At 38.4% G+C, this 51434-nt stretch overlaps 1 pseudogene; it reads left to right on the forward strand.

The window, feature by feature from the left end:
- The first annotated feature begins 37540 nt into the window (after positions 1 to 37540).
- LOC149166561 (UBP1-associated protein 2C-like) lies at positions 37541 to 38813 on the forward strand (annotated as a pseudogene).
- The last annotated feature ends 12621 nt before the right edge of the window (positions 38814 to 51434 follow it).

Below are 51434 nucleotides of genomic sequence, written 5' to 3' on the forward strand. Positions count from 1 at the left end.
CCCTAGACTGAGGATGAAAGATCAGCACACACATGCGATAAAACAGAAGTAAAATGGTATATACAATGATGGTGAGAAGAACAAAAATGCTCAGACATGGTACCTCTTCAGCAGTCGACCATTGATCGACCCTCCGGGATAATCATCTCTGTTCATCTCCTTGAGAAGAAAAGCATTTTGGCCACGATATGCTGCGATCTTATAGGGACCCTTCCATAAATTATCAAATTTGTCGTGCTTCCCTTTGTCTTCATTCCGAGCATCCCACTTCAAAACCACATCATCTATTTGGAAGTCATCTGATTTTGCTTTCCTGTCATAAATCTTTTTTATGCGCTCTTGCAACTTAAGAGTATTGTGAAGAACCTCCTCCCGTGTCTGCTGTAAATGAATCATTTGATTAATCCGCCTCTGCATGGGATCTTCCTCACTATCAATTTCTTGAAGCAATTTGACCATCGGAATAGCAAGTGACGTAGGAAACACTGCATCTGCCCCGTACACCAGCTCAAAAGGAGACATGCCAATTGACTTTTTATGACTTACCCTATCAGCCCATAGTGCATTCACTAACTTTTTATGCCAGCTCTTCTTATTGATTTCCAGCAACTTTTTAATGATATTTACCAAGGACTTATTTGAAGATTCTGCCAGCCCATTTCCTTGCGGATGGTAGGCAGTAGAATGCCCCAAGCTGATATTATACTTGTAGCAAAAATCAACCATTTTCTTTGATTTAAATGCTGTTGCATTATCTGTAATTAACTTACTTGGACAGCCAAAACGTGACAATATATTATTTTCAAGGAAAGAAATAATTACCGCATCTGTGGCCTGCCGGGTGGGAATGGCTTCAATCCATTTTGTGAAGTAATCTGTGGCTGTCAATATCCATCTATGCTGTCCTGAAGATGCCGGATGAATCTCACCGATAAAATCCAAGCCCCACTGCTGAAATGGTGCACTGACTTCAATTGGTTTGAGAGGCAATGGCTGCAATTTCTGTTTTCCTTGAAATATCTGGCACTCATGACAACTTTTAACAACTTTATATACATCTGAAAACAATGAAGGCCAATAAAAATCCGCTCTTAGGATCTTGTTTGCTGTAGTCTTCCAAAACAAATGACCCCCACAGTCACCTTTATGAAAATCTTCCACCACTGTTTTGGCTTCCTCCTCAACCAAACAATTCAGCAATATTCCACCGGGGTCTTTCCAATATAGTGTAGTTTTAAGGATGCAAAACTTGGCTTCTTTCAACTTCAATGTCCTACTTTTATTTCGGGGCATCCCGGGAGGTGAAGACAAATTTTGAAGTACATATACAATACCAGCATACCAAGGAGAAGAAATAAAGATGTCAGATACCTATTGTGCTGAATTCTCCTCATCTCCATAGGACATGGAGATTTGTTTCAGCCATCAACTTGGCAAGACCTTGCCCTTTGATCAACTTAGTGGGTTTAATCTCCACATCATACTCTAATAATGCAACAATCCACTTTCCCCGCCTTCCTTCCGGTTCTGTCTGTACCAACACATCCTTTACCGCCGCGTTAGGAACATAAGCTATAATGTGGGAATGCAAAACATACACACGGAAATATTTTAGGGCCTTCACAAGTGCAAGTGCTTGTTTTTCAATGATGTTGTACTTTAATGCTCCATCCCTAATAATACGGCTGAAAAAAGCAATAGGCTTCTCAACTCCATCTCTCTTTTGCATTAGTACAGCTGCCAATGTGTGCTCAGAAGCAAATGAAAACAAAATAAAATCTTGTGTGTAATCTGGACTGATTAGAGTTGGGGTTGAAGATAAAACCAACTTTACCAAATTGAAAGATTTTACCGCCTCTTCGGTCCACTTGAGTTTTCTGTCCTTTTTCAGCATGTTTGTGATTTCTCTAAGATGCTTGGCAAGATTCGGAATGAAGCGACGCAGAAAATTCAGCTTACCATTAAAGGACTGTATTTCTTTTTTGTTCCGGGGCTGCTCAAGTTGCTGAATAGCTTCAACACGTGCAAGATCTATACGGATGCCATCTTTGGAAATGATGTGACCCAAGAGCTTACCTTCACTCATGGAGAAAAGACTTTTCTTTGGATTCAGCGAAATACCATATTTTCTGCACTTTTGAAAAGAAATTTGCAAGTGATATAAATGTTCTTCATCGGATTTTGAAAATACAGTCAAATCATCAAGGTAAACAACTAAAAAGTCATCTTTCTCATTGGCAAAGGCCATGTCCATCGCACGCTGAAAGGTGGCACCTGCATTCTTCAAGCCAAATGGCATCTTTGCATAATGAAATGTACCCCATGGAGTAGTGAATGCAGTTTTATCACGATCATCTTCATGCACCAAAATCTGATTGTACCCGGAATAGCCATCGAGTAGCAACATCCTTGATGCTCCAACTACTCGCTGCAATATATGATCCATTTTGGGCAGCGGATAATTGTCCTTTAAAGATACCTTATTCAAATTTCTGAAGTCAATGCATAAACGGATCTCATCGGTCTTCTTTCTTACGGGCACCAAATTTGATATCCAATTAGAAAATCTAATAGGTACTATGATTCCAGACTTGTACAACCTATTCACTTCTTTTTCTATCAATGGCAGAAATTTAGAATTGATTCTCCTCAACTTTTGGCGGAAAGGCTTTTGATTTGGCTTTATAGGAATAGTATGCTGAATGATATCAGTATCATACGTTTTCAGATCTGAATAATCCCATGCAAAGACATTAGAAAACGAAGACAACAATCTGACATACTCCTTCTTTACCTTTGGTGACAATGACTTAGATAACTTTACCATCTTAGGATTCTCAGCTGCTCCAATGTTTACCTCCTCAACACCTTCTTCGGTAGGTCTCAATGTCGGCTTGCGGGCCACATCATCTTGATCAAATAACTCCTCCAAAGGAATCAATCCTTTAGGAATAAAATTATCCTTAAGTTGCAGCACATCCATTTGATTCACTTCATCAGGTTCTGTATCTATGGAGATGTCTTTAAACTCACCTTCAACTTGCAGAAAATCTTTAATTTCTTCATCATCCTGGAAGACTTGCCAACATCTTTGATTGTCCGGAACTGTAGGACGGTGCTTCACATAAATCTCAAACTTATTGCTGGAATTCATGGGAATTTTTAAGTTACTTGCTGCCTTAGCCAATGCATCAGCAACACCATTTTGTATGCGGGGCACACATGTCAAAGTATGCTCAGAAAACAGTTTCAAAATATCTAGGACAGCATTTCGATATGCTCTCATACGAGGATGCTTGGCCTGAAATTCACCTTTAACTTGCTTTATCACCAACTCGGAGTTGCCATAGACTGCAATCTTCTTTGCTTTCAGCTTTCGAAGAATTTTAAGGCCAGCAATGAGAGCCTCATATTCCGCCTCATTATTTGAAAAATCGAATGCTAGTTTATAAGAGCAAACTCTCACCTTGCTTGGAACTTTGTCTTGGGCAGAAAAGGGACTTCGAATCCACACACCAATACCAGCACCATCGAAATCCATGGTCCAAAGACCATCTTCATCTTCCTCCAAGTGCTGGAAATGTGTTGCCTCTGTTTTTTCTGCTTGCTGCCCATTAGCTTCAGCTGTTCGCTCCATGGCAGCTGGCGTTTCTTCTCTTTCCTTTTGCAAAACTTCTCGAAAATTTTCGGTAATCTCTGGTATATCTTTTGCTTGAACTAACTGACTATCTACCTCATTAAAATTATCAGCAAACAAAACAAACGATTCCAAATCTGTATGTACATAATTTACAGGATGATTTGTCGGCTTTTCTTTGCTAGTTATCATGTATTTCATCTTTTGCTCCCGATATAACTTTCTCATTTGACCGAAGACTGGAATTGTAGCATAGGAAAAATCTAGCTGAAGTGTACCTTTCAACTTAGCTCCCCAAGATCTTGAAAGCAACATACCAAACCGCGGAGGAATATCCGCCACAACCACATCCATCAGAACATTTTTAGCTGGAATTTGATCTAGGCTTACCACCAAGTCCTTGATCAAACCGATACATTTTACCCGGCTGGAATCAAATGAATACAAATCATGATATTTTCTTGTGATATCTAATCCCAGCCTTTCCATGATTTCTTTTGGCATCAAATTGTGCGAAGCACCCGAGTCAAACATAGCATTATGTAAAATATACTCGTGCAACCTCAAACTGATATAAAAGGGAGGAACATCATTTTCAGGAGACTCACCACTCAAAGCAAGCCCAAAGATTAATTTCGGCTTATCATCTTCTACATTTACCGTGTCAAGCATTGGATCAAAATTCAGCATTTTGGAGATTTGGCCCCGGTAACTGTTGTTCTTCATGATTTCCGTCAAAGGAATGGACACTTTCAGCTTTGAAATTTCATTCTCCAAACTAAAAGCTGAAACTTTTTCACTTTCTTTGGCCGGAACTTCTCTTCTTTCGATTTTATCCTTCATTATGCTTGGTGGCTGATTTATCTTATCCGCTGAAGATGATTGACTTGCTGAGGGATCAATTATGTCTTTTCCTTTTGTCTGTAGGGAAGCCGAATCATTTTTTGCTGAAGTATCTTTCCTTTTCTGAATGGGATTTATGGGAACAGCTCGGTTTCTTAATTGTCTCTGCTGAGCGGACAAAGCATTGAGATATCCTCTTTGGTATTCCTCTGATTCTTCCTCAAGTACTGCCTCATTTGATAAGATATAATTCTCATCCTGATGTATGATGGAATTTCTCACAAATTCTTCTTCTTATGTAATATAGGTAGGCAGATCATCAGGAGTGAAAAAAAGATTTTCCTCTCCTATAGTATCACCTTCATCCTCGGATTCTTGGCTAACAAAATTCTGCTGAAGCGGAGGTTTTACTTGCTGCTGAACTGTTGTTTCTTGTGCCCTTGTTTCACGCTGCTTGATTCTATATTGTGGCTGCTGTGGACCTCGGAAATTAGGATTACAAATCTGCGGTTCCAGCTTGCTGAGATGAGTATTTTCAAGCAACGTAGTTACCTTGTGAAGGAGCTGATCTGTTGTAGAAGCTTTTTCTTTGATTGTCACTCTCTTTTCGGCTTTCATCCTTGCTCTCTTATAATTCAAATTCGCTTCAACACTAACAGTGATTTTCTGCATATCCTCCAAGGTAGGCGGATCTCTATCTCGCAATGAATAAGCCATCTCCGGATCAAAGCCATCCGGGAATTTGAGAAGAGCTGATTTTCTAGATGGCCTTAAATCATCTGGAATAACATTGTAAAATGTGTTAAATCTGATAATGTAATCTTGGACCGACTCACCATGATTACGTTTAAGATTGTTGTACTCAGCATTGATCTGAAGTGGATCCTTTCTGATTTCCCATCGATCTAGAAACTGCCTCTGAAGTTCTTCCAAGGTGGGTATGCTTCTAGCTGTCAAACCTCTGAACCATTTTCTTACTTCTCCATCAAATGTTTGTACAAACAAACGCATAGTTACATCCTCTTCATCTATCTCATATAGATCGAAGAAAGTTGTCATTTTGTCTATATGTTGCTGAGCAGAAACACCCTGAGGAGTGCCATCAAACATGGAAATTTTACTCTGATAATCAGCTGGCATATCATGCAGATTTTGAGGAAGAGCAAGTGGAGCAAACCGGGCAGCCATTGCTTTAGGTAGATTGGGTCTAGGAGTAGCAGGTGGAGTAGGTGTAGCTGTAGTATGAGGGGTATAGGGAGGTGTAGGCAGAGGAGAAGCGGTATGGGATGTAGAAGGCGAACCAACTGTAGATTCAGGATAAGTGATTATAGGAGAAACAGAAATAAAAGGAGGATTGGTCTGCTCATGCGCCGTGATAGTGGACCCAATACGGACAGATATAGTTTCAACGAACTCAGCAAGATTAGTAGCGTGAATATCTGACTGGAGAGATCTTAGGATGAAATTTTCAACCAATTTATTATGTCTCTCGATTTCAAGAGCAGCAGCAAAATCAGGGTTGGGAACTAGAGAACCAAGTGCACTTTCAGATTTGGTTTTGAACAAGGACAACTCAAAACTCTCGTCAAAATCAATGTCTTCAAGATACTCAAAAATAGCTGGACATGAATGAGATTTGAATATGTGTTTAGAATCTGAAGCCAGTTTGGATATCGAGGAACAAATAACCGATCAGCCTGTGAAAACTCTTAACTAATCATCCAAAAGTTCAGAGTTTACAAATGAACTGGGGTCAAATGCAATCGAAGTGCCCGTATTCACAAGCTCACGGAGATTGACCGAAGCAGTGTTTATCTACTTCCGCTAATGCAAAGCAAAAGCGTTTCGAAGGCTACCTGGCATAACTTCAGGCTCCGCCTAAGACTTATGAAACAAACACATCAATGCACAGACAAGTTTGTTCTCCCCAGTATGGTCGCCAATATGTTAGCGCTTGAATTTGGCCTCAGGCTGAAAAAGACAAAATCCAAGGCAACATAAAACCACTTAGCCTCGTAGCTAGCCCTACGGGGCAGGAGAGGGCTCTCTCCAGGTCTATCTCAGCAAAAGGTCTTCAAAGGGCGGAGATGACCAATAAAGAACACTGATCTTAGGCTAGTAAACTGATTGAGAAGGTTTGATTTCAGATTTTTAGGGTTTTGGTGGAAAACAGGGGGAGAGCAATTTTGGGTGCAGGGATGGGACACAGCTTTTGCAGAGGTCTTTTTGGGGCAAGGTAGGAGATTGTCTTGATGCCTTTGATTTAAGTGAATGGATAGGATTAACCGGTGAGGAGCTAAAGAGAGCAAGAAACCATCGAGAGTTCTCTTTAGACAAATGAAAACATAGATATTAAGCAAACTTAAAGGCAGAGCATATAAATTATGAATTCTACCTTAACACTTCATTTACTTAATGTGCAGAAAGGAAAAGTGGAAAAATGATACACATAACAAATCTTACAAGTACATGAGAGAAGCACACCATCAACACAAATAACCACAGGAATCCCAAATAGTGCTGCAAAACCCTGGTCTTTCCTTTGCCAAAATTACAGAGATACAAAGTGTAATACAATAGAAGCTTATCCCTCAAGAGTCCAACCATGAAAATGACTAAGAAAATACATAATATAGGCAAGCTAACACCTTTCCTTGCCTCTAGGGGTCGAGATCATCATCCTAGGAGCTGTTTCAACCAATTCTAAACAAAGCACTACAATCTAGGCAGTCAAAACAACTTGCCTCTATAAGCTAGGAAATCAATTCATTCACTAAATGTTTGCTATTTCATGAATGAATCTTCTAGAATAGGTAAATAAGTGTCATGTCAACTTGAAAATACATTAATTACATCAAAGAGGGTGAAAAATCCCATCACAAGTCAAAACTGGTCAAAGCTGGGTGAATTCCTGAGCTGTAGATGAAAAATTGAGAAAATGTCCTGATGCGTAGCGCCCCAATCCTGAACGCGTAGTGTGCCTTTGAGACAATTTTTGAGGCACTTCCCAGCATCCAAATGAGGAAAAAGTAGGCTTGTTGGAAAGGTCTAGACGTCTACTTTCCAAACCAGGTAGAATTTCTCAATTTGGTGGTCATTTTCCCCTCCAAAATTGCAATCTCCCAAGATTGCTTCCTGTGTGTCCAAAAAGTGGCAGAAAGTCATTTTTTGCATGTTTTTTTGACCTTCTGAGGGCTCAAAACCTGATGAAATGTCTTGGGCATTGCTGAGCAATTGTAATTTGTCATGAAAAATCCAAAAATGATGAGTTTTTGAGAAATGGACTTGCCCATCTTCAGGGTAGCGCGCGGCGCGCTACGCGTTCAGGGCAAAAAATTGTGTGTGGCACAAAAAAGTCAAAATTGACCAAAATTGCTCAAAATTTCCTTAAATTTGAGCTGGAAGTGCATCATTGAGCACCATGCTCCTTCAAGGTAGCCTCAGCCAAAATATGAAGGGGATCGGGCCTTTTCCTCCGTTTTAGTGCCTTGGCCAACCGTCCTTTGAGCACCTTCATTTTTGCCTTACACACATGCATTCGAGCACAATAGTGATTCTTCATGTGTCGGAGCATGTCCTTTTCCGTGTTTTCCTTGGCCAGCAACTTCTCCAAATGAGTATTGACCCGGATGAGCATAGCCTCTCGCTCAATGGGTGTCAAATAGTCGGGTCTCTTGCGAGCCAAGTTGCGGTCTTCATGGATCCTCCGCAACTCATCAAGATAGTGTTAGTCCTCTAATTGCTTGTTACGCTGCTCTAGATAAGTAATTATCCAGTTTTCCATCTCCAATTTTTGCTGCAACAAGTCATTTTCAGCCCTTAGTTGCTGGATGATCTCCTTTGACTCTAGGCTAGGAGAAATAATATCAAGGTCAACAACATCTATGCCTGGAACACCTGATGGCCCCTCATCAATCTTGGGCTGCTTGCCTCTCTCTGGTACCTGTGCTGCTGTCGAAAGCGAGGCCCCTTCCACCTGATGTGGAGATAACACTCGCTGTGCTGATGAAGAAGGCGAGACCCCTTCCACCTGATGTGGAGATAATACTCGCCGTGCATATGCAAATAAGACCCTGTGGCCTCTCTGATATGTAACATAAGGAGGAGTGCTGACATGCCCGGGCTCGGGAATATCAAACTGATGTGAAGGCCCTCCCTCATCACGAACAACCTCAGGAGGTGGCTGTGGCACTGTGAACAAGTCACGAGAAATAAAATCCTCCCATGGAATACCCTGTTGTGCCAACTGATGCATGACCACAATCTTGATCAGTGCATAATGATAAATGCTCTTGTGTTGCTGTGCTGGGCTCTTTCTTTGCACCAAGGGCACCATCCTCTCTATATTTTGGCACATGAAGAATGGAATGTTCATCATTCGTACCCGTGTAAAATGCATCAACAAACAGATATGGTACGAATACAAACGTGAGAATCTGCCCTCACAAGTGAAATAGCGAATGATGATCTTCATCATAGGTGCATACTCGTCTCTTAAGAACCTGAAGGGAAAAACACCAGTTAGGTACCTCATACATGCAGGTTTGATATATGGATCATAATGAAATCTGTCCAACTGCTGGCACTTGCTCCATTCTTCTCCAATATTGGGTATCCCTGTTGCTTGAGCAACAATCTCAGGTGACAATGTGAAGTCCACTCCTGCAAGATTCACATGCCCATTGTGCAAATGTAGGACAAACAATCGGGCCAATTCCTTGTGGTGTTGAATTTGGGAGATTCTTTCACAATATTCATAGCATGATAGATATCGGAAACATGACACTGCAAGTGGACAAGCTTGTAGATAAGCCAAAGAGGTGGGTTCCTCCCTGACATGCTGACCACCCTTACCACCCCTGTGATGCCTCCTTGGCACCTCTACCTCTGGTGTTGATTCACGGTCATCACTTTGCTCATAATCTGTTTCGGTTTCTGACATGGTTCTGGAGGCAAGTGACTGAAAAATAATGCTGACTGTGCACCCAATGAATTGCTGTTTTGACTTGTTTGAATGTTGTTACCAAGGGGACAAACACACATGGGAAATGTTAGGGAAAAGGGAAAATTGAGGGGATTAGGGAAAACAAATGTGGAAGGAAATGTTAGGAAAGGAACATGGAACATATACAATCATAATTTGTAGGATTGTAATGGGAAGTAGGGTTTAGGAAATTTACATAGGATTTTAGGAATTAATAGGGTTTAGGAATTTTCATGATTTTTAGGAGGGAAATTATATGATTTGCATGGGAAATGTCAAGGAAAATGGTGAGGAAAATATGGGGAAAGAAGAATGGGAAAATAAGTAACCTTGGGCAGCAAATTTCAGTGAAACCCTAACACAATTGCATTTTTAATATTTGATACAGCAAGGTAGGGTTTTACTCCATATTAGCATGGCATTTTTGCATTTTCATTGCTCATTCATCTTAGCCAAACCAAAAATCACCATGATTAGAGGCCTACCTAAAAGGATTTGGAGAGAAAAGCAGTTTTGGTGGCTTGCTGGCGATTTCCTGAGCAAGAAATCCAACGCGTAGCGCGCCCAGCTTGATGCGTAGCGCGCCTCCCAACGCATAGCACCTGAGTTAAATTGAACTGGAAACTGGGCGCTGATGTGTAGCGCGTCCTCCAATGCATAGCGCGCCTCTTCTGGTGCATAGCGCGCTGCTACAACTGCTCAATTCGCCCAATGACCTTTGAAATCGACTTGACAACTATTCTCTTGGAGTGTTGAGAGGCAAATGAATTACCAATGAGGGATGGCATGCTTTTATAGGCTTCCTTTTAATTTTTCACTTGCCCAAAACCCACTTTGTTATGTTTGAATGTTGACATTTTTTTGCTTTAATTGGCCCTGACCATTAATTTCATTTCTTTGAAAAATTGGTTGAAATGATGATTTCTTCTAAAATTTTTTGCAGGGATAGCTTCTGGGATTCTTTGGCAAAGGAGACCAAGGCTGCACTTCGACATTTGAAGAATTTGAAATTTTGAGAATTTTTACAAAAATGAGATAATGACCTTGTTTTCAAAAACAGAATTTTTGAGAACAAGGCAAAAATTTAGCTATACAATGATAAGAAATGTTTAATGAAGGACATCCCTCTAGCCTACTGGTCCTTGATGACCTTTCAAGACAAAATTAGACTCACACCCTAGACCTAAAACCTAAAAACTTAAAGCAAAATGAATGACCCTTTGAGGACTTTATTTATTTGAACAAACCTGAACCAGCAGTGCCAAACAAGAGGGGAATGACGGCATAAACTCCTTCCACCGAGATTATGGCATGCCTAACGGAATGCAACATGATCACACTGATGAGACACCTAACTATGAAATGCAAAGAGCTTTTGATCTCTAGTGGAGGGCTACTAGACCGACTCTAACATGTTCAAGTAGACTCCCTTCAAATTCCTCGAAGGTTGCAAAACCCATTTCCTGCAAGATAGACATCCTTCACGATTCTTTACCAGCTTCACCAAGTCACCTGCAACCTAAACCAACCCTTGTTCCACTTTTGTGTGAAACGGCTTCCTTCACCTGCAAGTACCCTTTCCGCTGTCATGAGCAACCCTGCTCACCGGTTTCAAACCGAAGCTCTCATACCACCTGTCACGCCCCTACACCTGCGGTATTCTTCCAACCGCTTATAGTGAGGTGCGGCACCACCGAACACTTTCTTTTCACCAATACTAATGTTCGTGGACTACACCTATTACACTTTTCCTTACTTAGTTTGTGTTTCGAAACCAAGCAATATTATGTTTATCCTTTATACTAATGAACACTCATACTCATTCATTATCATCAGCAATTATAAAAGAGAACAACAATTTCACAGTATAAAGGGAGGGGCAACTCCCTGTAATATGAGTCTGCCCGATAATATATTAAGAACATCAATTTACAATATACAAGTATGTCTTGGCAAGACCAAGTCTCATACTTAGCCAAATTTTACAATCAAAGGCAACTCTGCCTTTTACAACCTTATGCACACCTTGCACAATGGGCGGGTGCTCACTTGAGCCACCAAGACACCCTCGCCAAGTCCAACACAACTCTACACTTTCACCGAACACTGGGCACACCTTGCCCACGCCTTCACCCAATCTCCAAGTACGAACTATCTCTGTGCACCCTCCAAGACTAGCGCATGAGCTATGCACTCACCTCTTGTCCCTTCTGCGCACTTTAGATCTGCGCACTTCACTTGAGCGAATGATGCTTGTCGAATGATGAGTTTGAATGCTCAAACATGCCATAATATATACACCTTTTAGTGTGGGTGGTGGCTTGCCCAACCGACCCCCAAACACATGGTTACACACCCCTTCAACGCCTTTTCATGTCGGCCTAGCCCTTCCTCATAGGTCAGCCAACCCTCATCTCCCATCGTGGGTATAAACCATTGCATTTTTCCAAGTGTCGTAATCTATCGTTTACACTTTCGTCGCAAGCAGCTCGCCATTTCGCCCGCACCCACGCCCGTCGTGCACGCTGACTCGCCCGGTGCCCAACCGCACCCGCGCCCGAGGACCTTACAAGTCCGACTCGTCGGTTGCCCGCACCCACGCCCATCGTGCACGCTGACTGGCACGGCGCCGAACCGCGCCCGCACCCGAGGACCTTACACCGGGTGTAAGGCCTTTGAAGTTGTGTGACAATTGGGCACTGGGCGACCAAGCGCGCGCACATGACGGGCGTACGATGGAGGTGAGACGGGTGGTTGTGCGATCGAACGAGCGTGCGACGGAACAATGGACGATATGCGACGAAGTGCGATGAAGGTTGTGTGAGCATGTGAAAAAGACTAAGGCATGGTGTGAAGTTATACCCTTGCGAAGAGCATTCGCAGTGGAGGGCTGACTAACCTACGATGATGGGGTATGGCCGACTCATGGAACGCCCAAAAGATGCGATGAAGGGGTGTGTGGGCGGTCGGTTGGGCAGCCCACACACACCCCACAATGGGTATATACACTTGTGAGTTGAGCGTTCAAACTCAATCAATTCGACAATACATTCGATCTTCGCTCTTGGATAGAGGTTGTATGTGCGCAGTTTTAGAGGGGAGATGAGCGCATAGCTCATGCACCTTCCTTGGTGGAACTCACTTGTTGGAATCGCTCATGGTGAAAGGTGAAGGTGTTGGGCAAGACGTGCCCGGTTTGGATGTACGGTTGTGTTGTTGTGCCGAGACTTGGCGAGGGTGTCTTGGTGGCTCGCGTGAGCGCCCTCCCATCATGCAAGGAGTGCACGAAGGTTGTATTGATGTAAAATTGGCTAAGTATGGGACTTGGTCTTGCCAAGACATACTTGTGTATTGGAAGACTACCTCAGGCCTGGGGGCGTGACAGGTGGTATCAGAGCTAGTCTTAAGACTTAGAGGAGTCTTGCAGGAAGCCGAGTGAAGAAAGTGTGCATACACTTGGAAGTTGATGATAGGTACTTGCAGGTGAAGGAAGCTGGTTCACGTACAAGTGGAACAAGAGCTGGTTCATGATTGCAGGAACTTGGTGAACATGGAGAAGGCTGGAAAGGCAGAGATGGTGGATGAACCTACGATAAGTGAGTCTAGCCATAATGCAGTTGAAACCTTCCGGTGCGAATTGTTGGAACAGATGAGTCGATGGAGTTCTGACTGGGTTTCGATGAAGGCTGAGAACATGAAGATTCAGGAGAGTTGTTCGGAACTAAGAAGGGAACTTGAAGAACTCAAGAGCCAATGCGAAAGTACGACAGATGTTGAACTCAAGGAACTTGATGAGGAGATCCATCAAAGTGGCCTTGATCTTCAAGAGCTCTTTGATGAAAGAGCCTGGTTAAGGAAGGAAAGTGCTAGGGTGGAAGCCGAAATCAAGCAAGTTGAGGAAGAGATAAAGAAGAAGCTTCTTGGTAAGAAGGTTGTTGTGATTGAGCAGGAAGAGCTCGACTACATTGACAGGTTGGGAACTCACTACCGAGACAATCCAGAGGACATTCGGAAGTTTAGTTCTATGAACTTAGTCAGTGGACACTTGGTTGGTGCACTTGAGCAGAATGCGATGAAGGGCAAGCTTGAAGGGAATCAAGCTAGACCAGGATCGGGTTGCTTAGAAGAGCCAAGCAAGGAGGTGAAGTACCTTAGGAGGAATGTCAAGATGGAGCATGAGCCAATTGACACTTCTGAGGCCGAATTCTTGAAAAAGGTTGTTGATGTAAGGCGCAAGACAAAGCCAACAGAGGGAGGTGATTCCTTGAAGCTAAGTTTTGTGCAGGTAACCGTGAAGGGCAAGAGATTTGCAGCTTTGGTGGATACGGGAGCTACTCATAGCTTCTTAAGCAGGAAGGCAACAAAGTCTTTTGGGAAGAAAGCAAAGATGGAGAGGGAATGGAGTGCTTTCAAAGTAGTCAACTCTACCATAAGAGCTGTTGATGGTGTGTTGAAGGACACTCAAGTGAAAGTAGGGTCGTGGTTTGGAAAGTTGGACTTAAGGGTTGTGGACATGGATGATCATTCTATGGTGTTGGGGATATACATTATGGAGCTTGCACAAGCCATACCAATGGTGGACTAGGACATTCTCTTGATCATAGTTGAAGGGAGAACCATGATGGTACTGATGAATAGAAGAAGTTGCTTGGGGTATAGGCCGAGGATGACTTCTATGGTTTTGTATCCCAAAGATCCAAATGTAAAGCATGAGGATGTGGACCAAAGAGGACTTGGGAGTGTGACTCAAATAGCGAATGAAAGGAAGTTGGTTGACTTCATTGCAAGAGCTGGAAAGAAGGATGATGGAAGTGAGAGGGCTATCTCACGAACATGGAGACACTTGATAGGAGCATCTTCTACTAATGATCTTCACAATGGAGTTTCAAATGAAGGGAGTTCGAGTACTACTTAAGAGGTAGTGGTTGATGAGGATTATGGAGGTAGAGATCCTGCTGGGATAGTGGACTTCTGCAGGTATGCCATGGGCATATATGAATTTCAGTTGACAAAGGACAAGCTAGGTGAGCTTGGATGTACATGTGAGGAGATTGAGGACGTGCATAGATACTTGAGGAAACAACAGCATTTTGACACATGGGTAGATGAGAGTCAGGGAGGAAACTTCCTGGCCCTCCTTTCTCTATAGACAACCTTGGAGATGGGTTGGTGTGGAGGCCTTGGTAGGGAGGAACCACACCAACTTTGCAAGGGGCCTTGGAAGGAGGCTTCTTTATGACAGATGCAGACTTGGATGCAGATGACCAGAGGTTGGGATGGAGTCTACATGGGTTGGACATCATGGACAACTAGAGTCATGGACATCAGGTTGAAGATATGGAGCATGGCAGTTGTGCAGGGACATGAAGCAGGTGCATGTGTGGAAGTGTCATTTATGGACATTCTATGAGGAGTGCCGAAGCAAAGGATGTTGTGCAGGTACTGTTATGGAGATGTATGAGCTAGTGGAGAGGTTGTACACTCTTGTGCAACAAGACCATGGCTTGGACATGTTGCAGATGGGATGGAGTTTCCATGGACCTGAGCATGGGATGATAGATAGATTCTTGATGAGTCCGAGATGTAGCAGAAGTCAGGGGAAGACTTGTGGTGGCATAAGGATGTGCATTCTTGTGATTTGGGTGTATGGTTGGACTGATCACCCGACTAGTTCGAGTCATGAGGGGTACCAATGTGCAGAGGTATGTTGGCATTAGTCGAGACGAGACAACACATGACAGAGAGATGTGACTATCAGTTTTACACTTGGCAGGGGCATACAGAGAGATGTTGTTGTTGGGTCAACATGGTGACACATGGTATGAATGTGTTGGCATGGTGGAGCATCTGATGAAAGACTACATGGAGGGATGACACATGATGAGGTCGACACAGGATGTTGCAGTGAAGATTGTGGCAAAAGGGGTCGATGATCATGGATCGAGATGATATCTGATACATGACATACCGATGAGGTGTATACCTTGGTATGGAGAGCTTGGTGGCAGTTGGTCACTAAGGTGAGACATGATGGAGATGGAGTTCTGCATATGTTGCAGGGATGTTTGCCGTATGTGGAGGAGTTGACATCATGGATAATGATGATCTTGGTGGATGACTATCGAGATGGTATGTTGTCGAGGACGACAACGATTTCAGGTGGAGGAGGATGTAAGGCCTTCGAAGTTGTGCGACGGTTGGGCGCTGGGCGACCGGGCGCACACACACGATAGGCATGTGATGGAGGTACGACGGGCGATTGTGCGACCGAACGAAGGAGTGACCAAACGAGCGTGCGACAGAACGATGGACGATATGCGATGAAGTGCGACGAAGGTTGTGCGAGCATGTGAAAAATACTAAGGCATGGTGCGAAGTTATACCCTTGCGAAGAGCGTTCGCGGTGGAGGGGTGACCGACCTACGATGATGGGGTATGGCCGACTTATGGAACACCCAAACGATGCGATGAAGGGGTGTGTGGGCGGTCGGCTGGGCAGCCCACCCACACCCCACGATGGGTATATACACTTGTGAGTTGAGCGTTCAAACTTAATCAATTCGACAACACATTCGATCTTTGCTCTTGGAGAGAGGTTGTAAGTGCGCAGTTTTAGAGGGGAGATGAGCGCATAGCTCATGTACCCTCCTTGGTGGAATGCACTTGTTGGAATCACTCACGGTGAAAGGTGAAGGTGTTGGGCAAGATGTGCCTGGGTTGGATGTACGGTTGTGTTGTTGTGCCGAGACTTGGCGAGGGTGTCTTGGTGGCTCGGGTGAGCACCCGCTCATTGTGCAAGGAGTGCACGAAGGTTGTGTTGATGTAAAATTGGCTAAGTATGGGACTTGGCCTTGCCAAGACATACATGTGTATTGTAAACTGATAATCTTAATATATTGTTGGGAAGACTCATTATTTAGGTAGTTGCCCCTCCCTTTATATTGTGCAATTGTTGTTCTCTTTTATAATTGCTGATGATAATGAATGAGTATGGGTGCTCATTAGTATAAAGGTTATGCTTAATAATACTTGGTTGCGAAAAACAAACTAAGTAAGAGAAAGTGAATTAGGCGTAGTCCATGAACATTAGTATTGGTGAAAAGAAAGTGTTCAGTGGTGCCGCACCTCGCCAAGAGTGGTTGGAAGACTACCGCAGGCCTGGGGGCATGACACCGGGGCTCACCAAGCTCAACACCACCCCGTTAGCGCTGCACCACTGGCACAAGCTCGCGGCAATGGACGAGTCACTGCAAGTGGGTGTGCAGTCGGCCACCATGCAGGGGCTGCGCGAGTTAGTGAGAATGCTGGCGTTGACGGCTAGAATGTAAGCCATTGTCAGAATGTTGTCGTTCCCGCCCGGAGCTCTCTTGTGAAGCATGAATTCTAGGCGTCCAGCTTGAAGTATCGACCCACCGCGCTCTTGCCCATAAAAGTGTTCAGTTTATTGATCCGCGACTGGTATCCCCACCCATCTTTTGTCATCGCCATTGCAAAGTAGCAGCAGATCGCTTACCAGTTTCTGGCTTGGTTGGCTTCTGTGTGCCGGTTTCTCGCTGAAAGTATTAAGAATCCACACACTCCAATGGCTTGCCTCCCTATTTATAGAATAGGGTATCTTATCATGCTTTCAATTTTCAACCCCACTGGTTGATTCCGTCATTAATGACATGGGTTCTCACAGAATCTATGGTGTACCATGCGTGTGTGAATTGACAAAAAAAGTTGGCGATTGTGAGGTCAAACGATTGACATTGCTGTGGTTTTCGAAAACAAAAGGATTTTCACTAGCGTAGGCGTCCGGCCTCCACCTGAGCGTTCCACTTCCACCCAAACTTAATCTATGACTGTCACCCCCCAACTTCCCATGTGACAAGGAGGGTCCTGCCACTTGGCACAGCCCAACCAGGTCAATTTGTGCCAACCCCATCTCAGTTGACTGGCATCATTAACCATTTGTCACTATTTTTCATGCGTTGTTCCTGGGCTTAAGTCCTTTATGTTTGGGCTGTGTCCGTTTTCAACTTTGGGTATCTTGTGCGATTTTAGTTTTATTTAGTAGTTTAAAATTTAATTTTATTGTTCGTTATAAGGATACAAGTAATATGAAAGTAAGTTTTATTGTCAATTTAGATATTTGAAATTTTGGTGTTTGGAATAGATTTGCAAATAGTTGTACTCGTGTTCAAATTTTTGAAGGCATCACCCATACACGTGACACTCATAGTGTAGGGTGATACAAGAAATATGAAAGTAAGGCTCATCACCAACTCCAGCCTCTAGAGTTTTGGTGTTTGCAATAGATTTGCAAGTAGTCTATCAGTAGAGAAATGTCTGCTACAAAGTAGTAAATTTAAGAAGTCTTCACTAGTTTAGCTAGCCAACGGAACAAAAAGGAGAGTGTCTGCAAAAACAGTGCCCTATAATAGTTTCAAGGCAACCTATCCATGTTGATCTGAACATCCTCCCTTTGGGTTCATACAATGTATTAATAGGGATGGACTGGTTGGAAGGTTGTTGGTCCCTAGTTGATTGTAAAGAAAAATTTGTAAGCTATCTCACCGAGTCGGGACAGAGAAAGGAAATTCAAGGAATCAAGAAAAACATTAAATTACATCCTATTACAGCCAACCAACTCGGAAGATGCATTAGAAAGGGTTGCTAGATTTATGTTGTCCAAGTAGGATACACCAATGACAGAAACAAGATGACTTCTTTGGAGACTATTCCTGTAATTCAGGATTTCGTGGATGTGTTCCCTGAATCCATCCTTGAATTGCCACATAGGGGTGATATTGATTTTACCATTGAATTAATGCCTGGAGTAGCTCCCGTTTCGAAAGCCCCTTACCCCATGAGCATTCCCGAGTTAACATAACTCAGAATGTAGCATCAGGAACTTTGGATAAATGATACATTCGCCCTAGTGTGTCTCCTTGGGGAGCCCTGTGCTATTTGTGAGAAATAAGAACGGAACCTTAAGACTATGCATTGATTTAGGTCAACGAAATAAGCTGACCATCAAAAATAATACCCTTTACCCTTTGTGAGAAAGAAGAACGAAACCTTAAGACTATGCATTGATTATGGTCAGCTAAATAAGCTGACCATAAAAAATAAGTACCCTTTAACCCGAATTGACGATAAAAAATAAATACCCTTTACCCCGAATTGACAATTTGTTTGATCAGGGGCCAACGTATTTTCAAAAATTAATTTAAGATACAGTGACATTAATTAATTTAAGATCTAGTGACATTAATTTAAGATCCGGTTACCACCATATCAAAATAAAGAATGAAGAGATTTGCAAAACAACATTCCTTCATGACCCTGATGCACGACATTTTTCAGCCATTTCTAGATAGATTTGTAGTGAGGGAATTTTTCGCTGGAATCCACTATTTTTTATTTTCAACCAATCTAACTGGAGCACTCTTTAAATAGTTTTTTGATGGTGTTAGGCACGCAAAATTTTGAAGCTTATAGATGTAATTTGTATTTTCATAAAAAAAATTTGTAAGGGTTTTTTTTTTGCTTTTTTAATATATTTTTTCTTTTTTCTTTTTTATTTGTTTTATTTTTGTAAATTTGGGGTTGTTGGATAAGCTATTGAACAGCCATTTAACATTTAAAAATATTTTCATAGTCATGTCTAAAAATAACAAAAAAAAAATAAGACAGACAATTAAACGAGTAATTTAACATTTAAAAATTTTCTCAAAATCATTCAGAAATTTCTATGGTTCCCTGAACAAAACTGTGACCCGTTTCATCTACGCGCGAAAATAAAAGTGACCCGTTTCATCTACGCGCGAAAAAAACTTATAGATCGGGATTCGATGCGCGAAAGAAAACATATAGACCGGGATTCGATGCGCGAAAAAATACATATAGACCCGGATTCGATACTGTGACCTCAGAGCTCAGCGAATCAAGTGAATTATGCATTTTCTTTTTCTCGATAATTGTAAAAAGAGAAGTTTGAATTTTTCATGGCATGACCAGATGCAGGTCATTGTACAGTATGCAAGTCAAGAATCGGGTAAATTTCATTGAAAATATATATAATATATACGCCATGGCGAAGTCAGCCTGCTGCGAAGGCCTACTCTGATTTCTAAGCTACCTGTTAAGAATAAACAATAATAGAATAATAACAACGTGTGAGTGTTTAAGCTACCGGTTAACAACAAAACAAGAATAGAATAACTGCTGCTGCTGGCAGCGGCGGCGGCGGCGGTCTAAAAATATTTGGAAATCATGGTTGGGAAATGTTAAGAAAAGTATTTATAATAATAATAGAAGAAAAGTATTCTAAAAATATTTGGAAATGCTAAGAAAAGTATTTATAATAATAATAATAAAAAAAGAAGAAAAGTATTTCAAAAATAGTTGGAAAAGTTGAAAAGTATTTAGCCTATCATGGTTTGGAAATGTTAAGAAAAGTATTTATATTTATATTTAAAAAAAAAAATATAAATTAAAATTTTTTAAATTTCTAATTAAGAATATCATTAATCCATATAATTTTATATTTGTTAATGAAAAATGTTATTAAACTATATAAATTTTAATAAGAAATTTTCCTATTATATAACTTATTTTCAAATTTTGACAATTTTACTATTTAATAAAAAATATTTATAATTACTTTTATTGAATATTGCTTGATAATAATTTTGTAAAATCATTCTCATTATTCCATTATTCCAGACATCATTGACATGTTGTGCATCTTGGATTTAAGAGTTAACTTTGTGAATTCAACACTTCGCTTTTCGAAGTTTCGCCATTACCTTTTCGACTTTGAAATTATGTTTTTTATATTTCACGAGCAACTGACTATTCGGTCTTTCTAACTTTGAAAATATTTCTTTTTTTACTTGAAAACCAATTCACGGTTCATTTTCGAATTTAACTTTTTAACTTTTTTTCAACTCTCTATTTTTTTGGTTCGCCTTTTTTAGAATTTAAATGTTAACGTTTATATTCTGCTTTCTAAATACCGTTGTGTCTCTCTAATTATTCGAGCGATGGGATTTTTTTGAAGCGGTTTCTTCTTTGTTCAAGGCGGATAACAGATCTACATTCCGTTGCAGTCGCAGTCGCAGTCGTGAAGATTTCTTTTAAGTATGGAAACCATGGCCACGCCCAATTGATTCAGAGCGAGAAATAAATGGTAGCGCAGTTAGCATGGAACGACCTAAAGTCTTGTTTATAGTTATTTTTCGGCAACTCTGGGTAGAATTTATTGATACTTTTATGTCAGAGCATTTTCTCATCAACATTCGTCAATCCTCGCCAATGGTGAAACAGAGCGCACCAATAGATTAGAAATACATCTTAACGACAAAGGTAATGAAGACAATGACCATCTGTCATACTGTCATACGTAAAGAGTCTTTTGTTTTTTTGCTGACCTTGTTTGGTCCAATGAGAATATGAGAGATTATAATATTATTATTATTATAGAACATGCGTGGTGGTGTTACATTGTACTTACGTCTATGACCAGTGGAGATTTTTGGAAGTTTCCTTTGGTCTATCTTAAGAAGTTTCCAGAATTCATGTTTATGGTAATTGAGATTTTATTTTATTTTAGTTTTTAAAGATTTTATATAATTTATATATTGATTTTATATAGTCTTTTATATTAAGAATAAATATTGAGTTTGTTTGTTTCTTCGTAACAAAATTTGAATTGTTTTTATATGATTAATTATTTATTTTTTATTTTTTATTAAGATTATTTCTTAGATTACCATGTATATATTGATATATGTACTATTATTGTGAAGAAATGTGAAAAACTTTTATTATTATAAATTAAGAGAATAAAATGATATGCAATTTTTCTTTTTTTTTAATCATTTTCTTATGATGGGGAGGAGAGGAGAAGGGGGAGGAAGCGACAAAGAGCGAGCATGGTAGGCATGTGGAGAAGTAAGAGGAGAGGGAGGATGAGGAGAAGGGGATAGGATGAAGTGGAGGAGTAAAAAGGCAAAGGTTGAGAAGGGAGGAAAGAGGAGGAAGATGAGGGGGTTGAGGGGAGGGGATGGTAGATGAGGGTAGGAAGGCGACAAAGAGGGAGCATGGCAGGCATGTGGAGGAGTAAGAGCAGAAGGAGGAGAAAAAGGGGAGAGGATGGGGTGGAAAAGGAGAAAAGAGGCAGAGGTTGGGAAGGGAGGAAGGCGACAAAGAGGGAGCATGGAAGGCATGTGGAGGAGTAAGAGAGAAGGAGGAGGAGGAAAAGGGGAGAGGATGAGACGAAAAATGATTTGGAGGGGGAGGAAAGAGGCAGAGGTTGAGAAGGGAGGAAGGCATATGAAGGGTAGGTCGTTGAGGGGAGGCAGAGATGGAGGAGGAGTAGGAGGAGGAGGAGGTGATGGGGAGAAGAGGACGTGAGAAGAGAAGAGGGGGGAGGAGGAAGAGGCAAAGGAGATGGAGGAGGAAAAGGAGAAGTGGGGAAAGGAGAGGATGGAGGAGGATGAGGTGGGGGTGGCGGAGAAGGATCTAGAGGAGGATGTTGGGGAGGGCGAGAGGAGAGGATGAGGAGGAGGATGAGGAGGTAGGGAGGTTTGTTAGTGAGTGAGGGGAGGCGGGAGGATGAGAAATAGTAAGAGGAGGAGGGAAAGGGAGAGGTCAGGGAAGCGAAGGAGGCAAAAGGGTGATTCCAGGGGGAGGAATAAGAGGATAAAGGGGGAAGTGAGTTCAGGTGGAATTATGAGGCAGGGAGGGAAAGGGACAAGGAGGAGGGTGGGGATAAGGAGATGAAGTTGAGGAGGAGTTTGAGGACAGGGAGATGAAAGTTGAGGAGGAAGGTGGAAGGGAGATAGGAGAGGTTTGGATAGTAGAGAGGAAAGGAGGAGGAGGAAGAGGGGTATGAGGGTGAGAAAAGGAGGAGGGATGAGTGGGGAAAACTAGCAATAAGAGGAGGAGGGGGGATTGAGGAAAAGGAGGAACATGAGGGGGAGAGGGAAGTGGGGGTGGTGAAGGGGGGAAGCGAGGAGAAAAAGAGGGTTAAGGTGGAGAGTAAGGATGAAGAGGAAGAGGGAAGAGGAGGTTGTGGGGTTTGGCAGGGGGTGTGGGGGGCAGGGGGAGGTGGAGGAAAAAGTGGAGGCAAGGAAGTGGGGGGCGAGGAGGAGTTGGAGGCAAAAGTGGAGGAGGCCAAGGACGGGGGAGAAGTTGTAGGAGGAGAAAAAGGAAGAGGAGGTGATGGGGAGAGGTAAGAAGATGTGGGAAGAGAAAGGGAGGGAGGAGGAAGAGGTAGAGGAGATGGTAAAGGAAAAGGAGCAGTGGGGCAAAGAGAGGAGGGAGGAGGAGGTGGTGGGCGTGGAGGAGAAGGAGGAAGAGGAGGATGTTGGGTAGGGGGAGAGGAGGGGATGAGGAGGAGGAGGAGGGCAGAGGAGGTGATGGGGGTGAAAGAGAAGGAACAAGAGGAGGATGCTAGGGAGGGGGAGATGAGGGGATGAGGAGGGCAAGAGGAGGGGATGAGGAGGAGGAGGAGGTAGGGAGGTGAGTTAGCAAGTGAGGGGAGCTAGGGGAGGAGAAATAGGAGGAGGAGGAGGGAAAGGTAGAGGTCAGGGAAGCAGAGGAGTTAAAAGGGTGAGGATAGGGGGAGGGGGAAAGAGGATAAACAGGGAGGTGAGGTGAGGTAAGGTGGAGCTATGAGGAAGGGGAGGGAAAAGGACAAGGAGGAGGGTTAGGACATGGAGATGAAAGTTTAGGTGGAGGATGAGAAGGAGGAGAAAGAGTTGGTGGGTGGGAGAGGAAGGGAGTGCATGAGGAGGAGAAGAAGGCGGAAGGGAGATAAGAGAGGCTGGGATAGCGAAGAGGAATGGAGGAGGAGGAAGAGGGATAGGAGGAATGGAAAATGAGGAGGAAGTGAAGGAGAGATAGAAGGGAGGAGGGTAAAGTGGGGAAGACTATCAAGAACAGGGGGAGGGGGTACTGATGATAATGAGGAAGATGAGGGGGAGGGTGAGGTTGAGGTGGGAGCAGGAGTTGGAGGAAAAATAGGAAGCAGAGGGAGTGGGGAGCGAGGGGGAGTTGGAGGCAAAAGTGGAGGAGACAAAGGAGTGGGGAGTAGTTGTAGGAGGATCGAAAGGAGGAGGAGGATGAGGAGGAGGTGATGGGGAGAGATAAGAAGATGTGGGAAGACAAGGGGAGGGATGGGGAAGAGGTGGAGGTGATGGTGGAGGAAAAGGAGTAGTGGGGGAAAGAGAGGAGGGAGGAGGTGGTGGTGGTGGTGAAGGATAAGGAGCAAGAGGAGGACGTTGGGTAAGGGGAGAGGAGGGGATGAGGAGGAGGATGATGAGGTAGGGAGGTGGGGGGAGGAAAACTAAGAGGAGGATGGAATGGTAGACGTCGGGGAAGCAGAGCGGGTAAAAGGGTGAGGCTAGGGGGAGGATAAAGAGGATAAAATGGGAGGTGAGGTGAGGTAAGGTGGAGCTATGAGGAAGGGGAGGGAAAGGGACAAGTAGGATGGTCAGGACATGGAGATGAAATTTTAGGTGGAGGATGAGAGGGAGGAGGAAGAGTTGGTGGGTGGGAGAGGAAGGGAGTGCATGAGGAGGATAAGGAAGGTGGAAGGGAGATAAGAGAGGCGGGGATAACAAAGAGGAATGGAGGAGGAGGAAGAGGGGTAGGAGGGATGAAAAATGAGGAGGAAGTGAAGAAGAGACAAAAGGGAGGAGGGTCGAGTGGGGAAGACTAGCAAGAAGACGAGGAGGTGGTACTGATGACAAGGAGGAAGATGAAGGGGAGGGGGAGGTTGGGGTGGGGGAGGAGAAGAGTGAGGGTGGGAAGCGAGGAGAAAAAGAGGATGTGGGTGGTTGGGGAAGGAAGAGGAGGCAGAGGGAAGAGGAGGTTGTGGGGGGTGGAGGAGATACCGGGGGGAGTTGTAGAAGGAGAAAAACAAGGAGGAGGAGGTGGGGGAGACGGTTGGGGGGAGAGCTTTGAGAGGAGGAGGATATGGAAGGTGAGGTGGGGGAGGTGGTGGGTAGATAGCATGATGGGGAGGATGGGGATGGGGGAAGAGGGGCAGGGAGAGGAGGTGTAGGAGGTTGCATTTGTGAAGGTGGAGGAGTGAAAGGGAATTTGGAGGAGGAGGAGGAGGAGTAAGATGAGGCATAGGAAGGATTGGGGTGAAGGAGGAGCGAGAAGGAAATATTTCAACAAATTTATATCATAAAAATTCACATTTTAAAAACAATCTAAATCATTTAAATGAAAATTGTCATGTATTTCAAAAGCCTCCTTAGACATTAAGGTAGTGAGGGAATTTCCCCAAATGCACCTACAATTGTAGTGTGAAATACACATATAAGTACCATGTGCTTAATATATTAAAAACTTCCACAACAACATTTGTAAACTACTCTTTAAGACGAAAATGGGAAAAGACAGTTGCTTGGAAAATGTTAAGATAACTCAAATTAACAAAAATCCATTGCTTACCTCTAGTGTGATACCTTGGGAAAACAATATTGACATTAGCATATCCATCTCCTTTGACATCATTGAACCTTAACAACTGTGCTACTATACTACATCAAATGATCGATTGATCGTGCTTTTAAAACAATTGAGAATGATCATCATTGCTTTTATCCACAACTCACAAGAATTAGAGTCCTTGTGATGTCGTGACATCTACATGGAGGGATATGGCTTTGTATAGGCAAGAAAATATACATCTTCTATCTAATTACAAAGACAATTTGCTGCAATTTGGTTGTCTGCTTTTTCTTTTCTTGAACAATAATAAAATTCAATGGGTAATTCCAAAAAGTCAAACGGTTCACTTTTGATTTAAATAAATAAGTACAAAATCCAAATGTGAATTCAAAAAAGAAAATAGTTGCGTACATAGGAAAAAGGTAGTAACATAACTCTCAAATTCAAAATGTTAATTCCATTCCATGACTTGTCCCGAGCTTTTTCTCAATCTACGCAATGAAAAGAAATCGAAAAATAAATGTAGCAAAACTATGAATAACATACAATGTGCTTGGTAACTAATTAGTATTATTAACATCATATTGGAAATTAAAAATCAGTGTTATGATTAAGAAATAAAAGAGTAAACTTTTTCCTATTAAAAAGAAAATAAAATCTCTTACAAAATATGACATTTTATAAAAAGATTATCTAATTATTATGATTACATTTCAAAATAATTTAGTTTATATATTTATTTACTTATCCCTTAAAAAACTAAAGCTTTATTAGATTCTATTTGGTCATTTGATAAAAGTTGATGATAAAAAATTATCTTTATGAAATTACTTATTTTAAAATAATTTTAATTACCAAGTGGAGATTGTGGGATTATGGTGTGAAACCTAGATATAGGAGAATTATTTGTGTGGAATAAATATGTTGTAGAGTGAACTTTTGCATGTTGTGAGCCATATCAAAACTAAGGCCAATTATCATCTTACAACAAAACAATCTTAGTTCTATTGTGATATATTTCTTTGAAATGGTTAAATCACTTAAAAACATGCATGCAAGTAATTCTTTTCAAATTAATGAAAAAGTCCATGATATTGTTTTATCTTCTACACATTCATATCTATTGTCCTTTGTGGTTTTCTTTTCCTTACAGAGAGATATTTACATAGTTTCTTCTCTCTTTATTTCTATATATAAGTGGATTCTGAGTGGATGCCTAATTTGAATAAGTTGGCAGGGTAGGTGTTGCATGTGTTGAAATACTTCTAGTTAGGCTTGAAGGGGATCATAATGACTACAAAAAAGAGGAATATTTTAGATACAAAATATAAGTGAGTAAACAACTTATTCAATTTTATTAGGTAGAGTGTATGGAGAAAAGAAAAAAAAAGCCCATATACTAAGATGGAAACTATGGTCAGTTGAAAAGGATATTTGAGATTATGTTATTATCAAAGAATAATCCAAAATTCAAATTAATGCATAAATGATATTGTGTGGTTGGAATGCATATGTGAAGGGGGTAAATAAATATCTAGTAAAAAGGATTTAATAAGGTGTGAATTCAAAATTTGGACATCATCGAAGATACCTCTAACTAGTGAATGACCACATGGAATTATCTAAGGGAGAAATATCTCCAATAAAATGAATTTGTAAGCGTAGATATTTCTCAAAAATAATATAGTTCCAATACGAAACTTCAAGGGCTTTGAGTGAGGAATAAATTTTCAAAATAATGATTTATGGATCTATGAAGAAGATTTCCTAGTGAGCACTCATGTGCTATCATAATGAAGATAATGATGTAGTGGAGAAAGGATGGGACATTGTAGAAGAAATGATGGTGTATATAGAGAAGTGCAAGGGCTTCCTGCGCATCTAGCTTCTTTAGAGAATCTTCAACTTGGAAGAAAAATGAAGGATTTACCTTATGATAGGTGGGACAACCGAGAAAAAAGGTAAGATTAAGGAACATAAAGATGCTAATATATTTATATTAAGAACTAGTTATCCTCAAAATAATAGAAGGAAAAGGATGAGAATGAAATAATTTGAAACAATTATGTATCAATTTATACACATAAAGGAGCAAATGGTGAATCACGCATATGTTTGGCAGGGTACTAAGTTATCTCATTTAATGCTTGAAGTAGTCATGTATAACACAAGAAAGGTGGGGAGTTCTCATTCATTACGAATTTAATAACCCTTGAAGGGGAAGGGAAGTGAGTATGTGGAGAGAAAATAGAGAGAGTAGTGAAGGATAGTATAAGAGCTCTTAGTAGGACAACCATTGCTCCAAAATCAAGAAGATTATAAATTCTTGAAGGTAACAAATATCCATCTTGTGGAAAAATGTGAGGAAGCTATTGAAGAGGAGCCTTAAATTATAACATGGATGATATATAAAATAATTAAGTGAGTAGAAATTAAGAAGAACATGAGATATTGTTTAATAAAAATAAAATATGGGGAATAACTATAGAGAATAAAGTTGTAGCTCATTGAAATTTGGCATGTTGTGAGACTCTATGACATTGTATTGATCACAATCCTCAAAGCTAAGGGTGTGTACTTTTCATGATATTTCGTATTTGAAATGATGAAAGGAAATTGACGATGCATGGATGTAATTATATTACAATTTAGTAAATGAAACATTGGATTCTTCTTTTATTTCATTATATATGTTTATGCATGTTAGAGTATATTTCAATTTCATGGATTTTTTCTTTTTTTTTTTTTTTTTTTTTTTTATCACAATAAGAACTAAGGAATTTGTTTTTGTAACTTTATACTACAAATATGACCATTTTTAGTATAAAAGTTGCAATAGGTGGTAATATAGGTGTTACCTATATTAGACTGTGTGTATTGTTGAACATATATCTTCCTATTAGAGAAAAATGAAAAATGATTACCTTTCCCATTAAATTTTTGTGTATTTTGTTAGATTTAAATATATTTTGATCTGTTTCCTAAAATATTTTTATTCATTTGTCATTAACCATCTAAAATTTTCTTTTGATACTGCAGTATCATTCTCTTCCAAATCACATGGAAGTGTCCCTCATATTTCACATTCATTAAATGGGGGGTTTTGGTGAATAATGAGGTTAGTGAAACATTAATATATGTATTGTGGTTTTATTATACTTTCAATTGTATCTTTAAATTCCATGCATAAAGAGAGAAATGAGAATGTATTCAAGTTTTGCACAATTTTAATAGAAAAATATTTCAGAGACTAAACATATGAGTGAAAGTTCTTCAAATCGAAATCAACATCACACTAGAGTTAAATAAAAGGCCTCCAGATATAACTTACCATCAATTAGACAAAACAAAAAGAAAATGAAAACATTAAATATTAAAAAAAATTACAAATATATATTTATGCACATTAATATAAATATTAGTCATTAAAAAAAAATGGAAAACATAATTTACAAATTTAAAATACATATAATTGAATTTGTGAAAACATATTTATGCTTTCTTAATTTTACTATGTTGATAAGTTTGTATATCTTGGAATAGGAATTCTATAATTTTAATTTAATCGTTAATGACCAATAGATGGATGCTAGGATTATTTTTTATATTAGCCATGCATAGAGAGTTGATATTTATTTAAAATGTAGTTTTGACACATTTTCATTTTTAATTTAATTAAAAAATGGTTTCAAAATTGAATTAAAATATACTATATCTAAAATATTTTTAACTATAAAATAATTAATTTGTTTTATTATAATGAGGGTTGTGTGATAACAATCAAAACTCTAAACCCATTATACATGTGACGTTGTCCACATTAAAAAAATCATAAAAGTTAACTGAATTATAACTTAATTATTATTATAAAATTAATTAATATAAGAGTTATATAACATATAACAATATTTTTAGCCATGTAGATCCACTCCCACTTCCCGTGGATACTCTTAAATTGTAAATAGCTCTTCTTACCATGTGCTAATACCATGGTTTATCAATACCGCATTCTCAATGTGACTTGTATTGATATGACATTTTGTTAAATAAATTAATTTGAGATAAATTAATTAAAAGATCATACCTAAATTGCACACAAATTTTATTATCATGTATCATTACTACTATGGATATTCCAGCATATTCCATGGAAGTTAAATGTCTGCCACCAACATAATAATTAAGTTATTACTATGGAATATCTACTTTGTTTATTAGCATAACAATAGTCATATCTATTTTGGTATTTATTTTCAATTTAAATAAAATAAAAAATAAAATAAAATAAAATAAATAAAAATAAAAATAATAATACATTTAAATTAAATTAAGATAAACTATGAAAGCCATATAAATAAAATTAATGGTAAGTGCATATTGACATCAATAGATGGTAAACATCAAAACAGGATAACCCTCTCATTTTGCGGGCTGAAAAAACATAAAAATGAAATAAATTATAACTTTATTATATATTATGTTTTCATTATTTAAAAAAATAAAATAAAAAGTTAGGCCTTAAAGAGCTACAACTTTCCATTCACCCCAATTTTGCAAAAGTGGGGATTTGGGTAGCTATTTTTCCCTCCTCATTTGGATTACGATGAGATTCTCGCTTTTGTTGGCCATTATAGCATGATATTGGGATTAATTTTGAGAGATCGGATCCCATTTAATAATTCAATAATATTTTTTCTATTTTCTTTTTTTCCATATGCTCAATGATAATCATAATAGTCATATGTAATATAGGAGACTTTCTTGCAAACTATCATATCATTTGAATTTAAAATTCAATAGTCCAAACATAGTGTTATAGGTAACTCTTCTCATTGTGTTTTATGTTTTTTTACATTGCATTTTCTCGAGAATCCTTTCCCTCTTGATTTTATTGGTTCATTTTTGGGAAGTGTAATAAATTTTGATTCAAAAATTATCGATTTTGGTTTTGGGATTTGAAGTAATATTTTCAGTATTAAAATTCTCAATTTTGGTCAAAATATTGGAAATTATAATTTCACCATTATATATATTACCATATTCGATTATTATAATTTTTGTATCTAACTGTTGGAGTAGAATAGACTTTCATTTTAATTTGTGGCATCTATATTGGTGGTGTTGTGTTTATGTTCATTGAAGAAAACTCGGATGTTTTTGTTTGATTCTTTAAGTCCACATTTTTCTACAACACCTTTGCCGTCCCTATTATTAGTTGGAATAAATTTATACTCTAGATTAATGCATTGAAATTTTTAGGGTAAAATTTTTTCCCATGGCTAAAATTTGAGGGTTCAAAATTTTGAGGCTGTGAATTTTTATGTCAAAATAGTGATTAATAATGTTTATCCCAAATATTAAATAAAAAAATTTATATCATATATCATTACCCACTCTAAAATGAAAGGGTAATCCATAGAAACAAGGCTTTCCCTCCCTATATAATAACCAAACATCCAATTGGCCTTCATTTTTAGAGTCCAACTATTTTAGTAAGTAGTTTGCCCAAATCTCTAAAAAAAGGTTGTTTTTTAAGCTAATTTTCTTATATTTTATAAAATCAAGGTTTTGTGGCAATTATATCACACATAATTTTAATTCAGGGCACCTTTTTTCATTCTCCCATAGAATTTCAATTTCTCTCGTGTATTTCCTTAGGTGTTTTATCGGTTTTTATGAGAATAATTTCAGTGAATAATTCAAGGCTTTATGGGATTTTATGGACTGAAGGTAACTTCTATACATTATATACCCATACCTCTTATATTAATTCCATCATTTCTAAATTGTTATACCATTGATGTATCAATTCTTATTCCGGTGCACCTAATTGAGGAGAAGATAATTGAGGAGGAGATTGTGTTGATAGTAGAATTATAGAGTATCCTTAATGTATATAGGTATATTTTTTATTTTTTGCATTTTGTGAGGACCCAAATATAGGTCCTCTAACTAATACTACACTCATTCAAATAATTTCACTAATTTTCATAACAAGGAAAATTTCAGGGTTATAAAACATCATAAGCATGAACATAAATTAACTTAATCTGCAACATGTATAACTAAAAAACCACAATGACATATCTAATTTCAATTTACTTAGCTTATGGTCGAACGCATATGGTAGCACCTAAAGGTGATGCCTTAACAGTATACTCTCCCTATGGTCGAGCACCTAAATGATATAGCCTGCTTATCATTGGCTTATAGTAACAATTTATCTGCAACATGTATAACTTGTAATAATTTACATAAATAAAATAAATGATTGATAATACTTGTTCCAATAGATTATTTGAGATTCTCCTAAACTCATGACTTTGTTGGGATGCTCCTCTTGACTACCCGACTGGCTTTGCCTCCCAACCAACTAGGAAGTAATTCCTAGCCCAAAGAACCTCCACAGGTTCCCTAGCCCTCTGAGCCCAAGTCCAACCAAAAGTAGTGTGTCCAAGTTTAACAAAAAATCTCCAGATCCAAGTTTTATATCCCATCTTTATCTCTCCATTATCTCCCTTCACTTTCTCCACATTCCTCCCTCAAAGAAAAATCCTCCAAAACAAAGCCAAGACCAAGGATTCCCCCTTCTCATCTCATCATCCTTCCCCTTTTATGTCTCTTCCTCCCATCCACCTCAACCACCTATCATTAATTTCATGACTACCCCCTCATCCTTTCATTTAGTATCCTTGACTTTTCTTACCATATCTTGTTCAAGTAGATTTGAGATGACATTTTGGGGATAAGATATGAATATTTAATTTGGAAATTAATTGGAGAAGACCATATCTTCTCCCAAGTAGATTTTGAGAAGACACCTTGGGATATGGATATTTAATTTGGAATAAATGGAAGGAGACCATATCCTATCCAAAATTAAATTTGAGAAGACAAGTTGGGAATTGAATAATAACAATAATAAAATTTATATCAGTAAATAAAATTACAGTTTCACAAATGTAGGTATCTACCAATATTTCTTGATAATTATAAGTCAATATTTTCAGGTAATTTAAACACTAATAAAATTTGCATGATAATATTAAGTAGGGCATTACATACACCCCTCCTTCAGAAAACTTTGTCCTAAAGTTAGAGTGAAAAAGATACAAGGAGTTCGAAAGAAGTTTGACAATAAGGCATAACAAAATAGAGAGAGAGTTATAGTAGTAAAATTTAATAAGTCAGAAAATGATACCACTTCCCATCAAGAGTCTCCAACTAATCTATATCCTCCTATCCTTCCTAACCTATTTCTGTTCCCACCCTATCCATCCTCTACTGTTATATACTATGGCATCAGCTATAATAATCTAACCACTGATAAAACCAATATGGTGGAAGCGTCAACTATATCGACCTAACTTCCCCAGCAGGCAACTGGTAATCGTCATCACACATCTAGGGGAGTGTGTCCATCACTGCCCTCCCATGATTCTAGGTTTGGAGGTTACATGGTGGGAAAAGCCTCCACCCCTCCTTACAACTAGGTCAACACCCTAATATGGACCACACTACAGTGCTGGTTGGATAATTGTCATCGAATAATCCAGTCAGGTAGTCTTGTCACTTGCCATTTACATTTTACCCATGTCATAAGAGTGCATATCAAGTAGATACCAAATGTAATATAACAATGTACATCATACCATTCCTCATTAGATGTTTCGACCTTCCCCAATGGAAGAGTAGATCTTGGTTATCATATAGTTCTTTCCAATCTGTAGGTTAGTTCTCATCCATGCATATATATAACAACAAAGTAGATATAGATACGTGATCTTAAACATCATATTATTAATTCTAGTATCCACGTGTTAATTTTGTAGTTCATACTAGAAATAAATCTTACATTAGATAAATCATAATTTCACTAAGTCATTCATTAGATAAACCATATCTACTTAAGCCATACATGAAACAACAATAACTCTGATAAGTCATGCACTAGATAAATCATAACCAAGTAAGTCATACATTAGGTCATACATCAAACATTTCAATCATCAATACCTAATCTATCTAATGATTTATATAAGTAGTTTCATTTGTCTAACTAAATGCATCAATATTACATAGCGTTCATAAATAAATAACATGGAAATGCAAATAGAGCATTAGCATAGGTAGCTATCTAAGTCAAAATGGACATCATAAATGGTCAAATGTGAGGGTAATTGCGACATATAGTCTTTGTGTCCTCCCGGGTAGCAGATCTTGGGTTAGACTTGTCCCATTATATCTTAACTTGGTCCATCAAGTGATGCCTGAGCTATCGAACCCTATGGTATAATATGCATATTGGTTTGATCATTATGGTTCCTACGTCTGAGACCTATAATTCCCTCAAGTCGATTTTGTGGGATTCATCAGAAACATAATTTTATAGGACAGATACATAAAAACATCATGAGTTTTATGCAAGTGGGGTGGTAGTACAAGACAATACGACACTGGTCCAATTTTCTCTTTGATTCAAAAAGGTCCTATAAATCAAGGTGGTAACTTCATACCTTTCTCAAACTGAATAGTGTTAGGAATAACTAAAAAAATAAAAGTAAAATCTCAGTCCCCCACTTTAAAACTTAGATCGGTACTATGTGCATCAACATAACTCTTTTTCCTATCTGGTGCTTCCTTTAAACTTCGTTGAATCTATCTTACCTATTCCTCCATTTTTGAAACAATCCTATCGTGACTATTATTGTGTCTTCCATCCTTTCGTCGACTCAATGGTGTCTTGCATGGCCTCCCATAGAGAGCTTGACAAGGAGGCATCCTAATTTAATTGTGCTAATTGTTATTATAGGAACACTCTACCAATGGTAAGTACTCTTCCCACTGAGTCTAATTATCCATGACATACATTATAAGCATATCTTCTATAACCTGATTTTCTCTTTCAGTCTTTCCATTTATTTATAGATGATATGTAGTGCTAAGGTTTAACTAAGTCCCCAACACTAACCGCAAACTTGTCCAAAATGTATATGTAAAGCGAGAGTCCCTATCAAAATGATCTTTGTGGGTAACCCATGTAGCTAGATAACTTCACCTATAAATACTCATGCCAAAATGGGAGTAGTCTCTTAGACAAGGTAGTTAGCCGCCTAGAGAGGCCAAATATATGGCCAAAATAGAAGATGTTAAGGTTGTTTCTCCAAGAAGAGAGCAACTCATCCTTCAATATTAATCCATAAAAACAATATTTGCAAATAATGGTCATGACCACCTTTTCAAGTGGAGTGAATTCAAAGAATATGCCAAGGTAATTAGAGTCTTGTAGATAAACAACGTAACTCCTCCAAATGGAAATAGTATAAAGATATTATGGAATTATCTCCCAGGATCAACAAAATTGACCATAAATAGTAATCCCATAGAAACATGTGCCACAATTTTCCATAAAGTTGTTATAACCTCCTCAAAGAAGTGGGGTGTCCTCAATCAATGTGCCAAAGTGGTTAAATGCACATGTACCAACACCTCTCCTCCAAGTAATATGATAAATAGTTCACCCTAAGAGATTGTGTAATGAGGCTAGGACACTCTCCAATATGGTAATAAAGGATCTTCCCAAACCAAGAGAAACTATATGATACAATGTGAAATAACATACCAAGTGACCAAAACCATGGGTGTCAATATAGAAGACCACCCAAGCAAGGTCTGAATGCCTCCAAATGCATGAGAAGATGCCAAATGAGGGGAGTGATTTCCTCTATCAAGAAAATAACTACTCACAACATGCCACATCATAGCCAAACTATAAATATCCATTGGCATTCTTCTAACAAACCACAACCACTCTTCCATGTCATCAAGACATCCACCAAAAGGGACATCAATTATGCAACAAAGGGTGGGTGCACTACTTCAAGGTTCACCAATCAAAAGCATGCAACAATAATACAAGTGAAACCCTATGAACACATGTAAACATGCCCAACAACTAATTCACTATGTTAAGGAGCAATAATTAACCAACAATATTTAAGGAAACTCTTAGTTGATGGATATCCCTCATCATAAATGTGCTAAGGGTAAATCAAATGTTTGAGAAATGTTATGCAAGGCCCTCAATCACATTTCAAACACCATATGTGCTAGATGCAAGCCTCCAAACAAGAAATGATGATGCCAACCAAGGACATAATGTGCATTATCTAACATGGGATATCAATAATAAATCATAGTAACAAACCCCCATGGTTATGTGATTTCGAGGACAACGACACTAGGTAAGTGCACATAAGAACAACTTTCCTTAAGACACCTCAACACTCACCAGAGGTGATCAACAATGTCATGAGGGAAGTGTCAAGGAGAATGTAAGCACAAACCATGACTTCCCTCAATAAAAGCATTAAGCTCCATCAAATAATCCTACAATTGCAAGCTTAGTATAAAGAAGATGTTAATTGATAGTCACTTATATAAGTGCCTTTGGTAACAAGATATGCAAAAAAAAACATCAATACTCCATGTGCAACATGCTTGGTTAGGGTTAACAAACACCATCTAGCACTCAACCTTGATTTAAAAAGGAATAACTCTTTATTCAATATTGTGAAGAAAAAAAATTGATATGGATTAGACTAATAAAGCAACTAATGTAATAACATGATTCTAAAAGGCTAGGGAGATGAATGCCATTCACAAAGCTTTATATATTTTTATATATAAATCCTTCATAAGTGTGACTTATGGAACTCATGAAGGTTTTTTAGATTTATATGTTCTAACATTGAAGGGGCAGAGTGTGACACAAAGGGTGTTAAATGATGATTAGTGAGAAGATTGTAGTGGTGAGTAACACTCGAATATTTTAGAAGACATTATTACGCAAATGCAGATTCTCCTAGTTTTGGGGAGATTTACAAGACCATATTGGAATGAGATAGAGATACCATTCATGAGAGGCACCTTTTGCTGAGTTCTACAAATAACATTATCAACCCATCATTTAGAGGAGTTAGGACCACATGCCACACCATTTCACATGGTTGTCTATACACTTAATCCTATAATGGTGTGTGGAGAGGCTTGGGAGAGTGCCTTTGATGATTATATAGAGGCAAACGAGGAATTCAAAGCAATTATTGCAAACACGTTCACAATTGATGAGGGAAAAATACTTTGGTAACAATTTCTTTTATTTTTTTGAACTCAATGGCCTCTTTAACACATCCGATTTAATAGAGGATTGATTTCCCATAGCTTAGGAGAACCTCATTGGTTAGTGGAGGCCGCAAAGGGATGGGTTTCCAAAGCTTCGTTATTTTGTCATTAACTACTATATCGGGTTGTCAATTCCTTTGTGAACGATGGGAACAGGCTTCGCTTAGGAGAACGAAGCAGCTATTTGTAGTTCATAGAGACTGACATCACTACTCATTAAAACATGGGAACATGCTTTACTATAGAAGAGCGAGGAATTTATTTGTAGTTCATAGAACCTAACATCACTATGGAATATCACCTATATATCTGAAGGGGCCAGAAAGAAGATCGTATGTCAGTCAAGAAGATGCCTCACAGATAAATGAAGAGGTGGGTGCATCATTGCAGTTGGGATTAGGTGGTGTGTAATTGAGCATATTTGAAGATACGAATGAGTTAAAAAGTGACACTGATGATGGCATGCTTGCTGATGCCAAAGAACAAGTAGAAGATCAAACAAGATTCTTCTATTTATTACTTAAACCTGACAAATAATATCCACCGAGAACTGCAACATCTAATGGTCAATGCAACACCGCAACATTCAACAGTGCATATGCCAACATATACAACACTAAATGTTTACATTGTTAGGTGATTATTGCTTGCCCTTCAATCTAACTAATGACTGGTTGGATCCTCCACTTTTTTAATTACTGTAAAATCATTGGTCATTCTCCCATTGATGTCTGCAAGACTAAATATAAAAATTGAAAAAATTGAACATTTCAAATTGTAATGCATGGGATGTGTCATTCAATGCTATACCATGTTTGGACATAGAAGTGCACCCAACTATACTTAAAATGTATAAAATTAAAGCAACCCATTATATCAAAGACCCCAATAAGTGCAAAATTACCTCCTGGATGAGATGAGGAGATTCAATCAAACACCTGTCGTTCCATAAAGGATCATTGAGATCAGCACCATGGGACTCTAACTGCGTGGGGAGGCCTCCATCGATAACACCAAAGCTTCCCACCTACTGCAATAACTCTTCCAAGACCTTCATTCGTCCTCCACTACCAAACTTCATTGCTTACCAAAAAATTGCACACAACTAGGTTCCCCTGATCACAAAACCCTGCAGACAAAAACCCAATACTGTACTCCACGCCAAAAGTGTATTAATGCCAATGTTACCAAAGATCATGGGAGAGGTTTTAGAGGTTGGTAAGAAGTGATAAATAGGGCTTTCTAGAGTTTATGGGATGACATTAAAAAAATTTAAAATACTTCATTAAACAAGTAAGGGTGCGTATTTCCAAAGGCATTAGTTCCACAAGATAAAGATGCCATTTGTCATATCTGTGTCTAATTTTCAGGACCTACAGATTTGAAGGGTGTTCATAATGCTAGCTTTCTCACATTTCGCAAGTTGTGTGAAGATGGCATGGTGTATTGGCACGCGTCACTGGCATCCATTAAATTCCATTGAAATGTGTGGGTTTCAAATGCTTCCAACAACACACATTCGAATAGGTTTTTCATGTTGCTTGCCTGCTTACTACCATTTCTCTAAAGATGGCGTGGTCGATATAGTCATGGAAGATGCTCAGAAAATGTTGGAACCCTTCACTCAAGAGAAACTATTGGATATTCTGTAGGAGGCGGCGACACAACACCTAGACGTATTAGAGTAGGTGTGCGCCATTGCAGACAAGGATCCTGCGCAGAGAAAGTTATTCATATGTAGCCTTGGCTGGGATACAAATACAGAGTCTCTCAAGGCCTCTTTTCCTAGTTTGGGGAGCTGGAGGAAGGCATCATTATTATGGACAAGAACACTGGTAAGAGTAAGGGTTACGAATTCTTTACTTTCAAGCACATGGACGGTGCTCTTAATGCCCTAAAGGAGCCCAGCAAGAAGAACAATGGCAACATGACCGTCAGTCATTTGGACTCTGCTGGATTGCAGCCTGCCCAACTGGCGGCTAATGTCTTTGCCTTGAAAATCTATGTTGGGAATGTTCCCATGGAAATGGTAGCAAATCACTTGTTGAACCTTTTTTTCTCATTATGGGGAGATCGAAGAGGGGCCACTAGGGTTTGATAAGAAGATGGGTAGGTTGAGTGGTTTTGCGATTTTTATTTTCAAGTCAGTGGGAGCAACTAATCGTGTGTTGGAGGAGCCATGAAGACTATCGATGGCATCAGATGTTGTGTAAGTTGGTCGGAAAAGCGCAGAAGCCGAAACCCCATGGCATTAATGTTCTTGGGGAACCAAATGGGTCTGATATCAATGGCTTAAATCAGCCCAGAAATGTAATACCTTCGAACCCTGGAATGCAGTATGGTGGTATGGGGCATGGTTTTGTGAATCTGAAGCCCGGGGTTAACCAGAGTTTGAATCCAATAGGACTATCTGCACATTAGGGTTTGAGTCATCAACGGTTAGGAAATTCTGCTTTATCTGGTCTCGGAGGCCACCCAAACCCTAGTGGGATTCCTGGTAGTTCCATGAATCATCCAATGAATTCGTCTTCTATGAACCCGGGTCTCTCTTCTCATGGAGGTATGCATGGTGGGTCAGGCCAAGTCCCTACATCTTTGGGGATTGGTGGTTATGGAGGGCATGGGATTACTGCATTTCAACTTGTCTTCATGTGCAAGTGGTTTTATGATGCACAAAAGGGAATTTTCCAACCTTTTCAAAATTGATACATTTGATACTTATTTTCAGCATTCACTTTAAGTTGTAATATACACTATGGGATGATTGCAAGGTCTTAAATCAATACATCCAGATAATTTGTACTTTGGATGGCATGATCATTTAATTGCAATGTCATGAATATCACTACTTAGTGCATGCTTCATATATCAAGTGTGTCCTCTAATTTCTCACACGTAACTTTGTTACCCTTATACAAGGAAATTTGTAAGTTATTCCTATTATTTCATATCGGGGCTCTAATTTCATTTTATGTATTATATAACAGTCACCATGTTCTGAATTAGAAAGGAAATCATTTGGATGGAGGCATCATTTGATGCATTCCCACCTGAGGCCTCGTGAAATCTTCAGTCAAAGAGATGTGCACAATTCAGTTGAGTATGTATAATGCTACCAAGACTACCTATTGTAATTGTAAACCAAATCTGAAAAACTGCATTTTGGACTGTAAAAGGGTCAAAAATTAACATTGGCCTTGTGCTATAACATTGTAAATCATATTTATTGGCTATGTAATTGTACCAAGTTCATGATTTTAATACTCCATTGTAATTAATGTTCTAGAACTTGAACTAAACAAGCGAGTTTCCATGTCTAAATATATCTTTCTTATCAAAGTCTGAATCTATCTTTCTTAGTTTAGGTCCAAAATACGAGCTTTCCAACAGAAGATTGATTTAAAATGTCATTTTATTTTGTTGTTGTTTAACTGGTAGTCTTCCTTTATTGGCATACTAGTCATTCTACAATCTAATGCGGAATTATAATGCTATAGGATGTTATTCATGTCTATGTAGCAAATAGTTTAAAAATCACTTGAATTTGTTAAGTTTGTTCAAGGGCTTCAAGCGGCGCAAAAGTAGATTGCAGGGCAAAGATATGGGTAGATCCAGGTCAATGGAGATGTTGTTCATGCTTCTTATCTACATTGCACACCCCATTGCCATTGTAGATGATAAATGTGCATCTTGTAAAGCAGTCGCTGTGGAGCTGGAGGATGCACTTACTAATGAAAATCCAAAAATCACTTGGATATGTGACATCGCTTGGACTCGAGGGGTCAACGTGAAGGTAAAGTGATTGATTAAAAGTTGAGATACCAAGCCAAGTGTGGTTCAATTTCATTGAGATGGGGTCTATTTTCCAAGCCATATTTTGAGAGATAAGTCTACCATTTATTAAAGGGGTCAAATCTGCTAAGAAGGGGGTTGAATCTTCTATTATGGTTGGACAAGTTCATATTAGAAAATAGAGGTCAAGATTCTCTTGTATTCTGGCTAAGAGTGTCACATTTTAAGATTTGAGTGGATCCTCCTTGCTGGTTGAAGTGTTGTACCTGGGGAGCTGATTTTACAGAGGTTGTTGGCAGAGTTTGTCGGTCGAGTTTGTCCCTTAGTTGCTAGTCGTATTATATTGCTAGAAGACACGAGTTCTACTGAGTCATCTTTGCGTGTTTTTTTTTGAGCTAGGTCGACTTCCTCTTTGCTGGTGTGGATGGAATAAAGGTCTAAATCCTCTCCTTTCTAGTTGTTTACCATTTATGGGCACAAATTTCCATATAAATCTAAGAGGGACGAGTGGTTGTACCTTTCAGTTGTTTATGGGACTGATATTTATTCAGCTGGTAGTGTTTGTCTACCAAAAAGAGTTAGTGAACTGAGGGTTGTGGAACTCTTGGAGGGGCTATGTGAGAAAATGAAGGTCTGCACACTTGATAAGGCAGTATCAAGCAAAGTCAAATGGATCAAGTGGAAGATTGGGAATGTGCAGTGCTTAGCATAGAGAAGCAAGAAGCAAAGGCCCATGCAAAGGATATGTCAACGTTCTGTGGCAGCTAGTTATTAAGATCAAGAGTGATGTAGTTAAGGATACACATGGTAGTGATGAAAGAAGTTATAAATTGTCGGTAAAATGGAAAAAAAAAAAAATTAAATTAGTCTTAAATGAAATTAGTTCCACATAATTTTTATAATAAAAATGCTTACAAGTAATTATGAGGGTTATAAACTCTTTTAGCGAAGATTTGGGTCTAGTGGGGTTTGGGTCCATATTTTGAATCTAGGCTCTGATATCACGTGTGAAGACCAAACTATAGGTCCTCTAAGTACTACTACACTCATTCAAATAATTTCACTAATTTTCATAACAATGAAAAATTCAAGTTTATAAAACATCATAAGCATGAACATAAATTAACTTAATTTACAACATGTATAACTTGTAACAATTTATGTGCAACATGTATAACTTGTAATAATTTACATAAATAAAATAAATGACTGATAATACCTATTCCAATAGCTTAGTTGAGATTCTCCTGAGCTCCTGACTCTATTGGGATGCTCCTCTTGACTACCTGACTGGATTTGCCTCCCAACCAACTACGAATTAATTCCTAGCCTAGGGAACCTCCACAGGTTCCCTAGCCCTCCGAGCTCAAGTCTAATTGGATGTAGTGTGTCCAAGTTTAACAAACACTCTCCAGATCCAAGTTTGATCTCCCTTCTTTATCTCTCCATTCTCTCCCTTCTCTTTCTCTGCATTCCTCCCTCAAAACAAAATCCTCCAAAACAAAGCCAAGACCAAGGATTCCCCTTCTCCTTTCATCATCTTTCCCCTTTTATGTCTCTTCCTCCCATCCACCTCAACCACCTATCATTAATGTCATGACTACCCCTCATCCTTTCATTTAGTATCCTTTACTTTTCATACCATATCTTGCTCAAGTAGATTTGGGATGACATTTTGGGGATAAGATATGAATATTTAATTTGGAAATTAATTGGAGAAGACCATATCTTCTCCCAAGTAGATTTTGAGAAGACACCTTGGGATATCAATATTTAATTTGGAATAAATGGAAGGAGACCATATCCTATCCAAAATTAAATTTGAGAAGACAAGTTGGGAATTGAATAATAACAATAATAAAATTTATATCAGTAAATAAAATTACAGTTTCACAAATGTAAGTATATACCAATATTTCTTGATAATTATAAGTCAATATTTTCAGGTAATTTAAACACTAATAAAATTTGCATGATAAGATTAAGTAGGGAATTACACATTTCTAGATAATAAATTTTAATCTAATAGAAATAAGTCAAATCATGGTTTTTAAATGATATGTTAGTCCTCTTTTTTCGCGGCCTTCTAAGATATTCTCTTTTTTCTGCATTATCTACTATTGACACGTTATTTTATTTGAAATTAATATATAATAAGTATATATATATATATATATATATATGAGAGACCACACGTTTCAATTATTATTTTTTCCAAAGGAAAAATCGTAATTTTCTCAGTGCAAACAAAATTACATATAGCAGATGCTTGATAGAATTCCATCATCTAGTCAAAGACTAATGATCATGAGTTCAATACAATATAATCAAGCATGAGAAGAAAGAGTTAAAATTTTCTCAATTTCTTCTTTTTTGCCTTTCGCCATTCTCCTTGAGATGGTGAGGCAGATACAATGGCGATTTGTTGTCCTTATTCTATTCTTGGAGTTTCCTTGCCTTAATCAGAATCTTCTGATGCATGTGGTCGTTTGAAGTCGCTAGTATCCGTTGTTTCAATTATCCTTGCTAGTTGTGTTGAAGTGACCTGTAGATTGATTTGTTCTTGTATTAGTTCCTCCTTTTCCTCTTTCTCTTGAGTGTTTTGAGTGGGAATGGGAGTCTTCTCATCATCCTCTTCCTCATCTAGTTCATTTGGGGGAAATTTCCATCCTTTGGGATGCTTAGCCATCTTCTTCTTTCTTCGTGATTCCTTCTTGGCTTTAGGGTATGTGTTTTGTAGATTTCCTATTTGACGGCATGTTCTACATCTAAATGTTGTGTTCTTGAAATCTTGGAATTGAGTCCAGTTTTGCTTTTTGTGTATCAATTGTATGCGATCTGGGAGGCCCTTGCTAAGGTCCACTTCTACACATATTCAAGAAAAAGTGTAGATTGTTCCTCTAGTCTTTATGTGTTTATATTTATGTAGTGTCCTAAAATGTTCCTGATGGATTCAAATACTTGTTCTACCAAAAATGTAGAGGAATATTGTGAAGCCTTACCCATACTAGAATTCTTGATATAATCATGGTATTTGCATAAAAATCCTAGAACCATGGGGTAATGAATAGTATTGTTGATCCTGAGAACCATGGGCCTTCTTTTAGTACAAAATATATGTCCTCTTATGATGAAAACATTACAAAGAAAAACCTTTTAGAGCATAGATGAAGTTCACAGTTTGGTGTCTAATTATGGAATATCCAATGGATAAGATCCATTGGTTTTGGCCAGAAGTTGTTAAATCTGCAAATAATGGCTTCGATTGTGAAGTTTGTACACAAATCATTTGTTTCAGGAATTTCTATGTTCAGTTCTGGAACATAATTCACTTGTTCTACTATGTAGGGACTGGGAGTGTTGAGCATTTGTGTTGTCTTTGCTGGAATTGTTTGTTCTCCTTGTAGAATGTTTTTGTAGGAGAGACCACCCTTGATGTGTTCTTGGTTTGGTGCAGTACCCTTAGGTAAACTAGATCCAGCAGCCCCACCTACTATCATTGATTTACTTGATCATGCTACTACACCCCTCAGGTGCAGATTTGAGATGATGGTGGTTGTTGAATGAATGTCATAAACATGTAGATTATGTTCATCCTGCATAGATTGTTGGGTCCCTATAATACTAGTGATTACCCATTACTATTGTAGTTATACCCCTTATTTATATTGTTGTGCCCCTATTATCCCCATATTGTTATTTCTGTGCCCCATAGAATCCCTCTATTGTTATTTTTGTGGCTTTATATTATTATTGTTAGGTCGGCTGGATTATATTGTGACTCCTTAGACTCCTATATATAGAAAGGAGGTTTTGTCATTTGAATCATCCAAGAATTGTTCATTTATGTAATGTAAAGGAGGTTTCCCCCTCGAAGAGGCTGAATTCTAAGGCGTTGATCTATCTTTTCTATCTTTTCTTGAGCTGGTTTCATAACATTTGGTATCAGAGCTTTGGATTCTAGGGTTTCACTGCTCCAAACAGGTCATCGTGGCATTTTCGCTATAACTTTTTTTCTGTGATGTTTCAGAAGTCGAAAAAAAAACCCATTTGAGAAGAAATCGCGCTGAACCTTGGGTCCGAATTTCAGAGCTTTTTGCACGATATTTTCGGAGATATGATCTGAGGAAGTTGGTCTTTTTGCAGACTCCTGAATTACATTCAAAACAGGTGACCTGGGGAAAATAGTCATAACTTTCTCTCTGAGGATCGGATTGAAATTTCGTAAGAAGGTACAGAAAGAGGACGGATTGTAGTTTCTTGTATGAAGTTTTCAGATCCATAGGTCGAAACAATGACTCGTGGCACGTCGTACAAGTTTTCTCTACTGAACTAGTCTATAAGCAAGTCACTGTGGGAGATTTCACATAACTCTTCCTTGGAGAAACCAATTTGGGTCAAACTTGTGGCATTGGAAAGAGGACTCAGAAGGCTACTACAGGTCAAAATTTTAGAACGGAATGATCCAAAATTACAGAGATACATCAGATTCAATATTAGGCTTCTACAAAGTGAAAAAAGGTGTGTAGTTTTTTTTTTAAATTTTTGCATAAGCTTGGTTTGAAGGAATTCAAAGGGCATAGTAAAGCATTATTATCGGTAACTGATGCCCCGAGGAAAGAAAATGCAAACACCTAGTAAGGAACCTGAAAGCTCTAGCATGACTCATGAAGAAGAGGAAGAAATGCTACATGATATATCAAAATTACAAGAACAAGTGCAACAAATGTCACGCTCACAAAAGCTAACAGAAGCTAAGATAAATGGCGTGGAATCTAAGATAAAGGGCATGGAAGCTAAGATGGATGATTCGAACACAGATTTGAAGAGATACATGGCAGATTGGAAGACAGATTTGAAGACAGACATGGACGAATTGAAGATAAATATGAATAAGTTGCTACAAGAAATGGGCACTAAGGTGAAAGGTACTAAAGGAAACTCATGATGAGAATAAAAGAAATGTTAATCATGATTCCATAGATGCTAATGTTGGATCGAAGACTCACCATATTCCAAAAATCGATATGAGGAAGTTTGATGGCAAGGATCCCGCCACATGGATATTACAGATGGAGCAATTCTTCGATCTCAATAATGTGCAAAACACACAAAAGGTACGTATGGAAACTGTATATTTGGAACCAAATCAGTTTGTATGGTATCAATGGCTTTAAAAAATTTATCACTTGGGCAATTTTTACAGAAGAATTGATAGCACATTATGAGGATACAAAAAGCAACACTTTTTTTAGCCAATTGATAAGTCTCAAACAAAAGGGTTCAGTAATGGAGCACATTGAGGAGTTCCAAAAATTGAACATAAGGGTAAAAGATATTCCAGAGGAGCATAGGATTGATGTGTTCATAGGGTCTTTAAAGGATAATATCCAACATGATGTTCGCCTTTGGGAACCTGATTCATTAGAGAAGGCATTCAGGTTAGCAAGAAAAATGGAAAGCAAAATTATGGCAACCAGGAAGCATACCACTCACAACTATAAAGATGGAAGTGTTGTTGCCCCTAGTCTTCCACAACCTATAAGGTTGACACCACAACAATTGGAAGAAAAAAGAGCAAAAGGGCTTTGTTACAGTTGTGATAGCAAATACACTAAAGGTCATAAGTGTGCTGAGAAGAAATTATTCTACATAGATTGTGAAGAGGAAGAAGAAAAGGAGCAAGAAAGGTCAAAAGAAGAGGATATACTCCAAGAACAAAGCCTAGATGAAGAACAATAAATCCGACCATATCTTGTAATGCATTGGCGGGAATTACCACTCCTCAAACCATCAAGATAGAAGGACAAATCAAGAAGAAAAAGGTAATAGTGTTGATTGATTCAGGAAGCACCCACAATTTTATTCATTGTAGGGTAGCAAAAGAATTGAATTGCTTCCTATATCCAGCACCAGAGTGTCAAGTGATGATTGCAAATGGAGGAACAATAAATTGCTCTGGAAAGTGCCATAATATCAAGCTATCCATGGGAGAATATGTATTGACTAGCCCAATGCTTTCCATTCCAATGGGAGGTGCTGATGTTGTACTAGGAGTCCAATGGCTACAATCCTTGGGTACAATAGCTTTTAATTTTCAAGAACTTTTCATCAAATTTTCTACGGAAGGAAAGGAAGTTGAATTAAGGGGTATTGCAGGGAAACCAGGAAAGATAATCAGCTCTAATGGTATGACAAAGCTTCTAAAAAAGGAGCAAAGAGGTGTAATTGCACAATTATGTTCGCTAGATGTTTCCACATTGGAATCATCTATTTCTCCAGATCTCCAAAAAGTCCTGGACAATCATTCCAAGGTATTTGAGACTCCCAAAGGTCTCCCACCTATGCGTGATCATGATCATGCTATTCATCTGATTCCAGGAAGTGTTCCTCCAAACATCAGGCCGTACAGATATCCCTATGTCCAAAAAAGTGAAATTGAACGTATGGTTGCAGAAATGCTAGAGGCTGGTATAATTCAACCGAGTCAAAGTTCTTTCTCTGCTCCAGTAGTATTGGTGCACAAGAAGGATGGATCATGGCGCATGTGTCCGGATTATAGGGAGCTCAACAAGCTCACTATTAAAGATAAGTTCCCCATTCCTGTCATTGATGAATTACTGGATGAATTGCATGGATCAATTTACTTCACCAAGTTGGATCTTCGTTCAGGATATCATCAAATCAGAATGAAGATTGAAGACATTCCGAAAACAACATTTAGAACTCATGAGGGTCATTATGAATTTTTGGTCATGCCTTTTGGCCTTACCAATGCACCTTCAACATTTCAAGGTTTGATGAATTCAATTTTCAAACCATTCCTTAGAAAATTTGTGTTAGTATTTTTTGATGATATACTAATCTACAACAAGTCTTGGAAGGATCATGTTGAACATGTTGACAGGGTGCTACAACTATTGGAGGAGAAACAATTATATGCAAAAAGATCCAAATGTTTCTTTGGAGTCCAGGAGGTGGAATATTTGGGTCATATTGTATCTCATGAAGGAGTTAAGGTAGACCCTAGCAAAATTAAAGCCATTAAGGAATGGAAAATCCCCACATCCATAAAGCATCTGCGAGGATTTCTTGGGTTGACAGAGTATTATCGCAATTTTGTTAAGAATTATGGGAGAATAGCAGCACCTCTAACACCATTATTGAAGAAAGATGCATTTTCATGGACTCCGGAAGCAACAAAGGCCTTTGAACATCTTAAAGAGGCAATGTGCCAAGCACCGGTCTTAGCTACACCGGACTTCACAAAAACCTTTATTGTGGAATGTGATGCTTCAGGAAATGGAAATGTTGGCAATACAACATGCACTTAAGAAATGGCGACCCTACCTAATGGGAAGACACTTCAGGGTAAAAACAGATCATGATAACCTTAAATACTTTTTAGAACAAAGATTATCCTCTGAAGAGCAACAAAAGTGGGTCACAAAGATGTTGGGTTATGACTTTGAAATCATCTACAAAAAAGGGAAGCAAAATGTGGTGGCAGATGCACTCTCAAGAAAGGATGAGGATGTGGAAGCATTGTTGTGCGCCATTTCTATTATCCAACCAGATTGGATAAATGAAGCAAGGGAGGAATGGAAGAATGACGAAGAAGTGTGGGCACTTATTCGAAAGCTACAACAAGATTCCAGTACGTCTGATACATTTAGCTGGCAAAATGATTCGTTATGGTACAAAGATCGCTTATACCTCTGTAAGAATTCCCAGCTAAAACAAAAGATTCTTATGGAATTGCACACTTCTCCCTTAGGAGGGCACTCAGGATTTTTAAAAACTTACCACAGGGTTAAGAAGGAATTTTTTTGGATGGCCTTAAATCAGATATTCAAAAGTTTGTGGCGGAATGTTTGGTTTGCCAACAAAATAAAGTTGAAACAATTAAGACACCGGGTCTATTACAACCTTTATCCATTCCAAGCCAACGTTGGGAGGAGGTTTCAATGGATTTTATCACAGGTTTACCCAAGTCTGAGGGAAAAGTGTCATCATGGTGGTAGTTGACAGACTTACCAAGTATGCACACTTTTGTGCATTATCACATCCATTTAAAGCCAGTACAGTTTCTACTGCATTTATGGAAACAATTCAAAAGCTACATGGAAACCCAAAGATTATTGTAAGTGACAGAGATCCCATTTTCACTGGAAATTTTTGGACAAATTATTTTCTTGTCTTGGTACTCAGTTAGCTCATAGCTCATCTTATCATCCTCAATCTGATGGGCAAACTGAGATAGTAAACAAATGTTTGGAAGGATATCTTCGTTGCTTTGTATCTGATAAACAGACACAATGGGTCAAATGGTTGCCTCTGGCTGAATGGTGGTATAACACTTCCTTCCATACAGCAACAAAAATGACCCCATTTATGGCACTTTATGGGTATCAACCACCATCCATCACATCATATTTAAGAGAAAATTCTAAGGTTCAGGCAGTGGAACATCACATCGAACATCAACAACAAGTCCTCCAACTCTTAAAGGATAACCTCGTGTTGGCACAAAATAGAATGAAACAACAGGCAGATCAACATCGCAGTGAAAGAAGTTTTGATGTAGGTGATTGGGTATTCCTACGGCTACAACCATATAAGCAAATGTCCCTAAAGCAAGCTAAGAAGGATAATAAATTATCACCAAAGTATTATGGTCGTACAAGGTGTTGCAAAAGATTGGTACTATGGCATACAAATTGGAGCTTCCTGCAGCTTCTCGATTGCACCCAGTTTTCCATGTTTCATGTTTAAAGAAGGTTATAGGCGACAAGCTCCCAGTTCAAACAATATTGCCAGAACTTGACGAGGAAGGAAAAATTATATTGGAACCGGAAGCAGTCACAGAAACAAGAACTCGACAGCTACGAAATCGATCAATTTCAGAGTATCTTATCAAGTGGAAGAACTTATCCGCTGAAGATTCCACATGGGAGGATGAGAATTTTATGCAGAAGTATCCAGAACTACTCAAGCGTTGAGGACAACACTTTTTTGAAGGAGAGGGGCATGTTGGGTCCCTATAATACTAGTGATTACCCCATTACTATTGTAGTTATACCCCTTATTTATATTGTTGTGCCCCTATTACCCCCATATTGTTATTTCTGTGCCCCATAGAATCCCTCTATTGTTATTTTTGTGGCTTTATATTATTATTGTTAGGTCGGCTGGATTATATTGTGACTCCTTAGACTCCTATATATAGAAAGGAGGTTTTGTCATTTGAATCATCCAAGAATTGTTCATTTATGTAATGTAAAGGAGGTTGCCCCCTCGAAGAGGCTGAATTCTAAGGCGTTGATCTATCTTTTCTATCTTTTCTTGAGCTGGTTTCATAACATAGATCTTCCATATATAGAAGAAATATATGTAGATGTGTTGGGTAGCCCAACTTGTTTATGACAATCTTCTTTAGTTGAGAAACCATATCAAATTTATTTATCCACAGAATTGTTGTTTTTCCAGCAGAGGATTTTATAAATATTTGAACAGTCTTCTATTGTTTCAGCTTTTCCTGATCAAAGAGAGCATAAGATGTCGGATATGATACCGGCAGCAGATTCTGAATTGGGGGCCTAATGAAAGAGGGTTGATCCGCAAAGAGGGGAACCATTATCTAATGTCATAGGAAAAAAGCCTTAGATCTAGTCTAATCGCCCTTTGTAAGGGAAAATCTATCATGGATCATCGTTTCTTCGTGTGTTTCAATGATTTAAATTTTAACTAGAGTTATGTTCATGTCTTACTTATTCCAACATAATGGAAATTCCATATAATGTTTTCATTTGGATTTTCTATTTGGTTCATCGAATATTTTGAGCTATCCCATGGAGCCTTTAATGCTAAAATTTTTCTCTTCCTTTTGTATGTGTTATTGTTGACAGAGACAAATAGTTTAGCCTATTTAATTTTCTAACTCCATTGATTCATTTTTCAATACTAAGGTCCATCATTATAAAGCCATCAATTCAATATTTTGTTGGCCTTAGGTGGAAGAAGGAACTTTTCTAGTAATAGGATTGATACTAAATACAATGTTATAAATACAAGGACTAATATGTGACACCTTATTTTTAAATAATAGTTCAAAGTATTTGGGTAAATCTATTTTATTTTAAGAACCTCTCTGCAATGTGAGAATTTTGGTAACCCGCATATATGTTAGTTCTCTAATAAATAAACAACAATTTTCTTAGACCAATTCCCATGTTTCTTTTTGTGATATCAAAATAACATTGATCAGAATGATTGTTTCCTTTCTATTTATGTTGCATTATGTGCTATAAATATTCATAAGGGTTCCATAAAAGATCATGAATATGCTCTCATTTGTTGTGAAGAATAAAATTTAAGATTTATTTTTGATAAGCTTAAATTGACCCCACATTTTCAAAAAGGAAGGGGACCTTTAATAAGAGATCATATTAGGGATAGTGTAACCTAAATCTAAAAGAGACTATCCATGTGAATTTATGTTATGATTGAATTTTTTTTTATACTTCAAAAGGAATTTTAGAAAGAATTACTTTGATATAGGGTGAGATATATTCATATACCTTGAAAGTATCCTTTAGGAAGCATTGTCAAACTTTTATTATATGGAATTGTTATATTTTTCCAAAACATATCATGATGGAGAAAACTAACCTACCCACACATTTTCCTAAATGCTATAATGCTCAAATTCACCATTTCCTTAATGTTGTTAAACTTACTTATGCTAAAGAATGTAATCTTAGAGATAATTAATATTTTTAGTATTTATATAAAACTATGCGATTAAAGTTCAAAAGGATTATGTTTTGTTACAAACAAAAAATCTAGGGAAGTGAAAAAGGACCATGCTTATCTTTGAAGTCTTTCTTTAAGTATTCTTTCTTCAAGAAGCATATAGATTTAATTCTATATAATAAACCTTTTCCAAATTTTCATTGCTCTAGATTGCTTCAACACGATTTTTCTTCATTAGTTACATATTTTCATACCTAGATATCACATTATCTATTTTAATAGCATGGATCAAGCTTATATGATCCTACGAAAACTTATCTTCAAATTAAGTCGTGAATAATACATGAATCTATTACACTCTATTTTACAGTATTGATGAGTTACAAAATATTGGACATGTATATTTGATTTAGATCATTTAATACATACACACTTTATTTAAGTTAAGAGTTGAACTATCTTTGTGACTTCCAAACTTGCCTTCTCTATTGAACTCTTTTTACACTTAAGGTCAGGAGTTTCTGGCCATTATTGGTTTATGCTAGTTATTCAATATCTCTCATTAATAATGGTATGATATTCATCATAGCCAATATTTAAAAGAATTGTATTGCATAAAACAACTTTCGGTATTAATCTTGAAATAGGTTTCATTAGGTATGCATAAAATGTGTACCTATATATGTCATTTCCCCCTTTATTTCAAATATTTGAGCATCTTTAAACATATTTTTCTTGTTATGTGATGATGGAGAAGAGCTCAAGAACCTCTAACTCTAT

Source organism: Pinus tabuliformis, chromosome 5_1, assembly GCF_031772625.1.
Source record: "Pinus tabuliformis cultivar Carrire ecotype Pingquan chromosome 5_1, CPIR1, whole genome shotgun sequence".
Classification (NCBI taxonomy): Eukaryota; Viridiplantae; Streptophyta; class Pinopsida; order Pinales; family Pinaceae; genus Pinus; species Pinus tabuliformis.